Below are 72089 nucleotides of genomic sequence, written 5' to 3'. Positions count from 1 at the left end.
TCAACTACAGGTCACGAATATCTGCTATTTTTCCTCTTCCTTACGCGCTGAGTTACTCTTAACTTTCCATATTGATGTGTATGAATATTAGGAGAATATTGACTGCACTTTCACACGTAACTTCCTTGATTATTTTCTCCAGAAAAGCCGATAATAACTCAACGTCCTGTTTACTTCCAAACTCGGCTCCTAGCCAAATTTGATACCGTCCAGCAACCTCACCAGGCCTGTTTAGTTAATTATAGCCCATTCATAACAAATCCAGCAATTGAATCTACTTCTAATTCGTCCATAAAATCGAACCCTAATATCAGTTCCGCTGCAAAGTCCTTTCCCGCCAAAATTCTGTTTTAAACGTGAAGAAGGGTGTCCCCCTATCCAGCTCCGGTGTCCCTTTAGCAGCTGCCTGGAAATGGGTCACCCCTTAGTAATTAGGTTACCCCTTATCCAAAATCGAGGGTCCGTATAGTGATTTTCTCCCACGAGCGCAGAAACCATTTTTTTAGCCAATTTCGCCGCAAAAGCTTATTTCTCCAGAAATACCTACAGGGACATAAAAAAACCATAATAAGTACAAAAATGGGTACTAACACAATATACAATTGGGCTATATTAGACACATAAATGCGTCTATCAGTGTTGTTTGGAAATAGGCGAAAGACCTATTTATACAAGTCATTGAGCGCAAACCCTCTTCTCGTAAGAAGTTGAGTGATGGAGTAGTGGGGTTGTGTAGGTGATTGCACGATCACGTCTTAGCCCACTTACCTCATCATCTTAACCGCCCATGCCTCCTGACACGTTCTTATATATGGGCGCGTTGCACGCCGCACGCTGTAAACTGTCAGACCAATATCCCAGTAAGTATCCCCCAGTTTGTGACATGTTTGATGTCTCGAGTGAGTGGGTCAAGTCGTGGGACCCGCCGCAAGAAATAGCACGTGATGATATTAGGTTAAATAACTAAGTTATTTAAGAAATTGATATTCATGAAATATCGTGTATGCTCGATGCATGTAATGCATTGAAAACAATCAATATGTATGAAGCATCGCTGTTTTAAAGCTTAACCGAATAAGTCACGGATTAAGCGTCTTAATATAGCATCCCGCCCAGCCATCTTCGAGTGATCGTTTGGAGACTGCATGGGTGAGCTATATCCTGGTCGATCATTCCATGTGGAAGAGTCGCGGACGGTGATCATCGAGGTGTTTCATTGGTCGCCTAGATCTTAACCTAAGCTGTCCGACCAAGCTAGAAAAGTTGGACGGACGAGATGGTTTGCGGCACTTATTTGTGACCGTTGATGGAATCCTAGGTTTCCTAAGAGGTGCGCAAGCATCCCTCTTTGGCTTGACCGAAACTACTCATGGGCGCCAATTTTGGTGGGACCGGTTGGTCGTGCATGGAGACGGTCCGTTGTTGTGCACGTCTATACTTCTCTGTCCCATGAAAGCTTGATCTAGGCCACTCAAGTTGACTGGCGAGGATGAGTGGCCGTGATCGATTTGCGATACAAATCTATTGCCGCAAAGGATTTGGAAGCTGCGTGACATGCCACTTTTGGGGGTGCGTTTCGAGGCGCTCGGCCATGGTTGGCCCAGTCCGGTCGGTCACACACATAGGTCGGACCACGGTGACTACGTCAACATCCTTGGGATCTCTTGAATATATATCTACACCCTCTGTTTAGGCTGGCGAAGATGGATGAATGAGATCGAACTACGACAGATATGTATTGCCGCAAACCTTAATTAGGGTTTTTAATAGTCACGCACGCATGACTTTGGCCAAACGGTTTGGCAGGCTAAGATTCTCCTTTAGGGAGACCGATCGTGTAGGGCCCACGTTGGACTGACGGTGAACATATTTGCACCTTCTTGATGGTCATAGACGCGATCTAAGCCATCCAAATATGATGGCTAAGTTGGATGGTTGTGATCGTTTTAAGACATTAGTGGAATTTCCGCGACCCTTTTAAAGCATCACGCTAGCCATGTTTCGAGCAAACATTCATTGCTCCATGGCATTGCCGTGAGAAAACCGATTGGGTAGGTGACGAGTGGGCCCTCCAACGTGTGTGTTAGCACTTCCCTGATCATTCACGGGATGATCTGATCCGTCCAACCAGGCTGGCGAAGTAGGACGGTCGTGATGACTTTAAGACTGCCCTGAACAGTCTTGCTCGTTCGAGCTTCTTCCAAAGCAGCGCGGCCACCTTATTTTAGGGCTGGCGTTTGGCGTGCTGGGAAGTGTGGCGTGATGTTCGACCTGCTAGGGCATAATTTGGCCCGCCGGAGGTCATCACGGTGATCTCCTACTCCTACTAGGGTTTGGATAGGCTGGTTAGATCATGCGGCCAACTTGCGTGGCCGTGGTCGTTTCTGAGACTGATACGGACAATCCATATTTTCTTTAAGGAAATTAAATACATTCGATCGAGCAGAAAGCGTATCGATTCGAAATTCTCTTTGTCAAAGAATGATGCAGCATGTACGAGTATTTCGTGCATGTTGATAGACACATTTTTGTGTCTAATATGTCTCAATTGTATGCATTGTTAGTGCTCGATTTTATATTTATTGTGTGATTTTATGTCTTTGTAGGTATTTTTAGAGAAATAAGCCCTTGCGGCGAAATGGGCTCAAAAAGCAGTGTTTTACACCCCCAGAGAAATGTACCGGAGGCACCCAGAAATTCACCGGAAACGTCCCAGAAATATCCCGGAGGAACCCAGAAAAATTACTATTTCAGCCCCAAATTGCTAAAGGGACACCAGAACTGGATTAGGTGGAGATCAGTTTTCCTCCCAAAATTTGAATGAAAAATTTGGCGGGAAAGAAGTGTTTCACGTCTGACAGTTAAGAATCGAGATTTTGGGCTATCCATGAAGAGATTAAAGCTATGATTTCTCTTGGGCTTGTTTCTTAGCCCTCATCATGCGAGGAAAGGGTCTTGGAATGGATCCAAATTGTCTGGATAAGACGATCAAGAGCTAAACAGGGTATACGTGAATATTCTGGGAGATATTCTCGAGAATTTGTTCACAACAGGGACCGGGAATATCTCTGGTGATTGGTTCGGATATATGGAAGTTATTTGAGAATATATTCACTGTGACGTTGGATTCTATGTTTAGAATATATACAAGGAAATCTCGGTGATTCCTGTGAGAGTAAAGAGAAAATATTCTTGCATTCAACCGAGAGGATTCAGAGTTATGACGAGATATTTTCATCCCCTGTTGGCTATATAAAGAGGTTACGAGACTCAGAGAAGACTGTCGAGAGTTTGGAGGAGAGAAGGAACGCTGCAGATCGAGAACCATGATTTCTCTCTGCTGCTGCTGCTGCCATTGATGAAGATGAAGAACACGAAGAACGGACTTGCAGAAGCAGCCGTTTATCAACAGTGTCTAAGACGCACAGACGTCGGTCGTAGTTCTTCGCACAACAGCAGTTAACATTTATCGTTCTTTTTGTAACAGCTGAACAGCGCCTTTGCAACAGTTATTTCTGTTGCGATTTTTCTGTTCAATTGTTTTACTCATTTTTATCATCTGTAAACAACTTTTTGAGCAATAAATAATTATTTTGAGAGCATTTTTACTATGATGAGCTAAAACCCAACACTGGGACGACGGAGGAGGCCAAACTTCATACTTGGGGTAATTTCATTAATTCTTTTTAAGACTTTTGCATTAATTTAAAATTGAAATATGATTTGAATTAATTGGTTGTTATTTAATTTGATGATGTATGCTTGGCTTAGGTGTTTTGATACATCATGCTTAGGACTTACAACCAATGTTTTGAGAATCGACTTTGGCAAAATAAGAGTCCATATATGTTTTGAGCTATTATTGTTGAGAATAAATCATTAACCCTTATGTTATGAAGATTGGCCGAATCATTAGTCCCAGTACCTCTCTACCAATTTGTCAATATTTGTATATATATTTTTAAATCTAAAACTCCATTACCTTCACAAGTTCGAGTTTGAACGATACCCCTTATCATCATTACTACAACCACGAAATTTTTTTAACCAAAATGGCGCCGCCGACGCGGATTTGTGCTTAGGTAGAATTTTTAGGTTTATTTTTTTTTTTTATTATTTGTTCCTTTTTACTTTGTCTTTTTGTCTTTGATTTACAGGTTCGAAGTGGAGCACTAAGGACTTGGAGAGGAAAAAGCTTAAAGCGAAAAGCGAAAAGAGAAGAAAAAAAAGGACAATTTTAGGATTTAATTTTTAATTTTTTTTTAGAGTGTGTGAGGAAAACTGTAATTTTTAGTTATTTATTTATTTATTTTGGACTTTGGACTTTAAAAAATTGGACTTTATTTTTTTAACCCTACGGAAGGGTATTATTATTAAAAAAAAAAATTATTATATAAACTGTGTGCAGGGAAGGACGACGATTACTATATCGTCTCGGCCCCTCGGGTTCGCACACGGCATAGGAGTCGTGGCCCGAGTCGACGACAACGGTTCATCGCCCGTCTGGTACGGGAGGTAAGTCCAATCGAAACACCAGCGAATCTCCTGCAAGCGGGTTACTGTCTGCCTTAAGGTGATAATTGTTTGAGGACGACTCGGACTGTCTTTATTTTCCTAGTAAAGGGCAAGGCCTGGCCTAAACAAGATAAGGGTTCGGATTTCATCACCGTTCTTTTCTTGCCCGCCTTAAGAAAACGAAACCGAACGCGAACCTAAGTTTTAAAATTTGGAATAGAACGAGACCGATAGGGTAACGAGCTTAATAGGAAACTCGTTCGAAAAATATTGGTTTCTCTTTAAGCACACTCCAAAGTTCATGATGGTTTCTGTGAGTTGAATGCGTGACTGCGCCGCCTTGTGATAGCGGTGAGGCCTTGGGTATCAAAGCTCCACTGAGCTTCCCTCGCCTCAATTCAACTTACTTTGACTCGGATTGATTCCAGAGGGGTTTGCTCAAACTGCAACGAATTCCCTTTCGAAAGATAGAAGCTGGTCTAGAAACAATCTAAGTGGAGCCATCATGCTTTTTGTTTGCTAGCAATCTTTAGGTTTGTTTTGGTGGAGTCGAGTCGGCCTTGTTTGTGATTGTGTAGAATTCCCTTGCAATTAAGAATGTCGAGCTGGTATGATAGAAGCCAATACAATGAATATCGACCCGAATTTGAATATGGACATCATCAGTTTCATTACCATGGTGGGAATAGTGGTTGGGAACGCCAAACTCTTCAAGGTTATGGTTCATACCATGGTGAGCCCAATCACTATCCTCACAACCATCAGTCATACGAGAAAAATTCTGCTAATTCCTCTTTACTTGAGTCGACACGTAAGTTAGCTGAGACAACACGTAAGTTCGCTGAAATGAATAACTTAGTTATGGACGAAAATAATGCAATGAGTGAACTTTCTTTACCTGATTTCCTAGATTACGTCAGGAATTCGTGTGAGTCGGCCCAAAAGCTTTTGTTAGAGACCCAGAATAGAACTTCTCTAAAAGATCTAAATTTCCAAAATAGTGCTTCCAATTTTACCCTTGATGTAAATAGTGAATATTTGCCTAATTTAGAGGACGAGGTTAGAATAAAATACACTACTTATTTAGATAAGGTTCAATCATTTTCGTACTATGATGATGAGGATAGCAGTAATGAAGAATCTGAAATATGTAGGCATAGTGATCAGGAGTCTAGTAATCCAATTGAGTTGTATAGTGATTATATTATTTCTAGTTCAAATCCAAATAATTTTTATGATTATTCACCTATTCAAAAGGATGTGGATTTGATTAGAGATACCACCGTTTTAGACGATGTAGTTCATGATCCTTTAGCCTGCAGTATGTTGGATAATCCATTATTTGATGTGCCTATCAGTGAATTGGAGGAGGTAACTATGATTAAAACCTTAGTTTATGAGCCTTTCTCTGATAATCCTTTATATGATTGTGATGATGGTTTAGAGGAAAGAGTTTACCCTGAGAATACTGTTTTAGAATCTAGCGATTTAGAAACACTAGTCTTAGAAGATGATAAACTCGTAGAAATGAGTGAGGATGAACCCAACTTAGAAGAATCTATTGACCATTTCCAGGAATCTGATGACCTAGAAATTAGGGAAGTTGTGACTAGTCTTTCTAGAGACACAGAAAACTCTAAGTTTGGGGGTGATTATCATTCTCCGTGTGCTTTAACTCTTAGAAAGTAGCCTCCTGTAGGACTTGACATTTGTGCCTCAACCATCTTACAAGATTATCTTCATACACATTTTCCCGAACCTAATGATGTCCAGAAAGAAGCTCAGTTGTTAGAAACCCATCCTCTGGTTGATGTGGTTAACCAAGGCTATGATACCAAGATTGACTTTGTTTTCCCACCAAAAACTTTTCAACCAATTGTGGGAACTTTTGATTTTAAGATGTGTCGGTTATTAAGTTTTGAGACTAAACCTAATCACTTTAGGATATTAGGGTCGACACATTATCTTAAGAATGACCACCACTCTCACTGTAGTCAATTATGTAAGTCATATCTGATTGACTTAGAGGATCCGCAATTATTTAGGTTATTACTTTGTGATTCCAAGTTCTTATTTGAGTTTTTCCAGACTCTAGGACCTAATAATTTGGATCCAACCTATGAGGAAATGCATCCGAGGAAAATATTTTATTTAGACCCTTTCATAGAACCTGAACCTGAACCACAATTAGATATAAATATCTTAATCAGGAAACTAGATAAGGGCATGTTATTCTTGTTCACTTTCTTGGGTTATTGTAGTTTCCTTTGGTCAGCTCTTTTTCGTTTTGAAGACCCACAGTTATTTCGACTGTTACTTTATGGTTCGAGTTGACTAATCCTTTCCTAAGTCTGGCTGAAGACTTTAAACTTAGCACTTCGAGGGGAGGTAACCCAATATTCTTGCGACACGGTAATATCCTTCCTTATCTCTTTTGCTTCAAGTGGTAACAGTTTCTCCTTGTTCATGCTTTTAGTTTCATCTTTAGAACATTGAGGACAATGTTAGATTTAAGTTTGGGGGTATGGGAGAAACTTTTTAGTTGCACAATAAATAAACTCCAGAGCCTAGAAATTTACGCCTATTAAGGATCGCACTAACCAATCTAAGTGGATGGAAACATTTTTGTTTTAGGAGCTGAGGAACCAATCTGACTAGATGGAAACATCTATAGAGTCTATTCATAAAAGCACAGAGCTCAGGTGTTAGAATTAACATGATAGTTTCGCCATATCTCGTCGAGTCCTTTTCACTTTCTATTTTTAGTTTTCTTTTATTTCAAGTGATTTGGTGTGGCACACGATTCAAGTTGTTACCTTCGCTAGGGTGAAATAGAGTGACTGAGTTACCTTTTCCAAAAAAAAAAAAAAAAAAAAAAAAAGACCAGACCAGTTAGACCAATCGGAATAAGTATTAACACTTGGATAGCAATATGCGTGTGTTCTCCCTGTTTCCGTCTCCTAAGCAAGCGTGGAATGCAGGACCCGTGGGAACTATCGTGTAATCTGCTGACAAGAAGCATGCGCTTGGATCCAAAAGATCTATTCATGCCGTTAAGTTTAAAAAAAAAATAAATGGTTATTGTTATGTGTAGTCAACTGTTGGTTCCCTTGTATTTGCCAGTTTGTTGATCTAGATTTAAGTTATTGACCACTGGTTCCCTTGTATATGCCAGTGTGTTAATATTAGTCAGACCGGTATCTCAGTCATTTAGGTTAGGTTCACCTTGGCAGAGGCCTTCAGACAGATATGGGAAACACCGTTCACTTTTCAACCATCTACATTTTTCTTTTTCCATCTTCTTAATCTTTTCATGTGATTAGTCTGACTCCGAGTATGATGTCCATCGTGAAACTATCTTAGTAGAGCTCTGTCACTTATATGAATTTTAGTATGCTTGAGTGCAAACTCGTGTACAACAATTGGAATTTCGCATCAGGGTTCTTCCTCTTAGAGTCAATAATTGTATGCCAACCAAGGAGGTTTTTTAGTGCTTTCCAAGGTTCTGCGTAGATAGTTAGGGTCTGGAGTATTGGTTTTTGTGGGTACACCTCTGATAAACCCACCCGAGATTAACTCGGTCACTTTTCAAGAATAATTTTTGCTCGAGGACTAGCAAATAATAAGTTTGGGGGTATTTGATAGACACATTTTTGTGTCTAATATGTCTCAATTGTATGCATTGTTAGTGCTCGATTTTATATTTATTGTGTGATTTTATGTCTTTGTAGGTATTTTTAGAGAAATAAGCCCTTGCGGCGGAATGGTCTCAAAAAGCAGTGTTTTACACCCCCGGAGAAATGTACCGGAGGCACCCTGAAATTCACCGGAAACGTCCCAGAAATATCCCGGAGGAACCCAGAAAAATTACTATTTCAGCCCCAAATTGCTAAAGGGACACCAGAACTGGATTAGGGGGAGATCAGTTTTCCTCCCAAAATTTGAATGAAAAATTTGGCGGGAAAGAAGTGTTTCACGTCTGACAGTTAAGAATCGAGATTTTGGGCTATCCATGAAGAGATTAAAGCTATGATTTCTCTTGGGCTTGTTTCTTAGCCCTCATCATGCGAGGAAAGGGTCTTGGAATGGATCCAAATTGTCTGGATAAGACGATCAAGAGCTAAACAGGGTATACGTGAATATTCTGGGAGATATTCTCGAGAATTTGTTCACAACAGGGACCGGGAATATCTCTGGTGATTGGTTCGGATATATGGAAGTTATTTGAGAATATATTCACTGCGACGTTGGATTCTATGTTTAGAATATATACAAGGAAATCTCGGTGATTCCTGTGAGAGTAAAGAGAAAATATTCTTTCATTCAACCGAGAGGATTCAGAGTTATGACGAGATATACCATATATAAAGAGGTTACGAGACTTTATAAAGAGGTTATATAAAGAGGTTACGAGACTCAGAGAAGACTGTCGAGAGTTGGGAGGAGAGAAGGAACGCTGCAGATCGAGAACCATGATTTCTCTCTGCTGCTGCTGCTGCCATTGATGAAGATGAAGAACACGAAGAACGGACTTGCAGAAGCAGCCGTTTATCAACAGTGTCTAAGACGCACAGACGTCGGTCGTAGTTCTTCGCACAACAGCAGTTAACATTTATCGTTCTTTTTGTAACAGCTGAACAGCGCCTTTGCAACAGTTATTTCTGTTGCGATTTTTCTGTTCAATTGTTTTACTCATTTTTATCATTTGTAAATAACTTTTTGAGCAATAAATAATTATTTTGAGAGCATTTTTACTATGATGAGCTAAAACCCAACACTGGGACGACGGAGGAGGCCAAACTTCATACTTGGGGTAATTTCATTAATTCTTTTTAAGACTTTTGCATTAATTTAAAATTGAAATATGATTTGAATTAATTGGTTGTTATTTAATTTGATGATGTATGCTTGGCTTAGGTGTTTTGATACATCATGCTTAGGACTTACAACCAATGTTTTGAGAATCGACTTTGGCAAAATAAGAGTCCATATATGTTTTGAGCTATTATTGTTGAGAATAAATCATTAACCCTTATGTTATGAAGATTGGCCGAATCATTAGTCCCAGTACCTCTCTACCAATTTGTCAATATTTGTATATATATTTTTAAATCTAAAAATCCATTACCTTCACAAGTTCGAGTTTGAACGATACCCCTTATCATCATTACTACAACCACGAAATTTTTTTAACCACATGTCTAAAAATTGGCACTTGGAGATTCATGTTACTCTGCTGAGAGTGAACACTCAGTCGTCATGTCATGCTAATAATGAGAGCTCGGCTAGGAGCAGCACAGGAAACACTAGGCTAATCATGCATTAATTGATAATGTTATAAATTCACAGAATACTTGGGATTGTTGCTACATGCACCATTCTAGGTGAATTTTGTATATTTATCGAATTGCTTCAAATAAATAAAGAGAGAGGTTATCTGCGCTCATTGCTTACCAAATGGCTTTATCCTTTGCAGGATATCAGCATATTAAAATCGGTTTTACAATTTTAGCCCTGAACTAAAATCCACCATCAACAGACGTCCTCTTTCTTCTCCTCGTTGTTGGCTTAGATAACACTCTAGGTCTCCTCGTGTGACGGATACAGAAACCACCGAATCCCAGTCCATTCACAGACTCCACGAAATTCAGGCCCTTAGCAAACTCCAACCACATCATCATGTTCCCTGTCCGTCAAACCACCGGCCACCATCACCAGTTGCTATTACATCACCGGTCTTGGACTCGAAAAATACTTCAGGCCCATTCAAGTCAGCATCAATACTCAACCACAGTTCACAGATTCAAATCGAAAACCAATTACATCCAAGTACCACAGCAAGCCCACTGTGCTACACTCCGCTTCTAACTCTTCTATTAGCCATTTCGGCAAACATTAGGTATGCGCTATTCTCAGTTTCTGAAACACCTTCCAAACTAACTATAGCACCTCCTGTTTGATTTCATTGTGGCATTTTCTCGAGCATCAGACTCACAACCCTCCAGCAGAAACCCACAAAATCTGTGGATAGTGTTAACTACCACAACACTATACAATGACAAAACCAATTCAGCTTACAGCTCTTGCTGTTGATATCTTGTTGATCTTGAGCACATGCCCTGTCTTTCGTAATCACAACATTTATTGCAGCAACACCTTCCTTTCTCCCTGAATTTCAATTCAAACTCAACCATATATCAAGCTATCTCAGTTTACATCTCTTACCCATCTTGTACCTGATGCCGCAGATGCTGTTTCAACTGAGAAACGTCAATAGATGCCTAATCCTCAATCTACTGTTGTTGCATGATGGATAGAATCTGCAGAACATCACCGCACCAACTCTTCTCAAAACCCATGAAAATCCCCTTGACAACATAACCAAACCCATCAATTTCTATCTTAGAACTCCCAAATTCAGTTGATGATGTTAACCCTTTTGAGTTTCAGTCCATATAAATGAACCCCAATTCCAGATGTTGAAAACTGTAACGAGACTGCACCATGGATGCAACACTGGAAATCTTGAACACAACAGCACCACGAAGCACTGACGCTGCTGATTTGAGAAAAACTCCATCGACAAACGATTAACAACAAATTCAGATCAAACCCACTTCTGCCATCGTTGCTGTGCTTGGTTCTCAATTGAGAGATTTAATTTCAGACCACCAATCCCCCCAAATCTCGATCTCAACATCAGCTTGTCTTCCCAAATTCGACTCCTCTTCTAATCTAAAATCCAACACCACTCTTCGTCGTCTGTTGTGATTCATTCCTTGCTTATCTTGAGCACAGATTCTCTCTTCCATTCGACCTAGGTTAGTAATGAAACTAAAGGAAATGGAAATGCAGTTGCTTGAAATTTTCTTTTGTTTTGGTAAAGTAAAAGATGCTGATGAAGCTTTTAGAATATACCCACAAGAGATGTGGTAATAGAGTATGCCACGTCTCCCGTTTACTCCTTAGACGCTGGTGGGTTAGGCTTGAGTGGTGCATCCCATAAGCTTAAACGAACCAGATGACAATGTGGTACGCCTGCCGCATATGAGCTGTAGGTTTGCCAGCCCACAAACTCTCATTAAACTCCAACTCCATTTAGTGCCATGAATTATTTGAGTGGTGCTGGTATATAAAAGATATCAGGCCATCCACTTTGGTTATTTTTCGGTCCAGTGGTCGGATTTCACTTGTAATTCTTATAAAAGCACTAAAGTGATGTCATTAGTAAAATATTGAGACCTAGCTAATATAAATGTGGGTATAAAACTGTCGTATTTGCGTGTTTATCAGATTTCCCACTTATATTTTGCTAGTGTCGAGCAAAACAAAACAAAATACGCTCTACAGCTGGATAATATAGGAGATAGGGGTATCCGCTCTACAGCCGGATAAAATAGGAGATAGGGGTATCCGCTCAACAGCCGGATAATAAAGGAGATAGGATTATCCGCTCTACATGCGGATAATAACATTGTTTTCTACTTTTTATATTTTCAAGTTTTTTTTTTTTTTTACATTCCTAATATGAAGTGGGTACCATTCCCGCACACTTAAACATTACATTGTCCTCAATTTAATTGAATCATCCAATGTAAAGTTAAGATGGGAAAAATCTATAGCAAACAAATAAAAAGAAGAGATAAAGAAAATGGAAATAAATCTGGTAGGTTGACTCCCACGAAGCAATTGGCATTTTTTTCCCTGCAAAAAGAAAACAAAACATAAAAAGGAACAATAATCTACTAATATACAACAACAATGATTCAAATAGTTTTAGTCTTTATAAACCGGATCTTCGAGGAGGACAATTTCCACCTCGGTATTGATGAGCTCTAAAAATGGTTTCACTCGTTGTCCATTGACCTTAAACACATTACCAGATTCTCAATTCTCAAGCTCAACAGACCCATGAGGGAAAACTTATTTAACATAGTAAAGACCTGTCCAACGAGATTTCAACTTGCCAGGAAATAAATGCAACCTAGAATTATACAAGAGAACTTTCTATCCAGGTTCAAATGACTTACGACTAATTGACTTATCATGAAACACTTTAATTTTCTCTTTGTAAAGCTTTGTATTCTCATATGCATCATTCCTAAAACTTACGGTGATTCCCAGCTGTAGACAAATCAACATTAAAGGTCTTAATGGCCCAATAGGCCTTATGTTTTAACTCAACCGGTAAATTACATGCCTTACCATAGACAAGTCGATACGAAGACATACCAATGGGTGTCTTATAAGCAGTTCGGTAAGCCCAAAGTGCATCCAATAATCGTGCAGACCAATCTTTACGATTTGGATTCACCGTTTTCTCTAATATTCGCTTAATTTGTCGGTTAGAAACTTCGACTTGACCACAAGTCTGGGGGTGATATGGTGTAGAGACTTTATGAGTAATGGAGTACCTACTTAAAAGAGTTTTAAAGGAACTATCGCAAAACTGTGACCCTCCATCACTAATAATGGCTCTAGGGGTACCAGATCGAGAAAATATGTATTCTCTAACGAACTTGATCACAACGTTGCGATCATTCGTCTTGATAGGTATAGCCTCAACCCATTTAGACACATAATCCACCAAGTTGTATACATTACCGTTCGAAGAAGGGAAAGGTCCCATGAAGTTTATTCCCCATACGTCAAATATCTCCACTATCAATATGGAGTTCAGCGGCATCATGTTGCGCCTAGTAATCCTTCCCAGCTTTTGGCACCTGTCACAACTTCGACAAAATTCATGAGTATCATGAAACAAAGTAGGCCAATAAAATCCACATTGCAGAATTTTGGCAGCAGTTTTCTTAGAGCTAAAATGGCCACCACAAGCATAAGAATGGCAAAAAGTGATAACACTCATAATTTCATCATTAGGCACACATCTGCGAATAATCTGATCAGGACAATATTTGAACAAATATGGTTCATCCCAAAATAAATGCTTCACCTCGGCTAAAAATTTAGTTCTATCTTGTTTCGACCAATGTTCAGGAAATTGACCAATAGCAAGATAATTAATAATATCAACATACCAAGGTAATTGCGAAACAGCAAAAAATAGTTCATCAGGAAACGATTCATGCAAAGGTAAAGCATCATTAGAAGACTCTGAAATGATCCTAGAAAGTTGATCTGCCACTACGTTTTCTGAACCCTTCTTGTCTTGAATATCAAAGTCAAACTCCTGAAGCAATAATATCCATCTAATCAACCTAGGTTTAGCATCCTTCTTAGAAAGAAGGTACTTTAATGCGGCATGATCAGAGAATATAATGATCTTAGACCCTAAGAGATAAGGCCTGAATTTTTGTAATGCAAACACAATCGATAAGAGTTCTTTTTCAGTGGTAGTGTAATTCAATTGTGTATCATTCAAAGTCTTACTAGCATAGTAAATGACATGATGTGATTTATCCTTACGCTGTCCTAAAACAGCTCCAACTGCAAAATTAGAAGAATCACACATAATCTCAAATGGAAGATTCCAATTAGGCGGTTGTATAATAGGGGCAGAAGTTAACAACAATTTCAGCTTCTCAAAAGCTACAATACAAGTTTCATCAAAGACAAAAGCAACGACCTTACCGAGAAGATTGCATAAGGGACGTGAGATCTTATTTAAATCTTTAATAAAACGACGGTAAAAACCTGCATGACCAAGGAATGATCTAACTTCCATAACTGTACGTGGAGGTTTCAACTTAGAAATTAATTCAACCTTAGCCTTGTCTACTTTTATACCCTTGGAAGAAACAATGTGACCTAGCACAATTCCTGATTGTACCATGAAGTTACATTTCTCCCAATTCAACAAAAGATTTTTCTCCTTGCATGTCACTAGGACAAGAGTGAGTTGATGGAGACACTCATCGAAAAAAGATCCAAACACAGAAAAATCATCCATGAAAACTTCAATAAACCTTTCTACCATGTCAGAAAATATGCTTAACATACAACGCTGGAAAGTGGCGGGTGCATTACACAACCCAAATGGCATGCGTCTATATGCAAATGTCTCAAATGGACAGGTAAAAGTGGTCTTTTCTTGGTCTTCCGGGGAAATAGGGATTTAGTTATAACCGGAGTAACCATCTGAAAAACAATAGTAACTATGGCCGGATAACCTCTCAAGCATTTGGTCGATGAATCGCCGAGGAAAATGATCTTTCCTCGTGACCTTGTTCAATCTCCTATAGTCAATGCAAACCCGCCGCTCGATGGTCTGCCGAGTGGGAATCAATTCATTACAATCATTCTTGACTACGGTAATTCCTGATTTCTTGGGTACAACTACAGGGCTGACCCAAGTACTGTCGTATATCGGGTAAATCATACCTGCATCCAACAGTTTCAGAACTTACTCTCTTACTACCTCTTTCATGTTAGGATTTAGCCTACGTTGCATCTATCTAGATGTTTTAGAGTTCTCTTCTGAGTAGATATGATGCATACAATCGCTAGGACTAATACCTTTCAAACCTGCAATGGACCAACCTATAGTCGTTTTATGTTCTCTAAGGACATCTACCAACTTACTTTCCTGTTCTAGTGTGATATTAGAAGCAATAATAACAGGTAAAGTGTTTTCAGAGCCTAAGTAAACATATTTTAAAGTGTCGGGAAATGTCTTAAGACTCAAGGTCGGAGCTTTCTCAACTGATGGAACTAGTCGAGATTCGGACAGTACAAGAGGTTCAATTTTAGGCTTCCATTTACTAGTGTCCAACAGTGGGGTGGAGTCTAACAATGCATTGACTTCACAAATAACACTATCATCAGTTATATCCTGCCCAAAATGAGTTAAACATGCTTCTAATGGATCTTCTAAATGATTCTGCAAGAAAGTATCATGAACAATTTCATCAATCATACAAACAGTTTCATGGTCATTAAAATCAGGAGGAGAATGTGCAACAGTAAAGACATTCACTTCCATTTTGCAACTACCAAAAGTAAATTCCATAATACCATTCCTATGCTTTATGATCGCATTAGAAGTTGCTAAGAAAGGTCGTCCTAAAATGATAGGAATTTGACCACTAGGGTCTGCCACAGGTTGTGTATCTAGAATTATGAAATCCACACGATAAACAAAGCTATCAATTTGCACAAGAATGTCTTCTACCACTCCTCTAGGAATTTTAATGGACCTATCAGCCAATTGGAGTGTAACATTAGTGGGTTTTAAGTCACCAAGTCCTACCTGTTCATACACATAATATGGCAAAAGATTCACACTAGCGCCTAAATCTAACAAAGCATTCTCAATCTTTTGTTCTCCTATAGTGCAAGCAATAGTAGGATAACTGGGATCCTTGTATTTAGGCAGCGTTTTTTGCGTAATAATAGACCTCACCTGTTCAGCAAGGAAAGCTCTCTTTTGCACATTCAAATTACGTTTCACAGTGCACATATCTTTCAAGAACTTAGCATACAAAGGAATTTGTTTAATGTCATCTAGGAGAGGAATTTTAATCTTAACCTGTTTGAAAACTTCTAAGATGTCACTAGAACTAGCTCCCTTCTTACGAGGTAATAATTGTTGAGGGAATGGATCACGAGGAACATAAGTATTTTCAGCTTCATCTTTTTCAAATGCATCATCTTCTTTTTGTGCTGAAGGTGTAACCTGCGTCACAATGGGAGTTTTCCTAGCATGCTCATTTTCCTTAGGATTACTAACATGATTATCAATGACCCATCCGCTTCTTAAGGAAGTAACGGCTTGGACTTGATCGGAGGATTTAGCACCAGATGTGCTGACCTCAAATGAACCCTTAGGGTTAGGCATTATTTGACTTGGGAACTGTCCCTTGTCTCTATCATTCATTTGACTAGCAAGCTGACCTACTTGTCGTTCTATATTTGCTGGACCTTGAAGTGGTTTGCTCTAAGTTTGTTATAGACTTTTGAGTAGCTTGCATAAACAAACTTAGACTTTCTTCCATACTAGGCATTCTTTGGTTAGAATAATCATTAGGAATGGAAGATTTATGTGTGTGACCACTATAATTATTAGATTGACCTTCATACTGACCTCTAGATCATGAAAAGTTAGGGTTTTTTACCCACCCTGGGTTATAAGTATTGGAATAAGGGTCATATTTACGACGATTATCTTGATAGAGAGCACTGACTTGCTCACTACCATCGTCATAAAAGTCTTGGCATGGGGACTCAACAAAAGGCTTAGCTTTAGAAATATGTTCTAGCGATTCAAGTCTTCTTGTCAAAGAATCTATTTTAGCGTCAGAGGCAAATTGAATATCAACTCTGTGCGCTCCTTTCCTATTAGCAATTGACCTTACTGGTTCCTTAGCGTCCCACTCTTGGGTTTTTTCAGCTACTTCTTGCAAGAATGCATACCCATCTTCAATACTTTTATCCTGAAAATTACCAGCACAAAGTGACTCTACCGTGGTCATAGTTTTATGATCTAATCCTTCGTAAAGAATCAACGTAAGCCTCGGAGTATCAAATCCATGGTGTAGACACTGCAACAAAGGATCATGGAATCTGTCTAAGTAGTCACAGAGATATTCTCCCTGTTGTTGCACAAAACTATTTAGTTTTTGATGGATGACAGAAGTCTTATGCCTAGGGAAAAATTTGTTCAAAAACATTTTCGTCATGTATTCCCAAGTCCTAACTGACGAAGGATCCAATGCATCTAACCAAGATTTTTCCTTATCATTTAATGAGAAAGGGAACAACCTAAGTTTAAGGTATTCATCAGACAAATTCTTAATTTTAACCGTACCACACAATTCTTCAAAGTTTCTAATGTGATAGTAAGGATTTTCATTCTCCTTACCATAGAAGTTGGGAAGAGCCTGAAGGGTATTTGTCCTAATCTCATAAGTTGTTGTAGTAGCAGGCAAAAAAATGCATGAAGGTTGAGAGACTCTAGTTGGATACATATAGTCTCTCGAACTCTTAACTGGAGGGTTATCACCCTCATCATCGGTTCCATCCATAAATAAATGGACCAAATTTATTTCTATCCGAACCAACCGGAAAATCTCGCATATACTAACCACAAGCAAAGAGTTGAATCGTACTTACCTTGCAAAAGCTTTGCAAATAATCAAGCACTTACTCTCTTTGAGATCGTTACCAATTCCTATGCCGCAGTCCAAACTAACTAAGAATGGTACCTATACGAGTCAAACCAAATCAGCAAAAAGAACTAACAAAAATCTAAAAGAAAAACTAAAAACAAAGCAATAACTACAGAAAATTAAATCCAAAACTATTGACTAGAAAGTCTAAATATCAATTAGAGAGGGTTTTGCAACCATTCCCCGGCAGCGGCGCCAAAAACTTGATGTGTCGGTAGACCGACTTTAATTAACCGCAAGTATACGGTGCACTATATGTGAATGTGGTAAATAGGGATCGTTCCCACGAGGAGAGTTAAACTCTATTTACAATCAATACTAGTAACTTTCAAGTCAAGATTATTTCAAAGTGGAGATTTCAGAATTCTTGTAAGCTAACAAATTGAACCAAAGCAAAATATTTAAGATTGTAATCAAAGATGTAGAAGTATTAGGGCTACAGAATCCGCTGTAAGCTAGGCTTTACTTATGTTCTATTACAAAGGTCTCAAGTTTACTCGTATGAAGTGGCAAACCTAGCTACTCACACACGGAAGATATTTCGTTAAGGATCTATAGAAAAGAGTTATCATAAAAGATTATTTGTTATCAACCTACGGTAAAAATCCCTAGTACTAAGCATACATAGTCTTGGGATGTTCATAAATCAATCAATAACAAGGTTTAAATGAGTATTTCTATCAACCTAACAAGGAACTATGCATGGCATAGAACATGAGAAGTTGAATAGAAAATAAAACATTAAGAGAAACTCAAACAATTGACATTAAGCTTTAGTTGTTGAAAACCCTTGTTTTAGAACACAAATAAATCAAAACTCCAAGTTCATCTTTCACCCTAATGAGTAGCTTAGCTAGACATGGTTTTCTTAAAAGCCATCAAAAATGATATAGATAATAACAAGTAAAGCAAATGAATTGCAGAAAGAAAAATAGCAAAACCTAGTTTCTTCCCTGATTACGGCGTCCTGTTTCTTCTCCTCGCTGCTGGTTTAAATAACACTCTAAGTCTCCTCATGTGACGGATACAGAAACCACCAAATCCCAGTCCATTCACAGAATCCACTAAATTCAGTCCCTTAGCAAACTCCAACCACATCATCATGTTCCCTGTCCGTCAAATCACCAGTTGCTATTACATCACCGGTCTTGGACTCGAAAACTACTTCATGCCCATTCAAGTCAGCATCAATACTCGACCACAGTTCACAGATTCAACTCAAAAATCAATTACAGCCAAGTACCCACAGCAAGCCCACTGTGCTACACTCCCCTTCTAACTCTTCTCTTAGCCATTTCGGCAAACACCAGGTATGCGCTATTCTCAGTTTCTGAAACACCTTCCAAACTAACTATATCACCACCTGTTTGATTTCATTGTGACATTTTCTCGAGCATCAGACTCAGAGCAAGTCTTATGGTGGAATCCATCCATATTCCACGTCACCTCAGCATTTGGAAATGTGGATGGAAGAGCAAGTGTAATGGTGGAATAGTAAAAACGCTATTCTTAATGGAGCTAAAAAAACGCAATTAAGAATGGAGCTAAAAAAACGCAATTAAGAATGGAGCTTTTTTTTCAGCCGTTAGATTTCAACAACTCGTTTTAAATCTACAGATAAAAAAAAACACAATTCTTAATTGCGTTTAACGCTATTCTTATTGGCGTTCAGATGGATTCCACGAAACCGTGGAACCTTACTTGGATTTTCTATGGAAGACCCCAACTTGGAAGCCACTAGACTTGAAATTCCATGATTTTTCCACACTTGGAATAGTTTGGATTCCACCATAAGACATGCTCTCACAACCCTCCGGTAGAAACCTACAAAATCTGTGGATAGTGTTAACTTCCACGACACCATAAAATGACAAAACCCATTCAGCCTACAGCTCTTGCTGTTGATATCTTGTTGATCTTGAGCATATACCTTGTCTGTCGTAATCATAATATTCATTGCAGCAACACCTTCCTTTCTCCCTGAATTTCAATTCAAACTCAACCATATATCAACCTATCTCAGTATACATCTCTTACCCATCTCGTACCTGATGCCGTAGATGTTGTTTCAACTGAGAAACGTCAATCGACGCCTAATCCCCAATCTACTGTTGTTGCATGATGGATAGAATTTGCATAACATCACGGCACCAACTCTGCTCAAAACCCATGAAAATACCCTTGACAACATAACCAAACCCATCAATTTCTGTCTTAGAACTCCCAAATTCAGTTGATGTTGTTAACCCCTTTGAGTTTCACTCCATATAAATAAACCCCAATTTCAGTTGTTGCCGTACTGTAACGAGACTGCACCAAGGATGCAACACTGGAAATCTTGAACACAACAGCACCACGAAGCACTGACGCTGCTGATTTGAGAAAAACTCCATCGACAAACGATTAACAACAACTTCAGATCAAACCCACTTCTGCCATCGTTGCTGTGCGTGGTTCTCAATTGAGAGATTTAATTTCAGACCACCAATTTCCCCAAATCTCGATCTCAACATCAGCTTGTCTTCCCAAATTCGACTCCTCTTCTAATCTGAACTCTAACACCATTCTTTATTGTCAGTTGTGATTCATTCCTTGCTTATCTTGAGCACAGATTCTATCTTCGATTCGACCTAGGTTAGTAATAAAACTAAAGGAAATGGAACTGCAGTTGCTTGAAATTTTCTTTTGTTTTGGTAAAGTAGAAGATGCCGATGAAGCTTTTAGAATATACCCACAAGAGATGTGGTAATAGAGTAGGCCACGTATCCCGTTTACTCCTTAGCCGCTGGTGGGTTAGGCTTGAGTAGTGAATCCCATAAGCTTGAACGAACCAGATGGCAAGGTGGTACGCCTGCCGCATATGATTTGTAGGTTTGCCAGCCCACAAACTCTCATTAAACTCCAACTCCATTTAGTGCCATGAGCTATTTGAGTGGTGCTGATATATAAAAGATACCAGGCCATCCACTTTGGTTATTTTTCGGTCCAGTGGTCGGATTTCACTTGTAATTCCTGTAAAAGCACTAAAGTGATAGCATTAGCAAAATATTGAGACCTAATTAGTATAAATGTGGGTACAAAACTGTCGTACTTGCGTGCTTATCAGCTGATATACACGTTTTTGTGTCTAAGTTGTCCTCAATGTCTATATTGTTAGTGCTTGAATTTCGTATTAATTATGGTGTTTTGGGAGAAATACACTTGTGTGGAAAAAGTTGCTCGAAAAGTGCTTTTTGGACCCCAGAGGACATTTGCTAAACGGACCCCCAATTAGGATAAGGGGCATCTCAGTTGGTCACCAGCTATTTGCACCACCGGTTTGGTTAGGGGGACACCATCTTCATCATTTCAAATTTCTAATTTTTGGCGGGAAAAAGTAAACTCTCAACTGGCAGAATTAGGGTTGGTGATTTGAGCTTGTTGCGGTGAGACTTAAGCACTGGAATTTATTGGGTATGTTTCTATTGGCTAGACAGGGATAGTAGAGCTGTTAGATTCGATCCAGTTTGACTGGAATTTCTGCGAGATGAAAACAGGGCAACACGCCCACGGAAGAAATATTCACGGGATCACAGCGAGTTATACGTGTGCTGCTCGTGTTTGGATAGAGATCGGTCTCTGCAGAAGCGTGGAGAAGTTAAATAAGGAAGATTAGGCAGCTGTAGACGCGTGCAGGATAAGAAAAAGGTAACAAAATATTCCCGAAGCTGGCAGAGTTCATGAAGATAATTCCGAAGTTATTACAGGGATTTTGAGGTCCTGTCGAGTATATAAAGAGTTCTGGGATGTCATAGAAGAGGGACGGAGAGTTTGGGAGAGTTTAGAACACCACAGTGCAAAAAAAAAAATCGAGTTGCAGAGGTACCATTTCTGCTATTGCATAGCTGAAGAACACGAAGAACAGACCAACCAAGACAGTCGTTTATCAACAGTGTTAACGACACAGAGGCGTGGGTCTTAGAAGCTACAGTAACAACGACAGTTTCCTTTTATCGTTCTCTGTAACAGTGTTTTTAAACAATTAAAAACGTTGCAAACACCCGATTTTCATCATTTTCTCTCCATTTTATCTTTGTAAACAATTTTTGAAGCAATGAACAAATCTTTTGAGCGTCTTTACACAATGATGAGCTAAACCCATCCTCTGGGGCGAAGGAGGAAGATATTTCACCAATGAAAAGTGGTAACCTCTAATTTATGCAATTATTATATGTTTATTTGCCTTGATAAATAAATTGATAAAATAGTTTTTGTTAAACAATTGTCATTTCAATTGATGGAGCATGCTAGCCTAGGATTTTGATGTCCCATACTTTCGATCTATAATTGTTATTTCTAAATAATCAACTATTGCAATATTAAGATTCAATTTGAATGCATGATTTGCATGATTATAATTAGAGAATATAAATCACTTTGATACTGGTAAATAGTGGAATCCATAGCCCCAGTCTTCTCCATATTTTTCATACCACTTTTATTTAAGTTTGCTATATTTTTAGTCTTAAAATTAAATCTAGAATCATTTGCTTTCACAAGTCTCAAAGAACCTATTTACTACAACTCAATTGAAAATCACATCAATTTTTGGCGCCGCTTACACAGACTTGTCTTTAGGCTAGAGTTTTTAGATTTTTTTTATTTATTTTTTAGGTTTTTATTTGTTCTTCTTTACGTTTTTGAGTTTTTGTCTTTTCCTTACAGATTTTGGAATTTGGAGCGAAAGAAAAATTTGCCAAAGCTTTTGGTGAATACTTAAAGATTTGGAGTAAAAGCAAAGCGAAAGGAGAGAAAGAAAAGAAGAAGAAAAATTAATTAAAAAAAGAGTGACAGAGTGAGAGAGAGACATTTTATTTTGTTTTTATTCTTTAGAGTTTTTTATTTTATTTTTAGACTTTCCTTTTCTTTTGCATTATATTTTTGGACTGTGGATTGTGTACTTTGGGACATTATTTTTTTTAAATCCTACAGAAGGTAGTTTAAATATAAACTGTTTGCAGAGAAGGACGGCGATTACGATATCGCCTCGGCCCCTCGGGTTCGTACATGACATAAGAGTCGTGGCCCGAGTCGACTTCAGCGGTTCATCCCCCGTCTGGAACGGGAGGTAAGTTTATCTAAAAACCCGCGAATCCCATGTCAGCGGGTTTACTGTATTCCTTCGTTTGCATATATGCTGAGGAATTGAAAACGGCTGCTTTAATTTCCTAGTAAAGGGCAAGGACTTTCCATACAAGATAAGAGTTCGTATTTCATCACCGTTCTCTTCTTTCCCTCCTTAGGAAAACGAAACCAAACGCGAACCTTAGCCTAAAATTTTGACTAGAACGAGACCTAGAGGGTAACGAGCTTAATAGGAAAGTCGTTCGAAAATTATTGGTTACTCTTTTGAGCATACTTTGAAGTTCATGATGGTTTCTGTGAGTTGAATACGCCGCCTTGTAACGTCGTTGAGGCCTTGGGTATCAAAGCTCCACGCAGCTTCCCTCATCTCTATTCAACTTATTTTAAATCGGATTGATTCCAGAGAGGTTTGCTCAGATTGTAACGAGTTCCTTTTCAAAAGAATAGAAGCTGGTCTAGAAACAATCTAAGTGGAGCCATCATGCTTTTTGTTTGCTATAAATCTTTAGGTTTACTTTGCTTTGTGTTTACTTAGAACCTCCCTTCCTTTAGGATTCTTTTATTTTTTTTTATTTTTTTTTCTAGTGTATGCCCGAGGTAATTAGAGAACGGGTTTGGAAAAGAGATAATCTAGGTCAATTGATTAGTGAAAAACCTAGTAGTTCTTCTTGTGGAAGCGGGGAGCTCGAAGACTCTTCTTTTGAGAGCCCTGTTTTCGGAAACTTCAGTTTTGAGAATCTGTCTCTTCGTGAGGAAAATACCCCTAATACTTCAGCTGTGCCAGCGATGGCAACTTTGAAAGATTACATGTTCCCAATTAGGTCCACCCGAGCCTCGTGCATTAAATTTCCAGCCACTACGGCTAATTTCGAGATAAAACCTAGTATTCTTCAGATGATACCTATATTCTTAGGGAAAGATGACGAGAACCCTTATTTTCATATTAGGGACTTTGAGGAAATTTGTGGTACAATTAGAATAAAATACCTTACTGATGAAGTCTTGAAACTTAAGATGTTTCCCTTTTCCTTGAGAGATAAAGCCAAGACCTGGTTGAACAACCTACCATCTGAATCCATTGAAACATGGCAGGAACTTATTGCTGCTTTCTATATGAAATTCTACCCTAAACATAAAACTGCATCTGTTAGGTAGAAAATTAGTGCTAGTGTGCAACAAGAGGGAGAGTCTCTTTATAGGCTTTTAGAGAGATTCAATGATCTCTTATCCCAGTGTCCTCACCATGGATTTGATAAGATGAAACTAGTCGAGAGTATTTATGATGGTTTAGAATATTCAACCAAAGACATGGTTGAGTCTATGTGCGCTGGTGAATTCACTAGTAAAAGTGATGATGATGTTTTTACCTTCTTAGGAGTTGTCGCTGAAAAATCCCAACAGTGGGAGTCTTTTGTTGAACCCCCGAAAATACTCTTGGTCAATAGAAGTAGCACCAATGTGGTAGATACAAGCTTCGGGTCAGATGCTAAGTTTGGTGCTTTGTTTAGAAGGTTAGAAGCTTTGGAATTGAATCATCCTAAACATAGGTCTCTTGTTGAACCTGATGATAGGTTTAGAGCCTCTCAAGTGTCTAGTTGTGGAGTAGAACCCAAAAAATCGTTTTGGGAAGATCAGGTTAGTGAAGAGCAAGCCCATGTTGTCTATAACAATGCTAGGTTTGAGAACCGTCAAAAGTTTGACCCATACTCAGAGACTTACAACCCTGGTTGGAGAAACCATCCTAATTTTTTTTGGTCTAAGGGTCAGAATCAAGGACAGTCTAGTAATTCTCAGCCTCCCCCAGGTTTTGGTTATGCTAAGAACTCTTCAGGTCAACCCCAGATTCAGAATGAGAAAAATATCTCCACCTTAGAAGAAACCCTTACCATGTTAGCAAAGAACCATGAGATGTTATCAAAGAACCACTATGGTTTTCAAGAAGAAACCAGGCAGAACTTTAAGAATAATTCCCAGTCTCTTGCTAAATTAGAACTTCAAGTCGGCCAAATATCTAAGTTTCTTAGTGAAAGAGAAGATGAAAGGTTCCCTAGTCAAACTGATCCTCACCCTAAAGGAGAGAAATCGTACAATCATGTGAATTCTATTACAACCCTTAGGAGTGGAAAGAAAGTTAACAATAAGGTTACCATGCCTGATAGTGAACATGTTGTAGTTCACCCTTCTGAGCCAAAAAATGAGGAGACTGATAGAGTCTCCAAAAAGACCAATGAGGGTCCTGCTGAGCCCGGCTTTGTTCCCAGAGCCCCGTTCTCCCAGTTGCTAGTTCCAAATAAGAGGGAGTCCAACTTTAATGATATATTGGAGATTTTTAAGCAGGTTACTATCAACCTCCCATTGTTAGATGCGATTAAGCAGATTCCCGCTTATGCCAAGTTTCTTAAGGATATATGTACGCGAAAGCGAAAACTTAGTGTCCAGAAGAAAGCCTTCCTAGCTAGTCATGTGAGTTCTATTATTCAGAATACCACTACTCCTAAGTATAAAGACCCAGGTTCCCCTACTATTTCTTGCACAATAGGTAAATACCGTGTCGAGAAAGCTTTGCTTGACTTAGGAGCCAGTGTGAACTTACTCCCATACCATGCGTACCTTAAGCTAGGACTTGGTGAGATGAAACCTACCCAGATGACACTTCAGTTAGCTGATAGGTCCGTTAAAATTCCTCGTGGTGTGATCGAGGATGTTCTTATTGAGGTTGACAAGTTTATATATCCGGTGGATTTTGTTATCCTAGATACCCAACCTGTCCCTGACCCAGAGAACCAAATACCAGTGATTTTAGGTCGCCCATTTTTAGCTACATCCAATGCGATCATTAATTGTCGAAATGGTATTATGAATTTGTCTTTTGGTAATATGACTATTGAGCTGAACATTTTTAATATTAGTAAGCTACCCTCTGAACTAGATGATTCATGCGAAGAAGAGGTGAACATGATAGGAACATTATTCGAGGAGTCATTACCAAACACTTTGTTAGAAGATCCATTAGAGAAATGCCTAGCCCACTTTGGGATTAATTTTAATGATGACGATATGATTAATGAGATGAATGCTTTGTTAGATTCAACCCCTTTGATAGACACTAGTAATGGCTGGAAACCTAAGTTCGAACCTCTACCCGTTTCTAAGTCTACCCTAGTTCCTTCGTTAGAAAAGCCTCATAAGTTGGACCTTAAACCATTACCAGATACCCTGAAGTATGTGTTTTTAGGCCCATCTGAAACTTTACCTGTGATTATAGCATCCGACTAGGATAGTGATCAGGAAAGTAGGCTAGTGACCGTCCTTCAGATAACAAGGAAGCTTTAGGGTGGACCATAGCAGACATTAAGGGTATAAGTCCTACTGATTGTATGCATCGTATCTATTTAGAGAGTGACACCAAACCTTCTAGGGAGATGCAACGTTGACTGAACCCTGATATGAAAGAAGTAGTTCGAACCGAGGTTCTTAAGCTGTTAGATGCAGGCATTATCTACCCCATTTCAGAAAGTAAGTGGGTCAGCCCCGTTCAGGTTGTTCCCAAGAAATCCGGTATTACTGTAGTCCAGAATGATAACAATGAGTTAATTCCAAGCCGGGTGACCACGGGTTGGCGTGTCTATATTGACTATAGGAAATTGAACAAGGTCACTAGGAAGGACCACTTTCCCCTTTCCTTCATCGACCAAATGCTAGAGAGATTAGCTGGACGTAGCCATTATTGCTTTTTAGATGGATACTGTGGTTATAATCAGGTTGTCATAGCCCCAGAAGACCAAGAGAAAACCACTTTTACCTGTCCCTTTGGTACCTTTGCGTATAGGCGCATGCCTTTCGGGCTATGTAATGCCCCTACAACCTTTCAGCGTTGTATGCTGAGCATATTTTCTTACATGGTAGAACGGTTCTTAGAGGTCTTTATGGATGATTTTTCAGTGTTTGGTTCGTCTTTTGATGAGTGCTTGCATCATTTGTCATTAGTTTTGACTAGGTGTAAGGAAAAGAATTTAGTGCTTAATTGGGAGAAATATCACTTCATGGTTCGTTCAAGAATTGTTCTAGGGCATATCGTATCTTCGAAGGGTATAGAGGTAGATAGAGCCAAAGTTGACCTTATTAAAACTTTAAAGGTCCCAAAAACCGTAAGAAATATTAGGTCATTCTTAGGGCATGCATGTTTTTATCGTCAATTCATTAAGGATTTTAGCTTGATTTCTAGACCTCTTTACAATTTGATTGCAAAAGATGTTAAGTTTGTCTTTGATGATGCTTTTTTAGAGGCTTTTGAGAAGCTTAAGACTTTACTTGCTACCGCCCCCATAGTCCAGGCACCCAACTGGAACCTACCCTTTGCGATCACGTGTGATGCTTCAGATTATGCTATTGGTGTTGTGCTAGGTGAGCGAGAAAACAAATTACTTCATGTGATTTACTATGCTAGCAAAACTCTGAATGATGCCCAGTTGAACTACACCACTACCGAGAAGGAACTGTTATCCATTGTGTTTGCCTTTGACAAGTTTAGACCCTATCTCTTAGGTTTTAAGATCGTAATATATACTGATCATGCTGCTTTGAAATATCTTCTGTCTAAAAAGGATACGAAACCTAGATTGATTAGGTGGATCCTTTTGTTGCAAGAGTTTTCTGCATACATTAGAGACAAAAAGGGTGCCAAAAATGTAGTAGCAGACCACTTGTCTAGGCTTGTTGTGGATACCCTTAATGATTCTCCTCCTGTTAGGGATAGTTTTCCTGATGAACAACTGTTCTTTGTTACCCAAGAACCTTGGTATGCGAATATAGTGAATTATCTTGTTACTGGTCGAATGCCCCAACATTGGGGTAAAAAAGATCGTTCTAGGTTTTTAGCCGAGGTTAAGCACTTCTTTTGGGATGATCCTTATTTTTTTAAGTATTGTACAGACTAGATTATTAGGAGATGTATACATGAGAGTGACCAGTCCAGTATTATTTCCTTTTGTCATGATCATGCTTGTGGGGGTCACTTTAGTGCTAAGAAGACTGTTGCTAAGATATTGCAGTGTGGATTCTATTGGCCTTCGTTGTTTAAAGACTCCCACAGTTACTGTGTTACTTGTGAACGTTGCCAGAAATTAGGAACCATTTACCATAGGAACATGATGCTTTTGAACCCTATTTTAGTTGTTGAGGTCTTTGATGTGTGGGGTATTGACTTGATGAGTCTGTTTCCTAATTCTTTTGGTAACTTATACATCCTTGTCGCTGTAGACTATGTCTTTAAGTGGATTGAGGCAGTTGTGTATAAAACCAATGACCATAAGGTTGTGATTGAGTTCTAGAAAGATAATATACTTACACGTTTTGGTACATCGCGTGCTATAATTAGTGATGGAGGGTCGCACTTTTGTAATGTACCTTTTAGGCTTTTGATGAAGAAATACGGTATTACACATAAGGTATCTACCCCGTATTATTCGTAGAATAGTGGTCAGATAGAGGTTTCCAATAGGGAGATAAAACGTATATTAGAGAAAACAGTTAATCTTAATCGGAAAGACTGGTCGTCTAGGCTTACTGATACCTTATGGGCTTACCATACTGCGTTTAAGACCCCCATTGGAATGTCACCTTATCGACTTGTGTATAGAAAGGCATGTCACTTACCTGTTGAGTTAGAACATAAAGCATACTGGGCTGTCAAGCAGCTAAATTTTTCACTTGACAAGGTAGGAGCCCATAGAAAACTCCAGCTCAATGAGTTTGAAGAGATTCGTAGAGATGCATACGATAGTGCTAAGGAGGATAAGAACAAAATGAAACTTGTGCATGATAGAAATATTTTAAGAAAGTCATTTTCTCCAGGTCAAAAAGTTCTTCTGTATGATACCTGTTTGCATCTATTCCCCGGGAAGTTACGTTCTCGGTGGACGGGTCCTTTTATTGTTCGTACCGTCTTTCCTCATGGAGCTGTTGAGATCGAGACACCGGATGGTAGTAGTTCTTCGAAGGTTAACGGTCAGATATTGAAACCCTTTTTAGAGCCCTTTCCTACAGGTGATGTTGAGGAGGTCCCTCTGGAGGACCCTGTTTACCCTTGATTGACCATCGAGGCGATTGTATGTTGTATATTAGTTTTTGATTTCTCTCTTCACCCATGTACTATCTTTTCGACTTCACTCTTTACTGATTCCTCATGTTACTTTACTTTTTGGTATTGCTCTTTCATTAGAAACATTGAGGACAATGTCAGACTTAAGTTTGGGGGTGGGGAAGAAACTTTTTTTTAGTTGCAATAAATAAACTCCAGAGCCTAGAAATTTATGCTTATTAAGGTTGGCACTAACCAATCTAAGTGGATGGGAACATCTTGGTTGTAGAAGTTGAGGAACCAATCTGATTAGATGGAAACATCTAAAGAGTCTATTCATAAAAGCACAGAGCTCAAGTGTTAGAATTTAAAAAAAAAACATGGTAGTTTCGCCATATCTCGTTGAATCCTAATCCCTTCTGTTTTTATTTCTTAAGTGATTTGGTGGGGCACACGATTCAAGTTGTTACCATTGCTAGGTGAAATAGAGTGATTGAGATACCCAAAAAAAAACGGACCATCAGACCAACCGGAATAAATTCAATAAATTCGACCACTGGTGCCCTTGTATATGCCAGTTGTGTTGACCTAGAATTAGGTTTATCGACCACTGGTTCCCTTGTATATGCCAGTTGTGTTAATATTAGTCAGACCGGTATCTCAGTCCATTAGAATAGGTTCATCTTGGCAGAGGCCTTCAGACAGATATGGGAAACACCGTTCACTTTTAAACCATCGATTTTTTCTCTTTATCCATCTTCTTAATATTTCCATGTGATTGGTTGACTCCGGTTATGATGTCCAGAAACTATCTGAGTAGAGCTCTGTCACTTATATATGAGTTTTAGTATGTTGAGTGTAAACTCGTGCACAACAATTGGAATTTTTCATCAGGGTACTTCCTCTTGTAGTCAATGAGAGTATGCCAACCAAGGAGATTCTTTAGTGCCTTCCAAGGTTCTGCGTAGATAGCTAGGGTCTGGAGTAAAGGTTTTGTGGTTACACCTCTGGTAAACCCTCCGGGGACAACACTCCGCCGCTAGAGCCACCTAGCGGTTTAACGGCTTGCTGCACGTGCTAAGTGTAGTCATTTTATTTTCTAGATTAGTTTTGCTCGAGGACTAGCAAATAATAAGTTCAGCGGTATTTGATAGACACGTTTTTGTGTCTAAATTATCCTCAATGTTTGTATTGTTAGTGCTTGAATTTCTTATTAATTATGGTGTTTTTATGTGTTTTTGGAGAAATACACTTGTGTGGAAAAAGTTGCTCGAAAAGTACTTTTTGGACCCCGAAGGACATTTGCTAAACGGACCCCCAATTCGGATAAGGGGCACCTCAGTTGGACACCTGCTATTTGCACCCCCGGTTTGGTTAGGGGGACACCATCTTCATGATTTCAAATTTCTGGTTTTGGTGGGAAAAAATCAACTCTCAACTGGCAGAATTAGGGTTGGTGATTTGAGCTTGTTGCGGTGAGACTTAAGCGCTGGAATTTATTGGGTATGTTTCTATGGGCTAGACAGGGATGGTAAAGGTGTTAGATTCGATCCAGTTTGACTGGAATTTCTGCGAGAAGAAAACAGGGCAACACGCCCACGGAAAAAATATTCACGGGATCAAAGCGAGTCAGACGTGTGTTGCTCGTGTTTGGATAGAGATTGGTCTCTGCAGAAGCGTGGAGAACTTAAATAAGGAAGATTAGGCAACTGCAGACGCGTACAGAAGAAGAAAAAGGAAACAAAATATTCTCGAAGCTGGCAGAGTTAATGAAGATAATTTCGAAGTTATTACAGGGATTTTGAGGTCCTGTCGAGTATATAGAGTTCTGGGATGTCATAGAAGAGGGACAGAGAGTTTGAGAAAGTTTAGAACACCACAGTGCAAATAAAAATCGAGTTGCAGAGCTACCATTTCTGCTATTGCATAGCTGAAGAACACGAAGAACAGACCAACCAAGACGGTCGTTTATCAACAGTGTTAACGACACAGAGGCGTGAGTCTTAGAAGCTACAGTAACAGCGACAGTTTCCTTTTATCGTTCTCTGTAACAGTGTTTTGCAACAATTAAAAACGTTGCAAACACCCGATTTTCATCATTTTCTCTCCATTTCATCTTTGTAAACAATTTTTGAAGCAATGAACAAATATTTTGAGCGTGTTTACACGATGATGAGCTAAACCCATCCTCTGGGGGCGAAGGAGGAAGCTATTTCACCAATGAAAAGTGGTAACCTCTAATTTATGCAATTATTATATGATTATTTGCCTTGATAAATAAATTGATAAAATGGTTTTTTTTAACAATTGTCATTTCAATTGATTGATCATGCTAGCCTAGGGTTTTGATGTCCCATACTTTCGATCTACAATTGTTATTTCTAAAAAATCAACTATTGCAATATTAAGAATCAATTTGAATGCATGATTTGCATGATTATAATTAGAGAATATAAATCACTTTGATATTGGTAAATAGTGGAATCCATAGCCCCAGTCTTCTCCATATTTTTCATATCACTTTTATTTAAGTTTGCTATATTTTTAGTCTTAAAATTAAATCTAGAATCTTTTGCTTTCACAAGTCTCAACGAACCTATTTACCACAATTCAATTGAAAATCACATCACCAGCCTACCCCTTTTCTTTGGAACCTCTGCTACATCGACTATGGGTGTGGCTTCGGAATGCTCATCTTGTTGTTCTTGGTATCTCAATGTTGGTACCTTTGGCGGCCTACCCATTTTCTTTGGAACCTCCGCTACATCGACTATAGTTGTAGATTCGGAATGCTCACCTTGTTGTTCTTGGTAGCTCAATGTTGGTACCTTTGGAGGCCTACCCCTTTTCTCTAGAACCTCCGCTACATCAACTATAGGTGTGGATACGGAATCTCACCTTGTTGTTCTTGGTAGCTCGATGTTGGTACCTTTGGCGGCCTACCCCTTTTCTTTGGAACCTCCGATATATCGACTATAGGTGTGGATACGGAATCCATCGTTTGTTGTTGACTTGATAGCGGTTCTTTCCTCGGCCTATCCCTTTTGTTTGGAACCGGCGCTTCCGCGAACCTTGCTTCTGAAATCTCACATCCGGTTAGATCTCGTTTCTTACTTGCATGTAGTTCATTTTCACGTTAACTCATTTCTTTCAATTCTTTCATTTGTTTTATCCTTGCTATTTTGGTTTGTGGTCTACCGGGAGGATCTCTCTTTGTTGGCTCTTCACTTTGTGTTGTCCATGGGCGTGTAATTATCCTTAGTTGGCTCAACAAGACTTGTCGACTAACCGAGTTTCCACGTTAGTAAGATTCATATAATTCCTTTGCTTCGTTCGTATCCCAAGGTGATTGTCCGAAATATTCCGTAGGGGGAGGGTCGAAAGATAGTTGCTTCCAAAACGGATCGATAACCTCAATAGGTATTACTTCTTCATACTTCACAAGCATATGACGACATGGGAGCCCCAATGAAGACATGTCGGGACAAATACATACATCACCCGGTTTGTCGTAGTGTATCTCCCATATCATTTGTATCATCATATGTTTTATTGCATTGAGAGACGTTGAACTCTATTCCTTGGAGCAACTTAACATATGGTAAATATGAAGTCATCCTTTCCATTGAGCTTTTTTCAAAAGCCTTCTTGATCCTATCAATGTCACTCTTAAAGTACGCTCCATTGCCTCGGTGACCGTAACCACGTTTCCTTGGCCGGGCCAGATTAGATCTTTAAATATCCCATGAGCAGACTCCGTTATACTAGTTGCTTCATTCCCATAGTGTCTATACCGGTTTTTCCATGCACGCACAAATTTTTTCCTTGAACTTATCCAACCATTGAGTCCGACAATACCAGACGACAGTCGGATAAACTTCATTCTAATCGGTAATAAACTTGTCAAATCTCTTTTCATACATATCCTCGGTAAGAGACCAATAAACTTTCTCTCAATCTCTTAAAAATTCCAACCACTTTTTATGATTTTCCTCATGTTCTTTGTCCACTCTCTCTTTGACTTTGCCTCTCACATCTTCTTCTTCTTCGGGTGATAGTTTGTTCTTGCGAACATCTTCCTCTAGTTGAACAATCATTCTCTTCTTAATATCCGCCTTTGTGGGTTCAAACAAGGCATGACAAGTTTTTATCACACTATTACGTATATGGTATGTACATAGGAAATTTTGTGCATCCGGGAAGACTTCGAATATTGCATTCATTAATGCATCATCTTAATCGGTTATGATGACCCTCGGAAGTGGATTTTCCCGGAAGAATCTTTTCAATTGACGTAATGCCCAATGATAATTATAGTCCCTCTCGTTTTCCATTAAACACCAAGCCAATGTGAATGTTACCTTGTCCGATGTGTCCCCCACGATGTTCAAAAACGACATATTGTATTTGTTTGTCTTGTAGGTGCAATCCATCATAAGAACACCACAACATGTATGATCCAATTTTGAAAGCAAAGGATGAGAAATGAATATTTGAAGGGGATTGTTGTCCGGCCCTCTTTTAATAATACGCATGTAGTTGTAATCCCAAACTATCTTCTCAAATTCTTGCATAACGCTCCTCCCTTCCCATTCCACCCTTATAATACTTGCTTGTGCACTATAAATTGTACTTAGAGAAGATACTTCGTCTTATCCTTTTCCTTGAAGCCTCTGAGAATTTGTCTCGTTTTGATAAATGTTTTGGTCAATCTCTTTACATCCTCCATTTCATGAGGTTTTAGCTTTTCAACTAGGGAGTGACCAACAAAATCTTTCGGATCCCGGTGGTTATGACGTACGAAGGAAACCTCACAATCCCATTCATTGTTCTTGTCATTTAAACGGAATACAAGCTTAAAGGGGAAATTATCCTTCCTTGTATGAGTCTTGTATACCCTATTACTCTTCTTTGGATATACATAATCCTTTCTCTTGTAGCTATTCTTCTCCTTGTATTGCCCACTTCTCTCACAAATCATCTCAAAACGGATTTTTGAACCTTGTATATTCCTCACCAACACACACATGTTCTTAAGAGCAGTCTCTTTAGCCCAAGAAATTGCTTCCTTTGGATCTTTTATTCCCTACATAAGGACAACAATGGGAGATTATAAGTTCATTACAAGCAATACATTGGTAATATTCAAGATACTAAGTGAAAAGAAATCTTTGATAACATACCGGAGGCATTTTATAGTATCCCGACGTATCCCGACCGAGCGGTTTTGCGTTTATTGGATCAATATATGTCACAACCTAAGGATCAAATGAAAAGAAAATAAATTAGTTCCAAAAAAGAAAAAATTTAATACTATGCCGGTATGCAGTTCCGGCATGCTCGATCACAGTCTCGGCATGCTCGTAAACTAAGTTACCACGCCGGTAGGAGGTTCCGACGTATCCCATACTTAATATACCATGCCGGTATGTATCTTTGGAAACACTCCTTCATGTATGTTTTTTTACAGGTACCGGCATGGTAACGTTAAAATTGAACAACGTCGGCGGCTGTTCCGGCATGCTCGTTATCTATGGTTCCACGCCGGTATACAGTTCTGGCGTGGTAGTTAATTAATTTTACAAGCCGGTATTTAGCTTCAGAAGACACTGCTTCATGTATGTTTTTCATGCAGTACCGGCATGGTAACCTTAGAATTTAACCATGACGGTAGCATATTCGATAGAATATTCCGTGGTAGGTAAAAAGTAACTTTTGCACCGGCATAGTTTTTTGGTTGCAAACTATGCCGCTTTTAGTTTCAAAATGGGGGATATCAAGGTTCCGGCATGGTCGTAGTATGAATACTATGCCGGTATTTGTGGTTTCGGCATGGTATTCATACTTTGACCATGCCGGTACCGATCTTTTACAGCAGCAACAATGATGGATTCAAAGAATAAAATCAATTTTTCAACCTATTCGCAGCTTTACCTGAGTATTGGGAGTGCTTATATGTTGAGATAGTTTACTCTCTTGGGTTGGTTCTTCACGAAACACTTCATGCTCATAAAATTCATGTTTCAAAGGTGTTGGTTCCACAAAAACTTGCAATTGTGAGTTGTTGTCATTGGATGAATATTCAAGATATGCTCCTTGTTGTAGTTGAGCTAAAGATTTAATCGCAGCAATTCTCTCTTCACAATCATCCTCCATTTTCACAATTCCCTCTCAAATTTTCTTTCCCTCCTTCTACTCTCACCTCACTCATCCAAACACAAATAATAACACACACTAATCATTTATCAAAATCTTAAGATTTTACTAATTATTATTAATTATAATCCTAATTAGTGAGGGGTAGATTAGGAATTACATAAAATACTTAGATAAAGGGTGACCCTGATTTGATATTTGAATCCTGTTTTTGTCCTTTTCCTATATTCCTCAATCGCGCGTTCTTATTAAACAGTAGCAAATGAAAAAAAAATCGAACAACAACAAAAGATTACAGATCAAAAATAGAAATAAAATAAAATATGAAATCAACTAACCTGGATAAAGATATTGAGAATCAAATCCTAGAACATCGGGTCCTGGAGAATCAATCAAAAAGAGAAAAAAATCAGACGAGATCTGAAATCTCTCGTTTGAAATCTACTCTCATATTATTTTGGGAATGTTTTAAATTATATAGTGTGAATTGGAAGAGGGGTATTTCTAGAATAATCAAAACTCATTTTATTAAACTCACACGTGTACTGGACCCTGAAGGGGAAAAAATTGGTAGCCGGGCTTGGGGAAGGAGTCGTTAAGCTAGCCCACTAGGTTATGATGTATCAGTAATTCCTACTTGTTTTTGAACCATTTTTCAGGGACCGTGGTTTTTTTTTTTGGGACCATGGTATTATTAGGCCAACCTCCCTATACTTATAAGGGGTGCCTAAAGTTAGGTAAATATACATTTACCCTTTACTTTAATTTAAATCAAAACTAATCTAATAACTATATAAATTTAATCATATGTATCTAATCTAAATGAATCTATTAACCAAAATCAAAATCAAAATAAAAATCAAAAACAGGGGGAATCGAAATTTTTTAGTTTTGAAAAAAAAAATTATTCTCTTCTTCTTCTCTCTTTCCTTGACATTACTCGATCAATTGAAAAATGAGTATTAACCATCAAAACGAGTTGAAAATGGAAGTTGCAGAGAGAAGTTCGGCTAGGAATTATGTGAAAAACTTTGTCGAACTAACCGAACCTAATAGAAATGATGAACATGAAGAACAATTTGGCTATTTCGCAAAAATAATTCCTAACCGAACCTTAGTTCGGTTACGTCGCAAAAAACATTTCCCAAACCCTAATAGTTCGGTTAGTTGCAAAAAATATTTCCCAACCGAACCCTAATAGTTCGGTTAGTTGCAAAAACCATTTCCCAACCGAACTTTAGTTCGGTCATTTCGCAAAATATTTCCCAACAGAACATCAGTTCGGTTACATTGCAAAAAACATTTCCTAACCGAACCCTAATAGTTCGGTTAGTTGCAAAAAACATTTCCCAACCGAACTTTAGTTCGGTCATTTCGCAAAATATTTTCCCAACCGAACATCAGTTATGTTACGTCGCAAAAAACATTTCCCAACCGAACTAGTTAATTATGTTAAGGGGTAATTTTAGTTAACCTAATGATACAACTACCTTTTTTTTTATTATTTAGTTTATTTTTTTTTTGATTTAATCTTGCACTAATCAGTAATTATGTTAACCTAATGATACAGCTAATCATTACACTAACTTAATTGAAATGGGTAATTTTGGTACTAATATAAATATTTAGATAAAGGGTGACCTAGATTTACTTCTAATGTCTTACCCAAAATAAAACAATGGTCCCAAAAGAAAAAAATGGTCCCCAAAAAACCATTCTTGTTTTTTTCAGAGTCAGGTTTAGGGGTGCACATATCCTACCCATATCCGTTATTTCTACCCTACCCGCTATTGAACGGGTAGGGTGACGGTTAGAGATTTCTTACCCGCTATTAAATGGGTAGGGTGACGGGTGAAACCCGAAATTATCCTACCCTACCCGCCTACCCGCGAATATACTCAAATGACTGAGTAACCCTCGCATTGTTTTCATCTCCTGCCTATTTTTTTTCGTAATTTTGAAACATATCAGGGGTAAAAAGTGAGGTTGGTTTTTTCACTTCCATATCTCTTTTCTTTTCCGAATCAAAAGATTCAAAACCAAATCGAAGCAAAGTCGAAACCCTTTCTCCCTATTCCCAAATGAAACTCTCTCCAAATATAGCAGGAGAATCAATCAATTGAAATTTTCAACGAAACCCTTTCTTCTATCAATACCATCTTCATCTAAACTCGTCTTAAAATCCAGCTCCATCTCCACCTAACGAGTAAATTGAGGTTTGATTTTGTTGTGAACTTGTGAGAATTTTGATTGATTTATCTACTAATTTCATAATCTGCATGTTTGATTTTCGAAAGGGAAGACGGACTATTCTGAATCATTAACTCATTCTCATGATTTTACTCTTTGTTCATACACCCTCTTTTAAGGTTTGTTTCAATTATCAGCTAGTTCTTTGTTTAGGATTTGAAATACTAGATTGAATTCTGTTTCATTTCAGATAAAACTAATTAAGAGTTGTCTTGCAATTTTTAGTGGTTTCTATAAATAACTAAGAATATTTTCATTCAATTGTTGGTTGCAGCAGCAGCAGCAAAAAAACTTATCTGGAAGAACAAAGTGAAAAGAAGAATGGAAGAAAAATTGACTGCTGAGGTAAATATCATTTCCATAAGACATAGCAGATGCTAGTTTTAGTGTTGTATTGTAATGCCGACTTAACATTGAAAGAGTATTCAGTACAGACCATTTAATTTGAAGATCCGTTTCATCCCATGTGAAACTCAAAGATTTGAATAATGTTTCTATCTGTTCCACATCGTTAAAGCTTCCTTTAGAGTATCCGAATGAAAGGCACTCTGCTGTCAATCCTCCTAATGCAACGCATGATAACTTGTTATAATTCTGCAGGGGACAAATATGTTGTAAGACTGAATGTGTTACAAGTAGTTTGTATTTGTAGGTTTTTGTCTTTTGAAGGAGTAGAGGTATAAAAAGACAATAAAGGCATGTCAATAACCACCCTAGATTACACCTGGACTCGATTTCCCTGCAACGTACATAAGCACAAGTTGAAGTTTTATAAATAATTGCTTTGGCTTGCTCATACGAATGAACTGATGAATTGGTATAGACAACTGAATGATTGATATTTACCCAGAGTTTCCATTTTGATATTCAATTTGGAGGTGTTTTTTTTTTGGGAAAGTCATTTAGTTGCAATGTAGAAGCCAGAAAGTTTGAGTAATTAGAAAGCATGGTCTACGATCAGGATATGCTTTTAACTTAGTTTTGTAGTAGCAATGAATTGGAATCAGTTTTTGACTTAGAATTTTAGGTAGCATCGTTCTGCTGTCCTTTGTGAGTAGTAAAACTCTGTCCCATTTACACTGTTTAAGCACATTGTTCTTTGTGTACCTTATCCAATGTAGTGCTTGTCCATAGGGTATTAGTATTTTAATTAATCATCTGTGATTTTTTTGTTTTTGTTTCTTCTTGAAAATGTAAAGTTGTCTTGTTCTTCTTACCTTGTTTTTAATATCCATGCCCCTGAGTACATTTATTTACATAATCCTTCTATGATATCTTCCATGTTTGAAGAATATTGATGTCATTCTATTTCTTTTGAGACTGGTCTTCACATCAGGAAAAGTCACTAAACATGGTTTAGTTTGTGCAGGCTTAGTGTAAGAAAGAAAGAAAGAAAGACAAATTATATATAAGAAAAACACAAAGCAATATCAGTACTTGTTCTCATTGTAGATCTTTGATACCGATTTGGATGACCCACTATTAGATCGGGACATCATATACAGTAAAATAGATTAGTCCCGAGGAAGAAGAAATGAAGTCAACTTCCAGTATTCAATATGTTATTCTCTGCCAAGAGGAAGTTTCATCAAGGACTTGAAGTATAATTAGCTCCATTGACTATAGTAATGATGTCAACATCTACTATGGTCCAGTTCTACTAGCTTCATGCTCACTGCATAACACTTACTTGGTTTAGTGCTCCAATTATATTAGTTAAATATGACTATGTAGGACAATAAGAATATTAAGTAATGATGTCAACTTGCTATTTTTGTAATGAGAATAAATCTACAGTTTACAAGAAAGTCGTTGCCTTTCTCCTGATTTTCCAACTTATTGTCTTTTTTATGTCTATTGTTCTCACTTTATCTGTTGTTATGCAGATTTATTTGGTGATTCCATGGTCGTAGATGATGATTGAAGAAGAATGTCATATGAAGAGTTTTTGGTGATGATATTGTTATATGAAGAACAAAGTTACATGAAGAACATGGAGTTATGTTGGGATTCATGGTCGCTTCTGAAAAGAATAGAACTTTTGTTTCTTGAGAGTACAAATGGCTTTGTGCCTAGCAGGATGCTTTTATTTATTCATTTTTACCTAGTTAGATTGGCAATACCATTGGGTACATATTTTTCTAGACTAGCTTTCGTGATGTTGCAAGATTTTTTTTCTTTTTGAAGTTTTATTGTACATAATCAAATCAGACCAAAAAGGAAAAAAAAAACGATTATACCCGCTACCCGACCCGACTCGATATTAAATGAGTAGGATAGGGTCTTACCCGTTTAATGGCTGGTAGGGTGGCAGGTAAATTTTTTCTTACCCGCCATTCAGCGGGTAGGGTAGCGAAATTGGACATATCCTACCCACCCTACCCGTTGTGCAGCCCTAGTCAGGTTACTTCAGGACAGTTTTGATTAGCTGCGTTGTAATGGTTCCTTGTCTCGGTTCTACTGAAACCCAATACGAAAAACAAGAACAACCTTTTCTTTCTTCCCTACCAAACACAAACGGGACCCACATATCTAAACCGCCTTGCAAATCCACCTGTATAAATACCCACAGATTGATACAACACCTCATTTTATTTCACAGGCATTTCGAATTTTGAAATTCAAATTCTTTCCAGGCTCTAATTTCCCGCTCAAAAAACTCAGAGAGTTCTTCAAAGTTTCTTCAAACGAGACTCAAGATGATCGATCTAAAGTGAGTTCTTCATCTTTTCTTCATTTCTTTTTCTTTGTCCTTTCAGGCGTTGGTGGTGGATTTGAAGAAAAACTAAATGTTTTTGAATTTTTGTGTTTGTGGAGGTGTAGATCTGAAGGAGAAGGTCAGTTACATCTCATCGAGAGAGATGATATGGAAGATGAAGAAGATTTGTTTGAAGCGATTGATAAGTGTAAACTTTCCTCTCTGAGTTTCGGAATTTAGTTTTAACATTTTGAGTTCATCCTAGTTTTGATGTGGTTATTTAGAGCAGTTTTATCTTAATTTCGTTGTTTTTGTTTGAATTTCTTCTTTGATTTGCTGATAGATGCGATTTTAACGTGATGTCTTTATAGTTTTGATTTCTCTGATGATACAAGCTAGATCTATGTTGTTTAATCGTATTCAATTCGTTTTAGTACGGTTTCTGTGAAATTTCACTGGCGTTTCAATTTGATTTCAATGTGAAAGGAAGTTAATCAGATTCAGATGTAAAATCTCGCTTGAATTGTGTAAATCCATATAGATCCTCACTTACTCCGTGTTTTTTTCATCGATTTTCAAATTTATTTCTAAGGTACATAATCTTCTTATTCTTCCACAGTAATCGCTCAAGGAATCAACGCTGGAGACATTAAGAAGCTTCAAGATGCAGGAATCTACACCTGCAATGGATTGATGATGCATACCAAAAAGGTAAAACTCACGCTATGATTTTGAATCCTGAGTTCTTGAGAATGTCCTGGTGTTATCAAAATTTTAATTGATTTTCTCTTTTTCTGTATAGAATTTAACTGGTATCAAAGGATTATCAGAAGCTAAAGTCGATAAAATCTGTGAAGCAGCCGAGAAAATAGTTGTAAGTATTCAAATCATCTACCTAAACTACTCCGGATCTTGGATTCGTTGATTGTGTGACTTTCCATTCGTTTTGTTCATTTCTAAATATTGGATCCTTCTGATGCAGGGCATACTACAATTCCAGAAGATTCCGCTTAGAGGTTTGGCTTCCATGGTTTCCTAGTTTCAGTCTTTCTTATTTTTAGGATTCTTTTAGATTTCCTTTTAGTTTTCTGTTTCCTAGTTTAGTTATTCTTCAAGCCTATATAAAGGCTAGATTAAGTCTTGTAAGAGCTATCTATTACTCAATCAAATTATTAAACACAAAACTTATCTTTCTCTTCTTGCTTGAATTCTCTTCTCTTCTTGCTTATAGCAATCTAGTATTGCTTTCTTTTACCTTGTTCCACATTAGTTGGTATCAACCGCTTAGTTTTAGGTTTTCATCCTATAACTTGATCCTTTACATCGCTTCCGCAACACCTTTCAGTCCTTTTTTAGTTCCTTTTCGTATACAAAAAAAAAAAATATGACTGCTCAACCAGTTACTCTAGCAGCAATCGAAGCTCTCATCAAATCTCATACCGAGATTTTGGCAAAAAACATTACTGAAGCTCTTGAGAAGTCCATGGAGGACAAATTAGGGTTAAGAGATACCAAGCTTGAAACCATGCAGAATCAACTTTTGAAGGTTGCAAAACATATAAATCTAGATTTGGATATGCCGGAGCTTGTAGACTTAGAAGGAAAAACTAAAGAAGATATACTTCAGTTTTTACAGAATGATGAAGTACCTGAAGATGTATTGCGTACTTTAAACATTAAGAAACCGTATGAAGGTTTCATAGGTCATTCAAAGAAGAAGATAGTTTCTCCTGCACTTGACAGTGATGATGAAGATGAACGTGAGAACGATCTAGAAAAGAATTGGATTGAAGAACGACGTTTAAAAACTGGTCACAACCCTTACAGTTCTTTACCAGAATATAAACTAAAAGCTGATATTCCCAACTTCTCTGGATATTTTCGTATTGAAGAACTAACTGATTGGTTCTTTGAGGTAGAAGCTTTTTTCGAATTCATGGAAATCCCTGAAGATTCTAAGGTTAAACTTGTGACATACAAACTCAAAGGAGGAGCTGCAGCTTGGTGGGATAAGATCTGTGATGATCGTAGAAACGCTAACAAACCGAAAATACGTACTTGGAAACGTATGAAAACTTTGATCAGGGATAAGTTCTTACCTAGAGACTTTATGCAGCAACTTTTCATCAAATTACAAAACATTCAGCAGGGGGCACGAACTGTTGAAGAATATGTGTCAGATTTTTATAATTTGGTCGCACGAAATCAACTCAAAGAATCTGAAGAACAGTTAGTTGCAAGATTCATTGAGGGACTGAATAGATTAATACAAAATGGTATGACTCATTCAGTTTTTACTATGGTCGAAGCTTGCAGCAAGCTATTAAGATAGAAAATCGTCTTATTCGTTCTTCTAGGATTTATCCATCCAGACAAGGGCGTTATCAAAATACTTACAGGGGTACCAATTCATCTCAAAACTTTTCTCCAGATACTGTTTTGAATATTCCCAGGCCTCCTTATGATGATGTTAGCCATTCACATCGACAACCTAGCCATATTGTGCCTTATACTCCACCTCTGGCTACACCTATCTTAGCCAATCCAGTTGATCTTCAGCCGGGTCAGCAGTCTCACTCTCTGCAACCAACTCCTCCTACTACAGGGAATCGGTTTCATAACAGGCAACAACAATTTCCACCGCAACAGCGAGCTAATAATGCTTATACAAAATTTCGTGGAGATAAGTGCAATAAATGTCAGCAATCGGGGCACACTTCTAGTGATTGTCGGAAATTCAATGCTTTGATTGGTGAACCTCAGTTCATTAATGAAGTCACTGGTGCGCTTAATGAGTTCGAAGATGAAGACTCACCTGGTGATGACGACGAGTTTGTTGGGATGATTCGTCCATTATTTCTTACTCAACAATGCAAGTCTCAGAGACACAGTATTTTAAATCAATGTTATATTGGGGGTAAAATCTGCAAGATGATAATTGATAGTGGCAGTGTGGATAATTATATTGCTGATCACGTAGTTAAGAAGCTTGAACTACCAGTAACTTCTCATCCAGAACCTTACACTGTAGGATGGGTTAATGCCTCTAGCACACAGAAGATTACTCTTCAGTGTTATGTGTCATTCTCTTTTGAGGGTTATGAAGACACAGTTCTATGTGATGTCATTAATATGACGGCAACCCATCTTCTTCTTGGCAGACCTTGGCAATACGATCTTCACGCGGTTCACAATGGATTCGAGAATACTTACACTTTTGTTCATAATGGGAAAACCAAGGTTCTTAGTCCATCCAATTCCACTTCAAACTCTTGTGCGCAGACTGATGCTGTCGTAGCCACTGTTATTCGTTCTTTGCACCCACAACATTCTTTACATTCCCATGAAGATTCTAAGCCTATGATTGAGTTGCCTGCAAAGGTGAAGCCCTTATTATTTCAATATAATGTTTTATTTCCAGATGAACTACCAACTGCATTACCTCCTTTACGGAATATTCAACACTGCATCGATTTTATTCCTGGAGCCTCTTTACCAAACCAAGCACACTATCGCTTGAGTCCTGCTGAGCATGAGATATTACAGGGACAGGTAAATGATTTGCTTACAAAGGGTTTGATACGACCTAGCAACAGTCCTTGTGCCAGTCCTGCCTTCTTGGTTAGTAAAAAAGACAATGGATGGAGGATGTGTATCGATTGCAGAGCATTAAATCGCATCACCATTCCTTATAGATTTCCGATCCCGCGTATTGATGATATGATTGATTTACTGTCGGGCTCTATTATTTTTACTAAGTTGGATTTACGCAGTGGTTACCACCAAATACGCATTCGAGGTGGAGATGAGTGGAAAACAGCATTCAAGACACGTGAAGGTTTATATGAATGGTTGGTCATGCCATTTGGGTTATCTAATGCACCTAGTACTTTTATGCGACTTATGAATCAAGTTCTCCAACCCTTTCTCAGTAAATTTGTTATTGTCTATTTTGATGACATACTAATTTTTAGTCGCAGTGAGCCAGAACACCTCCAACATCTTTCACAAGTGTTTCAAGTTCTTGCTGACAACTCTTTATATGTTAATTTGAAGAAGTGTACCTTCATGGCTTCTTCGGTAACATTTTTGGGATATGTGATTTCTACTGATGGTATTCATGTCGATCCTAAAGTTCAAGCAATTGAAGATTGGCCAGTTCCTACTTCTATTCGTGATGTTCGTAGTTTTCATGGTTTGGCTTCTTTCTATCGAAGATTTGTGAAGAACTTTAGCTCTATTTCTGCACCTTTGACGGACTGTCTCAAGAAGGAGAAGTTTGAGTGGACGGAAGCAATGGATAAAAGCTTTATTCTTCTTAAAGAAAAGCTATGTACGGCACCAATTCTTGCACTTCCGAATTTCAACAAGCCTTTTGAAATAGATTGTGATGCATCTGTTGTTGGTATTGGTGTAGTATTATCACAGGAGGGTCATCAAATTGCATATTACAGTGAGAAGAATTCAGATGCACAAAAGAAATGGTCTACATATGAATTAGAGTTATTGGATCTTGTTCAATCTCTTAAGTAGTGGCATACTTATCTTATACATGGGGAATTTGTTGTCAACACTGACAACCATGCTTTGAAGTTTTTGAATACTTCTGCTAAAGTTAACAGAATGCATGATCGATGGCTTTCCACACTCAACAAATACACTTTCTCCGTGAGACATAAAAGTGGCAAATTGAATCAAGTTGATGATGCCTTAAGTAGAAGAAGTCATCTATTAACTACAATTCGTAATGAGAGTTATGCATTTGACTATATCAAAGAAATTTATCCAGAAGATGAAGATTTTGGCAAACTATGGGATCAATGCAGTTCTCAAACTCATGGGGTTGATAAATTTCTTATACAAGAAGGTTTTCTTTTTAAAGGGAATAGATTATGTATTCCTCAAGGGTCTTTACGTTTACATCTTATGCGAGAATTACATGGCAGTGGTCTTGGTGGTCATTTTGGGAGAGATAAAACCATTTCCCTGATTGAAGAAAGATATTTCTGGCCATCTTTGAAACGTGATGTACAAAAGTTCGTACAAAAATGCATGGTCTGTCAGAGAGCAAAGGGTACAATTTAAAATACCGGGTTGTATACTCCTTTACCAGTTCCTGATGCACCTTGGGTTGATATAAGTATGGATTTTATACTTGGTTTACCTCGTACTGCTAGAGGTAATGATTCTGTTATGGTCGTAGTTGATCGTTACTCTAAAATGGCTCACTTCGTGGCTTGTAAGAAATCAAATGACGCTTCTAATGTTGCTTCTTTGTTCTTTAAAGAAGTAGTAAGATTGCATGGGGTTCCAAAGTCTATCACTTCTGACAGAGATACCAAATTTTTGAGTTATTTATGGAAAAGTTTATGGATGCGCTTAGGCTCAGTTCTACAATTCAGCACGACTTCACATCCGCAAACTGATGGACAGACTGAGGTTGTTAATAGATCACTTGGGAATTTGATTAGAGCTAAGTGCCTGGATAATAGTAAGCAGTGGGATGTGTTATTGCCACATATGGAATTCTCTTTCAACACTTCTGTGAATCGTTCTACTGGGAAAACTCCATTTGAGATTGTGTACTCTAAAGTACCTAATCATACTCTTGATTTGGTAGCCTTACCCACCACACAGAGTACAAACACTGCAGCCGACTCTTTTGTAGACAAAGCAACTGAATTACATAATGAAGTAAAATCTAAACTGGAGAAGTCCAATTCTAAATATAAAGAGGATGCTGATAAACACAAGAGGTTTAAAACCTTCAAGGAAGGGGAGCTCGTGATGATACATCTAAGAAAAGAGAGATTTCCAGTGGGTACTTATAACAAATCCAAGATGAAGAAATATGGTCCTTTCAAGGTTTTAAAGAAGATCAATGATAATGCTTATGTTATTGATCTACCAAATGATTGGAAGATCTCCAACACATTTAATGTTCAAGAGATTTTTACGTTTCATGGTGACAATGAACTTCTGGTTTGTTTGGACAACTCGAGGACGAGCTTTACTCTAGAAGGGGGGACTGATGCAGGGCATACTACAATTCCAGAAGATTCCGCTTAGAGGTTTGGCTTCCATGGTTTCCTAGTTTCAGTCTTTCTTATTTTTAGGATTCTTTTAGATTTCTTTTTAGTTTTCTGTTTCCTAGTTTAGTTATTCTTCAAGCCTATATAAAGGCTAGATTAAGTCTTGTAAGAGCTATCTATTACTCAATCAAATTATTAAACACAAAACTTATCTTTCTCTTCTTGCTTGAATTCTCTTCTCTTCTTGCTTATAGCAATCTAGTATTGCTTTCTTTTACCTAGTTCCACGTTACCTTCATTGTTGTCTTACTCAGAATTTTGGTTACATTACTGGAAGTGATGCTTTGCTTAAGGTAAGATCCTCTATATATTTTTCACTTGATTGATATTTGTTGAAATCCTTTTAGGTAAATTTTATTGAAATTTGGGAAAGGCTAGTCATCAATTTGTTTAAATATCTGAATCGTTGAGATTTTTTGTTGTTAACAGAGGAAGCAGGTTATCAAAATCACTAGTGGAAGCTCTGCCCTAGATGAACTTCTAGGCGGTAATTGTCTAATCTTTTTTGTTAACTAATCCTTTAATTTTGATGGGTGATTTTTTAATTAGTTCATTTTTGATGTTCTTAAGGTGGAATTGAAACCTCCTGTATTACAGAAGCTTTTGGAGAGTTCAGGTAAGAAAAAACTACTGGTTCAGCGTGTGTTATATCTTCTACTCGTATGGGTTAATAAACTGAACCATGATTGCTTACATGCTGCAGATCAGGCAAAACTCAGCTAGCTCATACACTATGTGTTACAACACAGGTTTCTTTTTCTGAATCATTTCAGTTTAGAGCATTTTGTACTTCCTCTTGTTTTGGCCTAATCCTTTCTCAATACCAAATGTTTTACAGCTTCCCATTAACATGCATGGAGGAAATGGGAAAGTTGCTTACATCGACACTGAAGGAACTTTGTATCCTTTTTATCATCCCTATTTTGCTTCTAATCCTTGTTCTATTCTTTTTGTACCACCAATTCCGTTTGCTAGTTATTTCCTGAGCGTTATAAACTTACAGTCGTCCTGATCGTATTATACCCATTGCTGAGAGGTTTGGTATGGATGCTGGAGCTGTACTGGACAATGTAAGTGTAGTCAAATTTGCTTTAACTCCCAACCGTGAACTGATAATTGCATACTGTTGAAATTCTAAACATTGTAAATTTAATGATGGTTTTTGTTTTGGTTGTAAATGATGTTGGTAGATTGTATATGCGCGTGCTTATACTTATGAGCACCAGTACAACCTTCTACTTGGATTGGCTGCAAAAATGTCCGAGGAACCTTTCAGATTATTAGTAAGTCGCTTACTCTTAATCTTTTCTTGTATTGTACTGTTTCCAAATCAATTCAGATGATTTTACACGTCTTGGTTGGACTGTCTCATGGCAGATTGTTGATTCGATCATAGCTCTATTTCGAGTTGATTTCACTGGTCGAGGGGAGCTTGCTGAGCGCCAGGTAACTTCATCTTTTCTGTGTTATCTTGCTACGAATACATCAGTTTTGTGGCATGTTTATTTTACCTCTTGCTTTGATGGCCCTGCAGCAAAAACTAGCACAGATGCTTTCACGTCTGACAAAAATAGCTGAGGAGTTCAATGTTGCAGTCTACATGACCAACCAAGGTAGCACCAAAACAACAGAACATTCTTGGCCAAGTTCACTTTATCCATCTATTTTCATACTCAGTTACCCTCTCTTAAGGGATGTATCTGATGTTTTGCTTTTGACTGAGCCAAAAACTTTAACACTGTGCTTTAGGTAACTTAGGCTTGCAAGTTAATGGCAAATGGGTACACAGCTACTAATGATATGTATATTGGATGATTTCAGTTATAGCTGATCCAGCAGGAGGTGTATTCATCTCAGATCCAAAGAAACCTGCCGGAGGGCATGTACTGGCTCATGCAGCAACTATTAGGTTGATGTTTAGGAAAGGCAAAGGCGAGCAACGTGTCTGCAAGGTGTTCGATGCCCCTAACCTACCAGAAGCAGAAGCTATATCCTTTACTTAACATCACACATCATAGTGAACTGCATATATATAATCTCATGATCCTGTCGTAAAATTGGATTATGATAATACTTTTATGCACATAGCTTAACGAAAAGATAAACAAAGTATTTTCTGCAGGACTGTGTGTTTATTGTCAGGCTTCTCCTTGACTGAAAATCACATTTTTCAGATAACAGCAGGTGGAATCGCAGATGCCAAGGACTGAAGAGCTACACTGTTTATTTTAGCTCAACATCAATTGGTTAAATTACATAGAATTACTAAATATTCCCCACTTTCTTCTCTGCCAGTATTGTGTTTAGGCTTTAAGCATATATTAGAAATGTAATGGATGCAAGTCGTAGCATCTTTCCCTTCTATCTATTATCCATTGTAGTGGTTTCAAACAGATGCAAGGGTTTTCATTATTTTGATGGTAGCTGGCTTGTTGCGTCCATGCAAAAAGATATAGTAGTAGACTGCATTTGGTAAAGAGGCACCTGTTTACTGGAAATATATATATGTTCTTTCTTTTGTGAATTGTCCTTAAAAGCTCAGGTTTTTACAGTTAAAATTTCAAAATTGTAAACAAAGATCTTTCTGAAAGCAGTGAAGTTTATAACTAAAGAAGCTCAGGTTTTAGCCAAGGTCTTTGAGACAGCAATGAAGTTATAAGGTTTAGAGGATGTCAATGAAGGAGCTATTCGAAAACAAAATTGTTTTAATCATGTAACAGATCCTTGAGATGAGGAAACTGCAAGTAGCATGTCATAACAAATCACACCACAAGACAAGACATGTGTGACCTAAATTTTGTGCTTTTAGCAGTTGTACAGAATTGCAACCCTTGAAACTAAAACTCAAATGCTCAAACATATTTATTGAAGAAAAGAAAAATCTGATGTAATCAGATTTAGTTTGAACAAGGAAGAACTCTTCCACATCATTATGCTGCAGAGTCTCATAAAATGCAGCTAATTGTAATAGTTTTCAATGGACAAAGACCAATACTCAATAACATGAAAACTAGTGCCATCAAATACTTCATTAGGTACAATGTCACTGTTAAAAGTTTAAAGCATACTATAACTAAGCATAGAAGTCTGTATCCATAATTGAAGTAAACTGTCTTCCAACTTAGAAGTAACTACTGAGAGACGGCAAAATAATAGCACAGCCTTGTAAGATCAGTAGTGTGAGGACCAGTTTGCAGCACTCCCGACTCTAGGCATGCCAGCTTCCTTCTTTGATTCAGCATCAACTTTGAAAGTTGCTCCACAAACCTCACCAGAACTGTCCACCCTTGGCATTGCCTTCAACTCATTCAGTGGGTGCTCAAAACTCCTTAAGCCTCCCGAGGTTGTGAAGAAACAAGCTGAGAAAAGGAACCCATGACATGGTGAGAAAATGATTTTTTTTTGCTCTGGCCTCAAAATGTTTTGATCAAAATGTAACAGAAATACTGTATTATGTATACCTTTTGGGAATGGTGCAAATGATTTGCCACAAGCCGTCTTAACAACCTCGGCATCATCAGATAGCACAACATTCTCTTCAGAGTCAGTTCCCCAGAAGAATGGAACGCTCCCATCAGCATCCTGAATTTCAAACAGCAAAATGAATCTCAATTTAATGTATTAATGTGATCACAGTTTAACAACTACAGTTCAATGGGGAGTCAACTTAGGCAATTCACGTTGTTTAAGGATGGTCATCTCAATCCTAATTGAAAACCACAGTCATCAACCAAGATACAAAAGATTAACGTTGTTGCAGAATTATGAAAGAATATTGTGAATTGAAATGGAACATTGACAAGACTTAACAAAAGTTCTTACACAAGCAATGAAGGTGGATTTGTTAGAGCTGTCAAAGAGGACAAAAGCAAATTTTCCATGCAAATCTCTGACAACTTGGTTAGCAGGGTAAGGACCTCTGTCTCTCAAAGTCCGGTAAGCTTCTATGACAATGATCACTTCATTGGCAGTCTTGTTAAGTCCATATTGTTGCTTGAGTGTAGCAATGTTTTCAATGTGCCCTTGGAACAAACAGAATATGTCATCGACAACCCCAAATAACCTGGTACAGGACAAACAACAAATATAAATTCATCACCATGTTTACTCAATATATCACACTAAAACAAAATCTGAGATCCTATATCAAACTAGTTCATGCTCATTGGATCCCAACAGAACTCTAAGTTTCTACCATTGACATTTCCAGATCTAACAAGATAATATAAAGAAAACCCGCTATTTAGAGATTAGCAAAGAAACAAATAACTTTGTTTTCATGTGTTCAAACAAGATAATGTAACTTAAAACAAGGGGCCATGTCCATTTTTATTAAACGTGATCACCATGGTCAATGTGCATTGACTTTTCTTTTCTTTTTATCTGATCATGATTTATCAATCTTTTCTTCTTTTTCGTAGTTATTTCAACTTGTGTTTCTTTGATCCTTAAAATACATCAACATGGGTGCAAGAAAAATTAAAAACCAAGAAAAAAACCAGAAAAATTATAAAATTCAACACAGAAATTTCAGGATTAAAAAACCAAAACAAGAATGCATAGATCTGGGGTTATACGGTATATACCTTGGAAGAAGAGGGTTTTGTTTATCAGTGGAATAAGCCATAGAACCAGAACCACCACCAAGATTAATATTGATAGTACTAGGATGAACAGATGAAAAATGTTTAACCAGTGATCCATCTTTCACTGCAGAAACTGATGAATCTGTATGAGGACTTTTCAATTCTTCTGGGCTTTTAGCCACATTTTTATCAAATATTGCCAACATTTTTTCTTCTTTGAAAGGGTTTCTTGATCAATAAACTTGTAATCTTACAACTTGAACAAATAGGCGTTCTGTAATGATAGAAAACGGATAATGATCGGGAAGAGAGAGTCACCCCTTCTTTAAGTAGTTTTCTTGGAGTGGACAATGGTGGTACATAATGTCCTAATTACCCTTAACTTTTGTGAGAATTTACGTATTTTTTGTTTCTTTTCTTAGTCGAGAATATAAGATTAGGGTGGGACCCACTAATCTGGATTGGATGGACCAGATGATGTGATATACTAAAATCCAGAAGCGAGATTATTGCTCCTGTCTTTGTGATTGTCATGTCACCTACACATGTCTGAATCATATCATCTAGAATTTCCGCGATTCACGAATAAAATTGTGGGTCGTGATATCTGCACCAAATGTGACCTATAAGGGCTTATCACATTTGGACGTTTGGATGTATGGATGATGATCGTTTGGCATACAAGTCAACAAAGAACACATCAATCGTGACATAGCATAACCATAGTCGACTGAAACCAAATATAAAGGCGAGATTTTGCAATATAATACTGTGTGAGGTAGCAAGGGTGAACGGATAAATATTATATAGTTCCTGACGCGGTTTCTATTCATTCGAAGTGTCAAAAACTACAACATTTTATGAGGCCGTAAAAGTGGCTCCAAAGTCCAAACTACCCCTTAGAGCTTCTCCAATAGAATGTATGTGAAGATAAATGTTTAAATCCATATAGGATAGACATTCATTTTTCTTAAAATTTTTCTCCAACCCCAACTTCTTAAATCCATATGAAAATGACATGGCTTAGTTTTTGTTAAACATTGTCAAAGTGAATGTCTAAAACTTGACAAAATAACCAAATTTAGTTATCTTAGTAAGCTTTTAATTCACTAAAATTAATTCTAATATACAAAATAACCAAATTTAGTTCTAATAAAATATTTAAATTACTAAAAATAAAATTCACATTTATTGAAAAAAGGATCACAAGCAACACCGTTGGAGATGATTTCTTTTTTTCACCTAAACTTAAGGAAAAATTGGAATGAAAATGTCTAAATGTGTTGCCACCTAGGAATCACACACAACACCATTAGAGAAGCTCTTATAATATATATATATGACGCAGAATATATCAAAGAAGTGCATCATTGATGATTTGTGCATTTTGTAATCATGATAATTCTTGATTATTGAAATCAGGTGGTGTATGGAGATTATCTTAGAGAGAAATCACCTCTGAAATGTTAAAGTACCAATTTTGTTTGTTCTTTGGAAGCAAGAAGTATCAAGTTTAACATCACTCCAGTGGATAAGTATATTTATAAGCACACATTTCATATAAACTAGGACCCATTCATGATTTTTAAAATAGTTTTGGTGGAAATATTCATGGAAAAAGAGGTACTCAACCTAAGTAAAACAATCTATACAATAAAAGGAAAACTTGCTTAAAAAAAACAAACAAATAAAAGAAACCAATGAAGGGTTTAGGCATCCATGGGCCATGACCCAAAGAAAAGTAAAACAATCAGTACAATAAAGGAAACCTGCTCAAAAATAAATAAATAAAGGAAAACAACGAAGGGTTCAGTCACCCATCGCCCAAAGAAAAGGAAAAAGAAAGAATAAAAGCTCAAAAACAAAATGTTGTAGTGGTGAAAATATCTAAGCGACATGTGGAGATATACTAAAACCCAGGCTATAGAACCAAGACAAGATAAAGTATCAGATCTAATTCGCGAGTCCAATGTTGTAATCAAGATATCTACCGTATCTGACTGAGATGGTGGCATGAGGAAAGTAATTGAGAAGATCAGTGTCCGAGCTTGAAAAAGGGGACAAGGCAGTTAATGTTACTGATAAAGGACAGAAGAGGCAAACAAAGAACCAGAATGAGACGGGACCCGCTCACTTGAAGGCTTGTGAGATGAGATCTACATCGGGTCACATCAAGGAAGGCAACGAGTCGCAGCAAGAAAATTATCGGGGAACAACGAGGAGGACACAACAATTCGGATACACATGTTCAACACTCTAATTTTGGTTCTATCGATACTCTTGTCTATAAATACATGACTAAGCTATGATGGAAAATTTAAGTTCTTTTAGCGAGAAATAAGAATCGGGAAAGATTAAGAGTGTTCTTGAGAGAAAATAATTTAGCCCTAGATCTTGGTAACCATTTCATTTAAAAGCAGTGCTATCCCTCGCTACTTTGAGGTATGCCTTCCCACTCAAGCAGCTTCTAAACCGTTAGATCATTACGTCCCACATCTAAAATCCAGATCTGGAAGCCTTGAACTCTTTTGGGAAAGTGGTGGGTCCTATACTCAATGTGAATCCAATCGTTTATTAGATTATCCAACGTATTAGAAGACGCTTGAGTGGGATTCATCCCGCAAGGTCGTGCAAGATAGATCATTTAATAAGAACAAATATTTCTCTCGCATGGATGTATGTAATCATGCTGAACCACATAAAGTAAACCACGAGTGTTGTTACTATTATATATGTGTTATCTGCATGGTTGTTTTAATTTGATGATCTATAGCATATTAATGGTTCGAGATGTGTAATTATATTTTTAGCTAATACATTGGTAAACATAAGAAAAAACCAATAAACTATTTTTACCTTCTTTTTTCTTCTCATGAAGTAAAGGCGGGGCGATCCAGAAACTTGACTAAGAGGAAACAAAACCTTGCTAGGGGCGTATGAAAATAAAAACGGGTTAAAAACACAAATATTTAGAAATTTTAACTCTTGTTAGTCTAAATATTTTCCTCAAAGGGAAATAGTCCCCGCTGCTAACTTATTTTAAAATCTAGCATCATGATATATCGAATATTGATATGAATAGTCACCATCATGGTAAGTCAAAAATGACCAAGAAAAGATATTCAAAGTTAGGTATCTCAAGATGATATTATGAGAATTGTACTCTTAACACGCTAGCTATACTTTTACCAAATATTGCATTAGATCTTAGCTAACATGACAAAGAAATAAGATCTAAGATACAAGTGACCGATTCCACTCCCAACGAGTTGATGTTCATGATCACTTTGGTTTTACCTATTTTCAATCCCCATTTTTCCTAATTTCCATCCGAACTGCACAAACCAAATTTTGTATAACTCCATTTAAATCAGGTAAACATAACCCACTCTCTTATTTTCCACAATTAGTCAGAAATTAATTGTAAAATGACTATTTTCATCGAGCTTAAAGATATAAATAAATTTACTTTTATGAGAGTGTGTGGTCAGAAAAATAATCCATTAATGAAAATTATAAATATGAGAAAAATTGATTACAGTGAAAACCTAATTAGTTACAATGAGATCCCAATTATATATTCCCTTATTATCTCCATTCTAATTCATATAAACTGTTTGCATCGGATCAATAGGAAAATTAAGTATAAAAAGAAAAAGATAATTTCTGATTCTAGTGATATTAGGTCACAAAATATTACAGATGTGTTAGTAGATCATTTGAATAATACCATCAGTGATCAATAGAACAATACACATGTGCTAATAGTACAGATGGTGATATTAGATTTAAGAATTGTTTTTTCGTTACTTTAGATTTTGGTTCCTTTGAGTTGATTGGACACAAAAGCATTTATACGCATAAATGTTGAACACTCATGAGGGAAAAAATACTAGCAGAAAATTCACCGTTTTAGAGAACTAGTTAGGGGTTGGTATTATAAGAATCTGAGAGAGGGGGAAGAAAGTTGTTGGATGAAGAATTGAAGATGAAAGTCACACATAACATGTAACAGGGTGAGTTTTGTTTACCCAAATTAAAAATAGCTATACAAACATGCTTGAGATATCAACGCATGCGAGTTCGACCGAGCAGTGCTCTAACAGAAGACTTGATAAACCAATCTGTCTCACACAGAAAAGTCTACTGAATAAATAAATCTGTCTCCCACAGGAATACCTATAAGTTTTGTTCTGTATTCTGATAAATCAAGGTGAACAGGAACCAATTGATACACCGGACTTATATTCCCGAAGAACAGTCTAGTAATATCAATCACCTCACAATAATCTTAATCGTATGGTAGCAAAACAAGATATTGTGGAATCACAAACAATGAAACGAATATGTTTGTGACTACTTTTTATCTTGCCTATCGGAGATTAAATCTCGAGCAAATCTTAGACAAGATAGTACTCAATACGATAGAATACAACAAGATCAGAACATGCAACTACAGAGAAAATAGTTGGGTCTGGCTTCACAATCCCAATGAAATCTTTAAGTCGTTAAACTATAATGGTTTTAGAAAAACCTAGGTTAAAGTAGAATCGACTCTAGTCGCAACTAGTATCACACATGAGGTGTGGGGATTAGGTTTCCCAGTTGCTAGAGTTTTCCTTATATAGTCTTCAAATCATGGTTCGCAATCAATATTACCTTGGTAACAAAGCATTCAATATTCACCGTTAGATGAAAACCCGATCAGACTCAAGCTAATATCTTTCAACCGTTAGATCAAACTTAGCTTGTTATACGCAAATGAAAAGTGACTTCATTTATATATGAATAAATGTACCTAAATGTGTACACCTTGTTGGCTCAACAATAGTTAACCGAGGTTAGCCATATGAGCAGTTTCATAGCAACCTTATTCATCTCAACCACAACTAGTTCAAATGGCTCAAATGAAACTAGTTGTATTGTTGTACAATTGTTTATATTCTCATAGAAGTATACAAGACACAATTGAAGCAAAATCGATTTGATTCAGTCAAATCAATTCATGAACATTATAGCCACGGTTTGCAAAAGATTGAACTCCTTATTATATATAAATGCATCAGTTCACGAACAAACCGATTTTAGAACATAACCTACTCAAGTATGCAAATGGGTACATGTACCTAAGTGGTCGGACTTAGTTTGGGGTTTCCAGTATGCGAACGGGTACGCATACCTCCAAACTCAGTTGAATTCCCAGACTTGAACTTTCACGCCGGTACTCATACAGGTACGCATACTAAGTTCCCGGACTTTCAACTAACCAACCAGTAAGCATACGGGTATGCATACCATGGTTTCCGGACTTGGAATAACTTGCAACAGTTAGCATACAAGTATGCATGTTGTGCTATATCCAATCATGGTTAATTTTTTTAAACTCCCATTTCAATCTTTGAAACATTCTTAGAAGACGGGAATAGCTTTCTCACACTGTTAGAGCACTGCTCGATCGAACTCGCAAGCATTCTTATCTCAAGCTTGTTTGTCAACTTTAGTTGTCAAAACTATAAGTCTTGATTTCTAGTCTACTTATAGCTAAGTCTCAGATTAGGATAGAAAGTGTAGTTGAGCTTTAGACTTCACGACGTTCATCGATTGAAGACGAATAACTACTTAGGGGAGCTTGTGGAACTTCATCAACAAAAGTTATGTGGAGATTTGAACTCATCTATCACTCAAAAATCTATCTACTCTACCTCATATTTGAGACAAAAGTCGTATAGCTATATAGACTTCGATTATACACATTTGATATTTCGAGCTGAGATTAACTCGCTTACATATTTCTCGAAATATGTGTTGGTAAGCTTTCGCTTTAACCAAGTTCATCTTATATTCTTGACGAAAGGCAAAATATGATCATGTGAAAATCACCTTGTAACATCTTACATGATTTGTGTGAGACAGTCATTTGATGTAGACTCGGAATGTTTCGTATTGATCATTCGATCACTTGAAAATTGCTTTGAAGCTAATAGTTTGTGTGAGACAGCTATTGTCGTCTTCTAAGAATGTTTCAATGATTGAAATGGGAGTTTAGAACGATTAACCATGATTGGATATAAACACAGTATGCGTACTTGCATATGTGTAGTCCAAGACATGCATACACGTATGCGTACTTGTTGGTCAGGTGCAGTCCGAGATCTATAGTATGCATACCCGTATTCGTACTGGCGAAGTCAGTTGAAGTCCGGGAACCTTGGTATGTGTACCCGTAGGCGCACTATATTCAACTGAGTTCGGATGTGAACGACAATATGCGGACCCGTTTGTATACTTGAGTAGGTTATGTTCTAAAATCGGTTTATTCATGAACTAATACATTTATATAATAAGGAATGCAATCTTTTACAAACTGTGGCTATAATGTTCATGAATTGATTCGAGGGAATCAAAATCGTTTTTGCTTCAACTGTGTATTGTATAAATCTATGAGAATATAAACAATTGAAACTCTAGAACTAGTTTCATTTGAGTCATCTGAACTAGTTATGGTTAAGATGAATGTGGTTGATATGAAAGTGTTCATATGGCTAACTTTGGTTAACTATTGTTGAGCCAACAAGGTGCACACGTTTAGGTACGGTTACTCATATCTAAATGAAGTCACTTTTCATTTGTGTGTAACAAGCTAAGTTCGATCTAGCGGTTTAAAGATATTAGCTTGAGTCTAATCAGGTTTTCATCTAACGATGAATATTGAATGCTTTGTTACCAAGGTAATATTGATCGGAAACCCTGATTTGAAGACTATATAAAGGAGAACTCTAGCAACTTGGAAACCTAATCCCCACACCTCCTGTGTGATACTAGTTGTGACTAGAGTCGATTCTCCTCTAACCTTAGGTTTTTCCAAACCCCAGTAGGTTAACGACTTGAAGAATTAATTGGGATTGTGAATCCATACCCAACTATTTTTTCTGTAGCTGCGTCTTCAGATTTTGTTGTTTTCAATCGTGATTGAGTACTATCTTCTTTAATATTGGCTCGAGATTTAATCTCCGATAGGCAAGATGAAAAGTAGTCACAAACATCTTCGTCTCATCGTTTGTGATTCCACAATATCTTGTTTCGCTACCATGCGATTAAGATTATTGTGAGGTGATTGATATTACTAGTCTGTTCTTCGGGAATATAAGTCTGGTGTATCAATTGGTTCATGTTCACCTTGATTTAGCAAAAGACGGAACAAAACTCATAGGTATATCCGTGAGAGAAAGATTTATCTATTCAATAGACTTTTCTGTGTGAGACAGATTGGTTTATCAAGTCCTCGACTTTGGTTCGTATCAACTCTTAGTTGTGGATGAGATCAGCTAAGGGAATCAAGTGTGCAGAATCCGGGATGGTTCTAGAGGCGTAAGGGACGCGACTGTACCTTGATCAGTGTGAGAATTGTTAGGGATCAAGTACATTCCAGTCCGAAGTTAACTTGGAGTAGGTTAGTGTCTGTAGCGGATTAATACAGTGAGGTATTCAAATCTGGACTAGGTCCCGGGGTTTTTCTGCATTTGCGGTTTCCTCGTTAACAAATTTTTTGGTGTCTGTGTTATTTATTTTTCGCATTATTTTTGTTTATATAATTTAAATATCACAGGTTGTGCGTAAGTTCAATCAATTATGAATCCAACCTTTGGTTGTTGATTAAATTGATTGACACTTGGATATTGGTTTTTGATACCGTCCAAGTTATTTCTTATATTCAATCGGGCTCGTAAATTCCTATTTGTTTGATTGCAGATTGAGTTGAGAAATAGAGATATAACTCTTGGATATACTTTTCTTAAGATTGAGTCTGACTGTCTAGTTGATTCTCTTGAAAGTACATTGGAGTTAGTCCATACAGATTTCTAAGCGAAATATTGGGTGTGGTTATTAGACCCCCGCTTTTTCAATTGGTATCAGATCAGGCAAACACGTTTAAGACTTCATAAGTCTGTGTTTATAGCGATCTAACTCTATGGACAGAAGTGTTATATTTATAAATGCACCACCAGATCCGGGGATTTCAGAATTCTCTTCCATGTCTGATTTAGTAAAATCTGTAGAAGAAATTATATCTAAACCTCCACCAGGTTTAATATCCCTAGAAGTGTTTTCAGTGCTTGAAAAATGTATTGAGAGCTTATCTCTTGATGTTGAGTTATATCTCCAGAAATAGCAAGAGTATCTTGATAAGCTAAATCAAGTTATGATGAATAGTTCTCATGTTGAGGTTGATATTGATCTTCTTATAAGTAAGGATACTCCTTCTCCTTCCCGTGTCTCTGAAAAACTGGAAATAATACAAGAAGTATCTAAACCTCATCTATCAGTCAGTTTGTTCTTTGAATTTGACTCTGTTCATCAGTCAAACCCTGATACACCTTCTCAAGATAATAGTATTGTCCTCTTCTGTGAGAAAGTCAGAATTTCTCTTGTTATAAAAAGAGTTTCTTTGTGCATTACTAAACATTATCTGCAGAGATTGTGTGTTATAAGTTGTAAACGAAGAAATCAGGAGAACAAATTATCTTGTGCTCTTTTTAAGTTCTTTGAAAAACTTGTAAAAACAGTCTTTTGGGTTTCTCTCAATACTGGAAGTTGTAAGAGTTGTTGGAAAGAAACTCTCTCTTGGTGTCATAGTGTGCAAGGTTTTGTCTTTGTGATTTTCTTGGTAGAGAATTGTTGAGCTCTGTTCCAATCTTCGTTATATCTTGTTTTAAAAACAGTTCACGAAACAAACGAGCCCTTGATACACGCGTGCAGTTCACATACCCTGAACTCGTGTGTTTGAACCTTATTCCAGTACGAACGTATCCGGTTCGGGTTCCATCGCTTGTCACTTAAAAAAAAAAAGAATTCTCTTTGTTCACTTCACCTTCTCTTCCTCTTCTTCAGTTCGTGTATGCAAAAGAAACCCAACAGTTCATGTGCCATCATCTCACTCTCGTTTCTTAACCATTTCTTGATTGGTTTGTACCCTTGAATTCAGAAGAAGTTTGTGTACTTTGGTTCAATAACCTTTTTCACTTTGCTCATCATTTTGGAACTCTACCACTAATGGCAATTCGAGTACCAAGTAAGTTTCTCATCTTTACTTTGTGAATTCGTATTCAACAATGACATATAGGAAGAGAATTAGTCTTGGTGGGAGCTCAAGTGGTCAAGCAGGGGATACTACTTACTATGATCCCAGTATTCGTGCTAGGTTTGTTAACCGTGCCGCTCGTGACCTCTATTTGGAGTATTAGAACAAACAACCTATTTCTGAAAGACACTATAATGCTTCTGAAATTGAGGTAGAGAACTTAACGGATTTTTTCAAAAATCACACATGGGGCATAATTCACAAACCAATAGGAACTGCTCGTATTGATATGACTGCACAATTTTATGCAAGCATTCATGATCCATACCCGGCTAATTGCATGTTCAATACTATTGTATGAGATAAAGTTTTCACTGTGGATCATCATGTTATTTCACACCTATTGAATGTGACTCATGTTGGTAGTGTCCGATTTCCTCCTCCTGAGAATGAAAGGTTGACTCCAGAAGTGATGTCAAATCGTCTCCTTAATAGAGACGTCTCTCGGAGAGATGGCAAGATTGATGTTCATGGTGTTGGGTTATTTCTCAAAGTTGTTGGGAAACTGATTGTGGCCAACATGATTCCAAGTACTATTGAAAAAATACTATGGACCAGGTCTCTTGCTGAGTTGGTATGTTACATTGTCGAAGGGGATACATTGATTTCTGTGGACTTATTATTAATCAGATGATAAGTGTGAAACAGACTTCGAGGAGAACTCCGGGCTTTCCTTGCCTCATTTCAAGGATTTGCAGTCATTTTGGCATCACTCCTTTTGGCTCTGATCTCGGAGGACCAAAAGTCCTGACTATATCAAGCATCGAAAAGATGAAGCAGCCTTCAACCAGAGTCTCAGCAAGTAGTCAAGTACCTCTGAAACTGCAAACTTTGAACTTGTCCGTCTTTAGCATGAAGTTGGATGCATGAGAGAGCAGTTGGAATATGCTGAAGCAGAACATCCAGATCTGATTGAAAAATTTAATGAAATTGATATTGCTTATTATGATATGATTGATTAATCTCTGTATTTGCAATTTTGCTGCTTGATTTGTCTGTTGAATTTCTTATATTGGACTTAAGTAACTGTTCTCTTTTAATAGTTGTAAAAACCTTAATGGTATTTTATCCATGAATGATTTTATCCTTCAATTAAATTGCTAAATATGTTAAGTCCATAAGAGTACAGATGAATATGTCAAAAGTTAAGCATATTATGTCATTATGCAAATATTGATGGAAGATAGGATGAACCTTTGATTACAAAGATTAAGTCTATTATATGTCTTTATGCAAATATTGATGAAAAATAGAATGAATCTTTGAATATTCCACCGTATTGGTCTTTCCCTGATCCACATTTGTGTGTAAATAATGTGCGGCTCCGTAAGTTCTCTTACGTGAGCATTTTCGATTAAATTAATTGTGGTTTCTCTTGTGGTTAATTTAATTGAGTTTTCTGGATACAAATTCATGTTTCATGTGATTTGTTAATGTCCAAAAAAATCCTTATTTTCTTGTAAAAGTAAGGTCGCTCTTGTTGTTCTTTCGGGAATGACATTTTATGGGCGAGAGTTCTTATTTGAACTTGTGCTTAATTGCCAAATCTTTGTGGGGAGTGCGGATGTGGAATATTGTAAGAGTTTTCTTGTATCTCTATTAACTCCTTGATGAATGCATTTATTTTCGACCATATGATTGCATCTAAACGAAGTTGATATGTTTTCTTTTGGTCATGAAGTATCTCCATGAGAATTTCATTAGGATCCCACTAGTTTCGAACCTTTGCCAATTTATATTGACAAAAAGGGGGAGAATTAATGTGTAGTTCACACTACATATACATATGGTTCACGGATCATTATGTAAGGGGAGTGGTTTTCATGTGAGATGAAGTATTGACTAAGGGGGAGTGATACATATCACCATAGTATTGTTTTCAAAGTTGTGATACAATTGGACTTTGATGTTGTGTAATAATACTATGACACTGTATAACAATACGAAAACATCTTGTTTTTATATATTGTTATATCTACGGATCTTCAACAACTATGATGCTAAGTTGAACACGTTCAGAATCACTGGAATACTTGGAAGTGACAAAGATTTCGAGTAATGTTGAAGAACCAAGGAAATCAAGCATTTGGATGAGAAGCTACAAAGTTTATTTATTTTGTAATCCATATGTATTGATAGTTTTGTCACTAAAATTGACAAAGGGGGAGATTATTAGAGGACTTATTGGTCGAACTCGCAAGCGTCGTTATCTCAAGCTTGTTTGTCAAGTTTAGTTTTCAAAACTATAAGTCTTGGTTTCTAGTCTACTTATAGTTAAGTCTCGGATTAGGATAGAAAATGTAGTTGAACTTTAGACTTCACGGAGTTCATCGATTGAAGACAAAGAATTACTAAGGGGATATTGTGGAACTTCATCAACAAAAGGTATGTGGAGACTTGAACTCATCAGTCACTCAAAAGTCGATCTACTCTATCTCCTATTTGAGACAAAAGTCGTATAGCTATATAGACTTCGATTATACACATTTGATATTTCGAGTTGAGTTTAACTCGCTTACATATTTCACGAAATATGTGTTTCTAATCTTTCGCTTTAACCAAGTTCATCTTATATTCTCGACGAAAGTCAAAAGATGATCATATGGAAATCACCTTGTAACATCTTACATGATTTGTGTGAGACAGTCATTTGATGTAGACTCGGAATGTTTCGTATTGATCATTCGATAAATTTAAAATTGCTTTGAAGCTCGTAGTTTGTGTGAGACAGCTATTGTCGTCTTCTAAGAATATTTCAATGATTGAAATTGGAGTTTTGAACGATTAACCATGATTGGATATAAACACAGTATACGTACTTGCATTTGTGTAGTCCAAGACCGGCAATCTAGTATGCATACCCGTATGCGTACTGGTTGGTCAGGTGAAGTCTGGGAGCTATAGTATGAATCCCCATATGCGTACTGGTGAAGTTATTTGAAGCCCGGGAACCTACTCAAGTATGTGTTAGAGCACTTCTCGTTCGAACTCGCAAGCGTTGCTATCTCAAGCTTGTTTGTCAAGTTTAGTTGCCAAAACTATAAGTCTTGATTTCTAGTCTACTTATATCTAAGTCTCGGACTAGGATAGAAAGTGTAGTTGAGATCTAGACTCCACGGCGTTCATCATGCAAAGACGAAGAACTACTCAAGGAACTGGTGGATCTTCATCGACTAAAAGGTATGTGGAGACTTGAACTTATATATCACTAAAAAGTTTATCTACTCTATCTCCTATCTCGAGACAAAAGTCGTATTGCTATATAGACTTCGATTATACACATTTGCTATTTAGAGCCAACTCTATCTCGCTTATATATTTCTCGAAATATGTGTTGGTACGCTTTCGCTTTGGCCAAGTTCATCTTTGCAAGTGACGAAAGTCATGTTGATTATTTCAATATCTTGAAAATCGCTTTGATGAAAACTAGAGTGTGAATAACCTCTATATAATATCCTCTAAGAATGTTTCAATAATTGAAATAAAGAGTTTAGAACATGTAACCATCTTTGGATATAAGCATATAGTGTGTTCGCACATTAGTGTATAAGTCCAAAACCGAGAATCAAATGTATGCATACTTGTGTGTGTACTAAATGGTTGATGGAGATTAGGTAAGTATGCGTACCCGTACGCATACTGGCGGAAGTTCACGACCGTGATTTTGTGCTAAGTTTGGAAATCAAAACCAACTCAATCCGGTTACCTAATTATGCATACCCGTACGCATACTGGCGGAAAGTTCACGTCCGTGAATTTCTGTTGAGTTTGAAAACCAAAACAAACTCAAATCAGGTTACTTAAGTACGCATACCCGTACGCATACTTAAGTGTGTTACTTTCTAAAATTGGTTTGTTCATGAGATGAAACATTTACATAATAAGGAATGCAATTTGCGAACCATGGCTATAATGTTCATGAATCGATTCGAGTGAATCAAAACCGATTTTGCTTCGATTGTGTCTTGTATACTTCCATGATATCTAAGCAATTGAACAACTTTCTAACTAGTTCTTTTAAGTCATATGAACTAGTTATGGTGAAGATGAATAAGGTTGATATGAAACTGCTCATATGGCTAACCATTTGGTTAACTACTGTTGAACCAACTAGGTGTACACGTTTAGGTACGGTTACACAAACCTAAATGAACGTGCATTTCATTTGTGTATAGCAAGCTAAGTTCGACCTAACGGTTGAAAGATATTATCTTGAATCTAATCAGGTTTTCATCTAACGGTGAATATTGAATGCTTTGTTACCAAGGTAGCATTGATTGCAAACGCTGATTTTTACTATATAAAGGAGAACTCTAGCATCTAGAAAACCTAATCCCTACACATCATGTGTGATACTATTTGTGTAAGCTAGATTCGATTCTCCGTTAACCTTAGGTTTCTACCGAGACCTTGTAGGTTAACGACTTGAAGACTTCATTGGTATTGTGAAACCAGACTCAACTATCTTCTATGTAGTTGTGTGATCTGATCCTCGTGTTGAGTGCAATTGGAATAATTGGCTCCAGATTAATATCTCCGATACGCAAGATAAAAAGTAGTCACAAACATCTTCGTCTGATCGTTTGTGATTCCACAATATCTTGTTTCGTTAGTCGATTAAGATTATTGTGAGGTGATTGATGTTTCTAGGTTGTTCTTCGGGAATATAAGTCTGGTATATCAATTGGTTCATGTTCACCTTGATTTATCAAAAGATGGAACAAAACCCATAGGTATTTCCATGGGAGACAGATTTATCTATTCCTGTAGACTTTTCTGTGTGAGACATATCTGTTTATTTAAAGTCTTCGACTTTGGGTCGTAGCAACTCTTAGTTGTGGGTGAGATTAGCTAACGGAATTAAGTGTGTAGTATCCTGCAGGGATCAGAGACGTAAGGAGCGCAACTGTACCTTGAATCAGTGTGAGATTGATTGGGGTTCAACTACAGTCCAGAATGAAGTTAGTTTGTATTAGGCTAGTGTTTGTAGCGGCTTAATACAGTGTGGTGTTCAATCTGGACTAGGTACCGGGTTTTTTCTGCATTTGCGGTTTCCTCGTTAACAAAACTTCTGGTATCTGTGTTATTTCTTTTCCACATTATATTTTGTTATATAATTGAAATATCACAGGTTGTGCGTTGAATCGATCAATTGGTAAATCCCACCTTTGGTTGTAGATTGAAATTGATTGATCCTTGAACGCTGGTTTTTGGTACCGTTCAAGTTATCTCTCTTATATTCAACCGGGCTCGCAAATTATTGTTTGTTTGATTGCGGATTGAATTGAGAGATTGAGATATAACTCTTTGATATACTTTTCTTAAGATTGAGTCTGACTGTCTAGTTGATTCTCTTGAAAGTATATTGGAGTTAGTCCATACAGATTGCTAAGATAAATATTAGGTGAGGTTGTTAGACCCCCACTTTTTCAATTGGTATCAGAGTAGTCAAACACGTTTAAAGACCTTATAAGTCTATGTTTGTAGCGATCTGACTATATGGATAGAAGTGTTATCTCAATAAATGCACCATCAGATCCAGGGATTTCAGAATTCTCTTCTGTGACTAATTTAATAAATTCTGTAGAAGAAATTCTATCTAAACCTCCACCAGGTTTAAAATCTCTTGAAGTCTTTTTAGGAATTGAAAAGAAACTTGAAAGCTTATCTTCTGAATTTTGATTTATTTCTCCAGAAGGAACAAGAGTCTCTTGACAGGATAAATCAAGTTAAAATGAATAATATTTATGTTGAGGTTGATATTTATTTGCTAATCAGTAAGAGCAATACTCCTTCTCTGCGTAACCCAATTAGTTGTAACAAACTAACCATGTTACAAGAGGATTTTAAATCTCGGTCATCTCAGTATATCACCTCAAAGCATGAATCAATTCATTGCTCAATTCCTGATACTTCCTATCAAGATAGTAGTACTGTCTTCTGTTATGGAAAAACTAGGACGTCTATTTTTACCAAAAGAGTTTCCCTTCGCAGTACTCAAAACGATCTGCAGAAACTGTCTTTTTCACATCGTAAGTCAAGAAATAAGAAACACAAAATTACTTAGGCTTTCTTAGAGTTTCTTGGTAAACATGTAAAAAATGACTCTTGGGTTCGTCTCAACATTGTCAAACGCAAGAGTTGTTGGAAGGAAACTCTTTCTTGGTGTTATGATGCAGAAGGGCGTATCTTTGTGAATTTCTTGGTAGAGTTTTGTTGAGCCTTGCTCCAATCCTCATTATGACTTGTTCTACCACTATTCATAAAAACAAACAAGTCCTTGTCACACACGTACAGTTCACTTGCCTGAACCCGTGTTCCATGTGTGACTGTGTCATGTCGCAGAACGAACTTAACAGGTTCGTGGTCCACCGCTTGACACTTAAAAAGAGAAGGAACTCTCTTCGTTCACCCTGCCTCTTATTTATCAGTTCATGAGCGAAAAAGGAGAAACTCAAACAGTTCGTGAACTTATGATTTCCATAATCTCATTTCTCAACCGTTTTGGGCGTTCTTAATATCTTTGTTTTCACAACAAGAATTCACACCACGGGTTGATTCTTGTATCTCGTTCAATTGCGATTCCGGAGTGCATCCGTTCGTGTACCAAGTAAGTCTCTCAATTTCACTTTGTGAATTAGTTCGCCACTATGAGTTCTAGGAAGAGACATAACCGTGGTGAATGTTCGAATGCTCAAACTCGTGATAGAACCTTTTATGATCCAAGATTGAGAATTTGGTTCGTGAACACTAAGGCTCGTGATTACTTTGTGGAGTATAGTACTAAGAATCCTATTATTGAAAATATTTATAATCCCGTTGAACTTAGACTAGATGGTCTCCCTAGGTTTTTTGAGAATTATGAATGGGAAATTATTCACCGTCCCATGGGTACTACCTATATGGAACTGATAACCCAATTTTATGCAAACCTGAATGAGCCTGATTATGTAAATGCGCCTTCAAGACCATTGTTGAAGGAAAAGTGTTTGTTGTGGATCGTCAAGTTATTGCTAACCTCTTGTACGTGACTCATGTTGGTGACTTTCTCTTACCTTCTCCTTAGCACTTGAGACCCTCTCCAAATGTGCTCTCAAACTTCCTTTTTGTAAGGGATGTTTCCCGGAATGATGGAAAGATTGATGTTCATGATGTTGCATTGTTCCTCAGAGCTGCTGGAAAATTACTGTTAGCTAACTTGATGCCCAACAAAATTGACAGACAACTATGGACCAAGCCTCTTGCTGAACTGGTTTATTATGTTGTTGAAGGGAGGAACATTGATTTTTGTGGCCTGATTATTCGTCAGATGATAAGTGTCAGACAGATTTCAAGGAAGACTCTTGGGTTTCCTTGTCTTATCTCAAGGATCTGCAGTCAATTTAGCATTGGTGTTGTTGGGACCAATCTTGGAGGACCAAAGGTCTTAGTCATGAACAGTATTGCAAAAATGTCCAGAGCTCCCGCAACACCCAACTCCGAACTCTCTTGTCTCCAGCAATAAGTTGATATTTTGAAGAGCAATTGGATTATGCAGAGACAGCCCATCCGGAACTGATTGAGAAATTTTATGAAGTTACTAGAAATTATATTAAGTAACTAATCTCTGTACTTGTTGTTGATGGGTTACTTATGTTGACTACTATCTATTGTTATCTGTTAATTTTCTTATGTTGAACTTAAGTTATCAATATGGTGATGTAATAACTTTAATGGCACTTTAGACTTGAATGTTCTTTCAATTAAACTGCTAAATGTGTTGAGTCCATAAGGAGTACAGATGAACAGGTTCAAAAGTTATCTCTATTATATGTTGATATGCAAGTATTGATAAAAGATTGAATGAAATTTTGACAAACAAAAGTTAAGCCTTTTATGTCATTATGCAAATATTGATGGAGGAAAGGATGAGCTTTTGTTTACAAAGATTAAATCTATTGTATGTCATTGTGCAAATAGTGATGAAAGATAGAACAAATCTTTGTTTATTCCGTATATTGATCTTCCCTGATCCATATTTTATATATATACTGTGTGGATCCGTAAGTTTCCTTATGTTGAGCATTTCCGATTGAATTAATCATGGTTTCTGTTAGAGCATAGCTAGGTTGAACCCACCAAGCGTTGGTATGTCAAGTTTGGTTGTCATATTTTAGTGAATCAAAACTCATATTAAGAGTCGCTTGATTATGTACTAGAGTCAACTTCATATAGGTTAGCTTGAAAGTACTAGGATATGAGACTTTACAAGTATTGCGAAGACTTCAAGATATGAAGAAGCAAGGAGCTACAACGATAACATCATCCTTCCACTCGAGGTTAGTTATATCTGACTTGAACTGTTTCTTTCCCTAACGTATCTTTCAAGTCGTGCATATTGAGAACAAAACTGCGAATCATGATTGAACTCTAGATAGACATAATATTAAGGAATACAATACAAGGTTTATTGCTTAACCATTAAACTTTGTAGATAAGACATCGACATAATCGTTTAAATGCTATTGTGATTATGTATGGGTATGAGGTGAGAATTTCATCCTAGGGAACAATGTTTTACATGTGTTCTAAGGAAGTAAATTCATGAACTTGGTTTGTGAATCGAAAAGGAAATTGCCAAGTGTTATTGGTATTGTTATTCATTGCATATCTTGTGAACAACCAATATGTGTGATTAGTATAACCGTTCATGACTTGTTTGTATTCTTGGTAAAACTATTCACAAAGGCCTGACTTATGTATTGGTATGACTTTTATTAGTGAAACCGATCTTAAGTAATCATCTGAGATGGTATGATCGAGTTTGTGATTTTATGTCTGACCAAATCTGGGTAAAGTGGAACTGATCCTAGTAAGAGGTGCAGTACATCACAAAGGGGAAGCGATCCTTGTATGAGGTACAGAAAGTTTATAGAAGAAAGGGGAACCGATCCTATGGACATGTGCAACACGTTTTTAGGCAAAGGAGAACCAATCCTATGGACATGTGCAACACATATAAGTTAGATGCCATATATATGTGGGGAACCGATCCTAGTACTTAGTCAACCAATTTTTGGAAAGATAGTGTGACTATGCACAGTACTCACATGGAGGTAGAACCAAAACTTGTTTTGGTAGAACCGTTACACCCATGTTTTATGATTGAGTGTTCTTAATCAATCGCATAGTTCTTGAAAGTCGGATGAACCAATTCTAAACTTATTTGGAAGTGTGGAAAATCGATTTCAAGGTTGTAAGTATGAAAGAGGACTTACAAAGTAAGGATGTCGACATACTTTGAACACGTGTTGTGAATGTTAATCTTTAATTGTTCAAAGTTATTCCTTAATAACTAAGGGAAGAGAATCCCAGGATCGAAACATAAATAAGTTAAGAATCTTTTAATTAAGGTTATTAATTTCATTTTTAGGAAAATACGAATTAGTAATGTGCATTTACTAATTACAGATTTTCCAAGAGGTTTCGATCATTATTTTTGGACAGAGCATTTCCAGGAATTATGGAAACCGAATTTGTGCCTTAATGGATATCTTGAGAATATTTCCGGTTCTGGAAATTCCTTGGTGTCCAAACTTCCTTGTCTATAAATACTGAAGTTTGCATTTCTAGCAACCTAATCCTTCGTAACAGCAAACTACATCTTGTTGTGCTGCTACTGGTAAAGCCGCCTATTCAGAGAGAAGAGTAACCTAATTAGGCGAAATCTCTTACGGCCGCTCATTTTAAAGTTTTCTTTGGGATTGAGAAGCTCTATTAGTACCATTGGTGGGAAACTAGATAATTGCGGTTTATCTTTTTTTTTCCGATTGATTTGATTGACTAACGGTGGTTGAACTTTGATTGCACCTAGTTTGTTTATGCTTGAGGATCTTCTCTTCTGATGTAAGATTCACTCAAACTAGTTCAGAGTTTCGACAGGGATCTTTAGACTATTGTTAGTTCTAAAGACGATCTTGTGATAATCCATAGTTAATAGACTCCGTTCTGTGCGTGATTGATCACAAGAGATTCAAGTGATTGTGTGCAGGTGTTTATTGAAGATCTAAGAAGATTTGAAGACAAAGAAGATATTGAAGATTTATGATTTGAAGTTCATAATCTTTGGTGTGCACAATACTTGTTTCGGTAAAAAGAGGATCCAACTATAATCGGTTTTATCCTTGTGATAGAATGTAATTGATTAGTTGAGTAGGTCGGTATCAACAAAATTCTTTGGATTAAGAGTGTTGATTGCAAAATCTTAACGATTAATTTGGTAATTGAACATAAGATAGATCTAATGACCTGACGAAGGAGTTTATGTTAAGGTAACAGAAGAGCCTTTGTCCAACTCATATCACTTGGTTGAAGAGAGTTGATACCAAACAGATTTATTGTTCCTTTACTGTTTGGAATACGAACCAAAGGAATTGTTCCAAGTACGTGACTTATTCATAAGTTGGAGGCGTGGGAATACAGAACGGAACTAGGTGAACTATAGGTTTAGTTGCTTGGTCTTAACTATATGAAGTTAGGTTTAATTTTGTGTAGCGGCTTAATCCTGAGAGTATTCAATTCTGGACAAGGTCCCGGGGTTTTTCTACATTTGCGGTTTCCTCATTAACAAAATCTTGTTGTGTCATTTACTTTTATTTTCCGTATTATAATTATGTTATTATAATTAAAGTAAATGACACAAAACGTTAATTCCTATTTACTTGATAAGTGATCCCATTGTGTTTGGTTAAGTCCGAACCTTTTTATCAAGTGAACATACTTCGTTGTTGTATTGTCTCGATCTCGTATCCATAGACGATCACAAGAAGTGTGAACCGATTAGTTGCATTGTCTCGACTCAGTCCATAGACAATCAATTTCGGAGAAAGGACTTATAGATAGGAAAAGTTTTAGATTGAGGTATATTTGGGTACCCTCGTATTTTCAGGTTCTCTTGTGGTTAATTTAGTTGAGATTTTTGGATACAAATTCATGTTTCATGTGATTTTTTATGTCCAAAGAAATCCTTGTTTTCTCGTTAAAGTAAGGTCGCTCTTGTTGTTCTTTCGGAAATGACATTTTATGGGGGAGAGTTCTTAATTGAACTTGTGCTTAATTGCCAAATATTTGTGGGGAGTGCGGCTGTGGAATATTATAGGGGTTATCTTGTATCTTTATAAACTCCTTGATGAATGCATTTAGTTTCGACTATATGGTTGCATCTAAAAAAGTTGATATGTACTTTCTTTTGGTCATGAAGTGTCTCTATGGAAATTTCATCAGGATCCCACTAGTTTTCGTACCTTTGCCAATTTTATTGACAAAAAGGGAGAGAATTAATGAGTAGTTCACACTACAAATACATATGGTTTTCGGATCATTATGTAAGGGGGAGTGGTTTTCATGTGAGATGAAGTATTTCCTATGGGGGAGTGATACATATCACCATAGTATTATTGTCAAAGTTGTGATACAATTGAACTTTGATGTTGTGTAATAATACTATGACACTGTGTAACATTAATGATTGGGAGCTTTTGTTTTCTCATTGTTATGGCTACGGAGCTTCAATAATGATGATGCTACATTGGATATCTTTGGAATCATTGGAGTATTTGGAAGTGACGAATATTTCGAGTAATATTGAAGAACCAAGGAGATCATGCATGTGGAAGAGAAGATTCAAAGTTTATTTATTTTGTATTCCATATGTATTGATAGTTTTGTCACTAAAATTGACAAAAGGGGAGATTGTTAGAGCACTGCTCGGTCGAACTCACAAGCGTTGCTATCTCAAGCTTGTTTGTCAGGTTTAGTTTCCATAACTATAAGTCTTGATTTCTAGTCTACTTATAGCTAAGTCTCGGACTAGGATAGAAAGTGTAGTTGAGCTCTAGACTCCACGGCGTTCATCATGCAAAGACGAAGAACTACTCAAGGAACTGGTGGATCTTCATCGACTAAAAGGTATGTGGAGACTTAAACTTATCTATCACTCAAAATTCTATCTACTCTATCTCTTATCTTAAGACAAAAGTCGTATTGCTATATAAAGTTCGATTATACACATTTGCTATTTCGAGCCGAGTCTATCTAGCTTATCTATTTCTCGAAATATGTGTTAGTAAGCTTTCACTTTGGCCAAGTTCATCTTTGCAAGTGACGAAAGTCATGTTGATTATTTCAATATCTTGAAAATCGCTTTGATGAAAAATAGAGTGTGAATAACCTCTATATAATATCCTCTAAGAATGTTTCAATGATTGAAATAAAGAGTTTAGAACATGTAACCATCTTTGGATATAAGCATATAGTGTGTCCACACATTAGTGTATGTCCAAAAC

At 37.2% G+C, this 72089-nt stretch overlaps 2 protein-coding genes across 2 annotated transcripts; one reads left to right on the top strand and one right to left on the bottom strand.

The window, feature by feature from the left end:
• Window positions 1–39938: 39938 nt before the first annotated feature.
• LOC113353056 (meiotic recombination protein DMC1 homolog) lies at window positions 39939–48577 on the top strand. Its single transcript, XM_026596775.1, has 15 exons — window positions 39939–39964; window positions 40075–40157; window positions 40569–40660; window positions 40752–40823; window positions 46296–46334; window positions 46471–46528; window positions 46612–46657; window positions 46745–46790; window positions 46880–46941; window positions 47045–47111; window positions 47232–47324; window positions 47419–47487; window positions 47576–47654; window positions 47863–48029; window positions 48207–48577. The coding sequence occupies exons 1-15, from the start codon at window positions 39951–39953 to the stop codon at window positions 48249–48251; spliced, it is 1032 nt and encodes a 343-aa protein (XP_026452560.1). The 5' UTR covers window positions 39939–39950; the 3' UTR covers window positions 48252–48577.
• A 302-nt stretch (window positions 48578–48879) lies between these two features.
• On the bottom strand, window positions 48880–50935 carry LOC113347175 (stem-specific protein TSJT1-like). The gene is made up of 4 exons (XM_026590778.1): window positions 50628–50935; window positions 49864–50104; window positions 49503–49623; window positions 48880–49400 (listed from the first exon to the last, which is right to left on the bottom strand). The coding sequence occupies exons 1-4, from the start codon at window positions 50831–50833 to the stop codon at window positions 49213–49215; spliced, it is 756 nt and encodes a 251-aa protein (XP_026446563.1). The 5' UTR covers window positions 50834–50935; the 3' UTR covers window positions 48880–49212.
• Between the last annotated feature and the right edge of the window lie 21154 nt (window positions 50936–72089).

The sequence above is a fragment of the Papaver somniferum genome, chromosome 2 (assembly GCF_003573695.1).
Source record: "Papaver somniferum cultivar HN1 chromosome 2, ASM357369v1, whole genome shotgun sequence".
Taxonomy (NCBI): domain Eukaryota; kingdom Viridiplantae; phylum Streptophyta; class Magnoliopsida; order Ranunculales; family Papaveraceae; genus Papaver; species Papaver somniferum.
Note: the sequence above shows the minus strand (reverse complement) of the source record. Positions and strands in the feature narration are given on the sequence as shown.

Coding starts and splice junctions, on each gene's coding strand:
- LOC113353056 (XM_026596775.1), top strand. Junction 40,158..40,568: donor GTTTGAAGCGATTGATAAGT/GTAAACTTTCCT, acceptor ATTCTTCCACAG/TAATCGCTCAAGGAATCAAC. Junction 46,335..46,470: donor GAAGTGATGCTTTGCTTAAG/GTAAGATCCTCT, acceptor TGTTGTTAACAG/AGGAAGCAGGTTATCAAAAT.
- LOC113347175 (XM_026590778.1), bottom strand. CDS start 50,833: ATGTTGGCAATATTTGATAAAAATGTGGCTAAAAGCCCAGAAGAATTG. Junction 50,105..50,627: donor CAAAACCCTCTTCTTCCAAG/GTATATACCGTA, acceptor GTCCTGTACCAG/GTTATTTGGGGTTGTCGATG. Junction 49,401..49,502: donor ATTTGCACCATTCCCAAAAG/GTATACATAATA, acceptor TCCTTTTCTCAG/CTTGTTTCTTCACAACCTCG.